The sequence below is a fragment of the Pinus tabuliformis genome, chromosome 4_2 (genome assembly GCF_031772625.1).
Source record: "Pinus tabuliformis cultivar Carrire ecotype Pingquan chromosome 4_2, CPIR1, whole genome shotgun sequence".
Lineage (NCBI taxonomy): Eukaryota > Viridiplantae > Streptophyta > Pinopsida > Pinales > Pinaceae > Pinus > Pinus tabuliformis.
The window spans coordinates 100,673,060-100,745,148 of NC_142304.1; the positions used below are offsets into that span (position 1 = coordinate 100,673,060).

A 72,089-nucleotide genomic window follows, 5' to 3' on the forward strand; every position below is an offset into this window, starting at 1 on the left:
TCCGAAGTAGAATATCGAAGCATCAATGGGAAGGAAGGTATATCGGGACTTGATATCAAAAGGTTGGACCTCGGGGCAAAGTTATATTAGAACCTTGAATTTTTTAACTCCAAGGTAAATGGAAAGGAAATCATCGCAAAACCAAGGAACCCAAGGACCATTTCTCTCTCCTCTGAGAAGACACATGGCGACAGGTAATTGGGTTTGAGAGCTAACGAGGTAGATGATGTTAAAAAAATTTAGGTCCCAGAGGGGAAAATCTAGCTGACACATGTCAACGCTAATGAGGCACCATGTGGAGATGATGAAATAATTGTAATGTCATTTCATAGGTCAGTTTTTTGGAGGATGGAGTTCTCAAATTGTTTTATAAAAAGTTTAGTTATGATGAAGGGGTCTGATGTTAAGTGGAATTTGGTCATGAGGACTCAGAGGACCAAGGGTACAATGTGGTTTGAGCACCTAAGTTCTATAGAAAGTATCATAGGGAGGTGGCATTGTAACCTTTTTTTTAATTCCAAATTGAAGAACTTCCAGAGAAAGGAGCTCTGATGTGTTGGCGATGCTTGGTTATGGAAATAGGAAGAATCAAGGGTAGAGAGAAATTGCATAGGGAAATAGGCCCCTGACTGAAGCCCAAAGGATTTAGCACCCAACTTCCAAGCCACCGATCACGGTACCCATTCCCATGGGGAAGAAACACGAAAAGGGGCTAAGAAAAAAGGAGCTAAGGGCATAAGAATTTTTTGATTTCATAACATTCTTTTAAATAGAGTTACGATAGATGAAGCCTCTCATACTAAAACTCCCAAGAGATATAATAGTGGCACAGGTGGTCGTTCTATGGTATATGAGCAATAGGGATCTAATTATAGAAGGACTAAAGGCATCAGAATTTCATGTTTTAATAATTTCATTTTAGATGAAGTTACGATGTGTTGCGGCTCCAAAGTTGCATTATAGTAATGATAAGATATGTATTAGGACCCAATAGTATTGCATAGAGGTGATAAAGGATGGATGAGTCAGTAGCTCAGTTGCAAAACACCCCTAACACCACCACACTCGACCACGTTTAGTTCCAAAAGGGAAGAATTCAAGCAGTTAGAGGGAGAAAGTGATAGGAGCAGTGGTAGATAATCATGGGAGGAATATCATAACAGAGGTGTGGCCAAATCATCATCCAACCACTAATCCAGACATTGAACTCTAAGTCCACCTAAAAAAATCAGAGGAACCTCCATGGAGATATTTTGCTAGGTTGATCATGACACCTCCTCTTTTTGATATATTTTTTTAATTTTTTCATTTTCAAAAAAAGGATCAAGCTTGTAACATAATCATTAGGAAAACTAGAACATCTGCATGTTGAGATAGCTGGTAGTTCATAGCGTTGTTGCACTATGAGGATATTTTGTAACTATTGTTTGATCTCTCTCTCTCTACAAAGGGAAGAGGAGCTCAGTAGTACAGGTTCTAAAACATTGATCTCATAGATTCATTTATGTTCAGTCATTCACAATTCAGTTTTCAAAGGGAGGTTCCAAGTTTGGTTCTAATTTCTTACTCCTGATATTGTTATTGTTTTGCACATTTTCTCCAATTTTGGCTTGTGATATGTATTTCATTCTTGAATATTAATGAAGAGTTCTGGTGATTCCAAGAATTTGGGATATGTGGTATGTGTTCTTCTTATGTATTTCACTTCATGTGTGTTTTGCTTCTTCAAGAATTATGTAATTTTAGCTGTCGGATTCACTCTTAAATCCCATATTTAATTATATTATGTTGTAGTAGATGGTGCCTGTGAAATTATATATTTACCTATGTTATGAGATAAAAAATGGTACTTATGAAATTACATATTTACCTATGTTATGCCATAGAAAATGGTACCCATGAGATTGCAGATTTACCTATGTTGTGTGATAGCAGATAGTACCTGTGAAACATTGAGATAAAAGCCTTAAAATGCGCTCCATAATTTATGCACTTCATTATTTTTATCTTTTCATGATTTTTTTTGGATTTGTTGCATAGGATTATGTGCTTATCCAACCCTTTGCACTAGGTTCCTACCTTATACTTCTCTTTTCCATCTTTAGGTCAACAGAAAATTTAATTTGCATTATTTATGTGTCAACCACCCTTCCTGAAACATTTATTCTTTGGAATGATACATTTTTTATGTGCATCCTAGATCTACCTCGGATAAAGGAAATCAAACCAACATCTAAATCATTTTACATTCATCTCTTGAGTTTCACCAGATTATCTTCAAGAGAGACTATGATGTCTTAGGCACTAACCTCTCCTCAACCCAGGGGTTGTCTCTAGGAGATACAACATCTTCTGGCGTCATTTTTGGGGACGAAATAGAACATTTTCCTTTGGTACGACATTTGTAAACCCCTTGGTTAGGTGAGATTAAGGGGGTGTGGGTTGAAGATCTCTCACCTTGGTGAATCCACTATTTAATTTTATGTTTCATCATCCTAGTTTTCAAAAGGCCTCATACTCACTCTGACACGTCTTGACAGAAAACTCCCCATGAATTTTACCCTAAGATCTCTCACTAAAAGGGGTTTTCAAATGGCTCTTCCTGCATTGTGGGTCAACAAATTTTCCCCATTATATTTTTCTTTCGTCGTTGGTTACCCACATCATGTTCCTCCATTTAAAGAATGGTCTACCTAATTGTGTAGATTTAATGGAAGCATGGATGGAAGCATGAAATGACACCTTAAGTACTTTCATGAATCCATGGAGCAACAAGGCATCGTTCATATGTGAAAATTATATTGATCATGTATTATTTGGATAAAGATGCTAGGGTTTGGTATAGAACACTACGTAATGGAAGCATATCTTCTTTGAAGATATTGCACATAGCATATAATGATTTTAAAAATCATTATATCCACCAAATTCTATGTTTAAATATTGTTGTGAATATTTTAATGTTGAAAAAAATTCCAAGACTAATGATGTTTTTGAAGATATTTTTGGATCTCAGCTCCAAGAAAACACATACTTGCATCAGGTAGCACTTCCAACCAATCAAGAAAAGGAAGAAGGAAACATTGTTGAGCTGCAAATAAACCCTTAGAAATTGTATTATGTTGAACTTTATGGTTCTCATTTATATTATTTGTATGACTCATATGGGGAGTTAGGTGTTGTAGAACCACAATAGTCCCAATTATGGGAAGCTGCTCAAAAAGAGGATGCTGACAATAGGGTTAAAAAAGAGGCTCCATTTTATTATTTACATCTTTTAGATGGAGAAAGAGGTATTCGCATATTCCCATGGCAACCACAAGAAGAAAATGATTCCCAAAAAATAAGGATAGCCTCTTATTTTCAGTATATATCAGTGGTTGTTCATCAATTTTACTAGCCTATGTTTATACCTACCTCTGTTTTTTAAGTTTAAGAAGCTAGTAATGAAGTTGATGAAGATTCTATTATTTATGATTCATATGATTCAAAGGAGCATGAGGTTGTTGCAAATTTTCAAATGGATCTTCTTACAATCCGTGGGGAGAAGATTACTAGCAACAACGTTTTCAAGAAGAGCCCAAAGTTGAAGAACCAAGTAGTGTGTGTGGTTTCCTTTTAAGGAAATATTCCTGTTTGGAAATTGTTCAAGAAATAGAGGTTGTTGTAAATTTTTCTTGTCAGTTCTATAATCCAGTAGTTGACTATATGGAATGTTTATTTGGTCAACAGCAGGTCTCAATTATGGGTTATGTATTAAATTTTTTACATCAAAATTTCACATGGGGCATGCCTATTTTGATTTCAAAATCCCAACACTGAAAAAGCATAAGGTCTAGTAATCAAATGCTGGGCTGGTATAATTGGAAGGTTGACATCACTTGGGTGAATTGAGCCTTGTGCATAAGTAGGATTTGTACATAAATAAGCTCACTAGGTGAGCATTAATTTCCATCTTTTAAAATTTATAGTTATGCATTTCAGTTTTTATGAGGAGAGGACTCCCAGCAAATAAAGCTCCAAGGAGATTCTCTGGTTTTACATATTCAATATATTTTGACTCCATGCCCAATGGTGAAGGTTACTAGTCTACAGGTTCTCAATTCATTTTTTCAATACATTGTCCCCAATTGAAGTCGATATTGCCACCTATCATACTCTCTCATAATTATGTTAAATTCTCCTATTTTTCATCCCTAGTATAGAGGATGATTGGCATAATCTTATTTAACTAACAAAGGGAGAGTCGAAATTTGGAGGTGGAAGCCAATAGAGAGGGATGCAATTTTGGAAGCCAAAATCAAAAGGGAAATAATAACCATCGGGACCCGATATCAGAATCTTGAAGGAGAAGGCGTATCATGATGTTGGTGGTCAAAACTAAGGGAAATTGACAGTCTATTCAAATACAAACCCAAAATATAATATTGGAGCAAGCAACGGGAATTAAGGTATATCAAGGCTTGATATCAAAAGGCTCAACCTCGGGGCATAGTGATATCAAAACCTTAGAGTTTCGTAACTCCTTAACAATTCAAATTAATTGAAAACTTCTAAGGTTTCCAAGAAGGGGAAATGCAAAGGAAATCATCGCAAAACCAAGGACCCTTTCTCTCTCCTCCAAGAAGAAACATGGTAGCAGCAATTGTCTTTGATGATCTAATGAAGCAGATGACATCAGCATGATATGGCCTTATGGTGGATGCATGGTAGTCAACGTCAGCATTTTTTAGGGCCCAAAAGGGAAAATTTAGGTGACTCTGCTAGGCATGGAATCCCCCCAAGGCATGTTTTGGGGCTCAAAGCCCAAGTTTTGTTGTCACGAATTCCATGCCTTGAGGGGATTCCATGCCCAACAAGCCCCCAACACCAACATTGTGACTTTCCCTTGAGACACTCGTTCGGCGCGGTGATCTTGGCGTGGAGTCCCTCCAACTATTCTTGAACCATGCTGAGATCAACAACACACTAAGTTGTTGCTTGCTGGATCTGTTGCATCCGCTATTTCAAGACCTGTGTATTTAAATTGTTTCCATACATCTGTACCAGCATATTTTTATAGTCCTACACCTTTGTTTGGCTCCTTGGAGAACGAAAACTATGCTTCTATCAGCTAGTCAGCCCACCTGTGTAGGGATTTAAGCGGCTGTCATTCACTTTTCCTGGGAAGGGTTCTCCATTTAGTTTGACCAACTGTACTGCACCTCTGTCTGCGACCTCCTTAACCACGTATTATCTCAACCAATTCAATTTAAATTTTCACGGAAATTTGTCAAACTTACTGTCATACATTAGCGTTAAGTCATTTACCTTGAATATGTGAAACTTAATATGGCAATCGTTCGAGGCCTTTTCACGCTACTTTTGTACCTATTGATGAAAACTAGCCAAGAACCCTTCCACCTCCAATTCTTCTAATTGCGCGAGACTTTCCTCTAGAGCTTTGCGGTTCATCATTCCTGTGAGCGCCGCTATGTGCAGACTTGGTATGATATATTCCATCGAAATTATAGCTTCCAAACCATAAACTAATCAAAAAGGTGTTTGTCCCGTTAATTTCTTTCACGTTGTCCTATAAGCCCATAGTACTGTAGGTACGCACAGGTCCCAATTGTTTCGCTGCGCATTGTACACTTTGGTTAGTGCAGTCTCCAACATTTTTTTGAACGCTTCTACTGTCCCATTGGCTTGTGTGTGATACGGTGTTCTTTTCTGATGATACATCTAGGACTCTTCAATGAACATGCTAATGGTTTCATTCAGGAAGTGTGTACCATGGTCACTCATTAAGATCTTTGGACATCCAAATCAGGTCAACATGTGTTCAAACAAAAACATCGCAGTTATAGTGGCTTCTTCGCAATATCTCATCATTTCCAATTTTATATAGGTGCCCCACGATTACAGAAAAGTCCGTTGTGTGCACCACCAATTCCTTCTTCTATTGGATGGAGTATTCCTTCGACATGGTCCCTATTGTTGAAAAGTGGATTATATCTTTGAAGTTCCTGTCTGCAATGTGTACAACAAAGAGCCGTGCGTCAGGTAATCCTTCCTCCAAACTAGTAGGTTCCTCACCTACCTTAATACATGACTAGTGATCTGGTCCTGCATTTAGGCATCTAGGTTCTACCACGACCTCAAAGTCATATTCTTGGAATAATAAGAGCCACCTACATATGTGCCCCCAACACAGGCTTATTGACCAAGTACTTGAGTGCGGAATGGTCTGTATACAATTTGACATGTCCTCCTAGCAAATAGTGCCGGTATTTTTGGAGTGCGTACACCATTGCCAACCCCTCACACTAGGTTGTGGAATAGTTCTTCTCAGATTTGGAAAATCTACGACTTTCAAATGTGATAGGGTGATCCAGGCCTTCTTTTCCCTCTTGTTTGAGCACTACTCCCAGCATGATACACAACGCATCAACATCGACATGAAACTCCACATCCCATTTTGGGAAGACCAGGATAGGAGCAGAGGCCAATTTCCCCTTTAGGACATCCAGGCCCTTCATGAAATCATCATTCCAGCAAAATGTGACATCCTTTTTTAATATTTTCTCCATCTGTGCGGTGATTTGGGCATAGATTTTGATGAGCTTCCTGTAGTACCCGATGTGTCCCAAGGTAGCATGCAATTTTTAACACTTCAAGGTGCTTCGAAATTTAGAATCACTACAATCTTTGCGAGGTCCACCATCAATCCTTATTTGCAGACCACATGTCCCAATAGGATCCCAAAGGGAATGAGGAATGTGCTCTTCTTAAGGTTCAGCTCAATCTGGTGTCATCGACAAGTATCCAACATCAAGCGTAAGCTTGCTATGTGGTGCTTAACCAATCCAAAGACAGTCCAATCATCCAGATAGACCTCCAAGAACTTGTGGATGTATTCTTTGAATGCAGAAAAAACGATTTGTGAAAATATGGCTAGCGTATTCTTCAACCCAAACGGCATAAGTCAGGGTTTTGCACATGGTCCTATAAGCCCATAGAACTGCTAGTACATGTAGGTCCTAGTCAGTGTGTCTCACATGGTGGACCATTTTCAGTACTTCGCACACTTTTTCAAAGGCTTCCACGTGGATAATCTTTGGCACACTTGATCTTATCATACTTCATCCTTCTTTCCCTCTCCTGCTTGTTGATAATGTTTCCTATCACGAGGACGGTGTACATTCGTGCAGGTTGCATACCATACACCTATACCCATCTAGAGAGGTGGGCGCACAGGCTGTTTCGTCTGTCATGCCCAACTTTCATCTACATTTGAGGCTTACCAAATCATAGGCACATCATTCTTCTTCATTCTCGCCAATCCTCAAAATTCTATTGGTGCGTACCCCACCATCTTGTGGGCATAGCATGCAGTGCCCATTTTAGAGCGTCGAAACGATGTTGTTCAGTACCTATCTTTCAAATTTTTTCAGGAAATCATCTACCGTGGTCAGTCTTTCATACATAGGCAGATCTCTTACCTCTATTTCTACACAGTGTAATGACATTATCATCATGTTGTAGTTGAGTGTGGTTACCTCGTGTCACCGGTTCTACCATCTTTTTATCTCCTCGTCCAAATCTAAGGTGCAGGATCTTTCGTGCTCTCACGAAACCCTACCTTCTGCCATTGGATTTACCCAATCCTACTCCCGATAAATTATGTTGTAGATACAGTCCAAATCATTGTCGTTGTCGCAGTCATGCACTGGCTCTATGTAGCATGATCACTCCGCAAGGTCTAGGGGTACCACTACGCACAATAACGTTTTTCTCGAAAATCATCTTGCACTTATTTAGATTTATCACTCCATTCATATTAGTGGCCCAATCTATTCCCAGTAACACCGGATAGGGATTGTTTTCATCAACAATATCTATCACTTTGAAATCTGCAAGCGTGCTCGCACCTTCGATATCTACCATTATTCCGTGCAATCTTCCTATCGGTAGAATATTTTGTTGGTTCACCATTCACAATTGAATAGGAGACCATTGCAATGCGAGCCTGCCCATGTGCTCCCATGTCTGCTTTGGCAGAACATTCATGTCCGATCCTAGATCCAAAATCACTTGATCCATTTCATATTCCCCGATTTGCGTAGTCAATCTCATCTCCTTTCTTGTTCGCGTTGCGTGCTTTCTGAGCTTCCAAACTACGTGCGGTTCTCTAGGTCCCACACAACTAGTTATGAGTTCTTGTAGCTCCTTCACTTATTTTCTGGCACGCAGCAGCTTCATGCATGTCTCCAAAAAGGTAGTGGGCATTGATGGGTCCAACTCTGGTTCTATTTTGTCTTTACTACCTGAAGTGGAGGCCTCTATGAAGCTATTCTAATCTTCCATGAATGTCTCCTTCATGCACTCCAAATCAAACTCTGGTTCTTTTGGTGGAGCCTTGCGAACCTAAGAATTCTCTTCAAGATGCTTGCCTTTGTCGTCTCCTATCGTGATACTGCTTCAGAGCACAATTTTTACATTCGGGTCTTCCTCGCGCAGCTCAAACCTCATCATTTGCAAGTTCTAAGTCAAGTAAGGTTGGAGTGTTCCTTTATCGCGCAACCTCGCTATCAGTGTGGGGCAGTCCTCCATCTCATGATCAAACTGGGTACAATATAAACATGATTCTCTTGTTGGATTTGTACAATCATGGGCATAATGCCCTGGCCCTCCGCAATTGTAACAAATAAGCTGTCTGTGACCCCTTCCTGGTCCCATTCCACTTCAACCTCATCCGCACCCTTGAAATCAAGTGTGTGCCATCCCCGCATTTTGATCGAGGGCTCATGTTTCGGTCTGAAGCCTATAGGTAGGAGTCCAATCCATCATTAGTTCATAACTTCTATAGGTACGCTCATCATGGCTTACTGACCTGTAGACATTACAGAACAACCATTGGGACATCTGCGTACACTTCTATAATAGATGGTAGTTATCTGTAGCATGATTCCCTCCTATCTAACAAATTGCACACCATTATGCAGGCATCTTGCTTGGTCCTGCTTGTTCCTCTAGTCTCAATGACATTGGCCCTCCTCCCGCTAGGTAGTTTGCGAAGACTGGATAATGTTCCTTGTCATGTCCCTGGCCTTTTCACTTTATGCACCATACGACCTCGTGCACTTCTGGGCAAGTTGTCATGTCTTGTTTCAAGCTCTGCATCTCAAGACACAATTTTTTCAATTGCACATGGATCTTTTGGACTCCTAAATTAGGATCTTGTATTAGGGTCTCATGGAGTCTCATTGCGATCTCCAAAGCCTTGGCCTAATTTTATAGCTTCTGTAGTGACAGAGTGTTCTTTAGATGCAGTGTTAGTGACGCTACAAACCATGCGCAGTGTTGCCCATCCATCAAGGTCATGTTGGCTTCACGAATCATACACTTTAGTCTCTCATCCAGCTCTCAGGTGGTCTCGCTTGGAAGCATCGTGATTTTCTTAAATCCAATAATAGATTGGGTCTCTGATTTTGGCCTACTAAATTCCCTATTTAGCGCAGCTTGGATATCCACGATCCCTGCGTTCGGATTGTCATTGGAATGCTTAATGTACCACGTCAGTGCATAATATTGCAAGGCATTGACCAATGTTGCCTTCTTTATATTATCATCCCTGACTCCTTGTGCTTCCCATACAGCCTTTACTACGAACCAAAATTGGTCCAAATCTTCATTCCCTACTCCTTTGAATACCGACAACTTTATTGTGCTCACCATATTGAACTGTGGCAGTGGCAGAGGTGGTGTGGGCGAAGATGGGGGTGAAGATGGTGAAACTGGTGGTGGTGTAGGCGGGGGTGGTATGCGCAAAATCTGTTTCCTTATCAAACTGATCGCACTTCTTAGTGAAACTTTCGCGATCTCTTCCTCGCTTTCTCACAGAGGTGAAATAAAGCGACTAATCTCTAATTATTCTCTACCTTCGTTTTTGTATATCCTCCTACTTCGCATAGCCCCAAACATCAATTTATTCACATAACCTGCTTTTCACACAGCAACATCTTAATGCAAGTGTTCAAATATTTAATGTACTTACCTCGTGGTCCTTTGAGGAAGTGTCATTCCGCCTTGTTGTAGTTTACTCACGTATCTACCGCGAACTCGGTGATAAACCCTCCTATAATTTGATCGAGCCAATGGTTCACATCACGCGCAATCTTATTTCTTGATTCTTCTAGTCTGTGCACCAACTCTGGAGTCCACACAATAGGTTTTTCAGCCCTACACCTTCCCTGACTATCTACTAGCTTCGCGATCCACTCGTACAACTTAGAGGGGAACGATGCAAAGAAAATTTCATGGATTTTCGTATATAAGTAGCACTCTAACCACTGTTCCTTCGATACTCGTAGATTCCTATTTTCCTGCGCCGCAAACACATGAATCTTTCTATCTAGCCACTCTTCAATTTCTTTATTTTTCAGATTCCAGTGACACGACATCAGACATCTCTTATGCAAATTGCAGTCCCGGAAATGGAACCATTTTTTGGCTTATTGGGTCCTGACCCATGTTCAGAGGTGATTTAGTCAAACAAATCCTAGTACTACTGGCCCTTTCAACGATAGTCCGCTAAGATCAGACTAAGGTATCACCCGAAGTAGTATGGGAGGGTGCTAGAACTAGGTTTTTGCACCTTGGAGATGTCTGATGAGTTGAAGAGGTCTACGGTTCGACCATGCGCACATCGCTACGCGCATTTTCCCGTACCTCACAGCCTGAGATGATGCCTTCACGTAGCCTTGCTTAGGGGTTGAATGTTGTTATTACCCAAGTCCTTACTAGTATTCCACTATTAGTTTATTAACTTAGCCTATTTGTATGTGTTAAGTTATACTTAGCAATATAAATCATTCATACAAGTGCACACGGTAAATAAACAATATATTTGTAATTTACAACCAACATGCATTAACCCAAGAATAGATGCACAAAATTATGATAAACCTTCTCTTTATTATTTTCTTCCTTGCTTACAGGCTCGACTCTGCCCTGCACACTCAGCTGCAAGGGTCCATGCACTCAGCTGCAAGGGTCCGCACACTCAGCTACGGACTACTAGGCCTTTGTGCACTCAGCTAGAGAGCCTTCTCCTACTCGATGACCCAAGACACACTTAGTCACTTTGACTCTATCCTCTCTCCTCACTTCCTCATTTCTCTTTCTTACACTTAGAGCCTCACTCTATTTATACAATCCCATGGTCCGCGGACCATGGTTAGGCCGACATTACATTACAAGACTAGGGCAGACAATCTTATGACTCTTTCATACATTTCGTGCTTCGAGCCCACAATTCGTGGAGTCTTTACAACAATATTGAGCCAAAACTTGGGCTTTGAGCCCCAAAACATGCCTTGTGGGGATTCCATGCCCAACATTCTACGGACCATGGGATTGTATAAATAAAGCGAGGCTCTAAGTGTAAAAGAGACAAAGATAGATAATAGAAGATGAGGATAAGAAGTTTGAGTGATTGATTCACAGTGTGAAGTGTCTCTTTGGGTCATAGAGTAGGAGAAGGCTCTGCAGCTGAGTGCACAGAGGCCTAGTAGTCCGCAGATGAGTGCGCAAACCCCTACAACTGAGTGTGTAGGGTGAGTCGAGTATGTAACCATGGAAAGAATCAATAAAGAGAAGTTTGGTTATAATTATGTGTATCTATTCTTTGGTTAATACATGATTGATATAATTTGAAAATATACTGTTTATTCACTGCGCACACATGTATGAATGTTTTATGATGTTAAGTATAAGTTAAAGCAGTCAAGTAGGAAAATATAATTAACTAATATTGGAATATAAGAAAGGTATTGGGTAATAACCCATAGCGCAATGCTCAACCCCTGGGTAGGGCTACACGAAGGCAGTATATCAGGCCGCGAGGAATGGGAAAGTGTGCAAAACAACCTGTGCGCAGGGAAAAACCACGTGTTGTTGGGAAAAGTATCCAATACGGAATGACCCTATCCCACTCTAAGGGTGATAGTACCTCAACAACAATCAAAGCAAAGCTATTCGAGATTACTTCTTTATGAGATGTAAGAGAGAGGGGGAAGAGATCCACTAACCGATGTCTTCCGCTAATGATTGATCCAATCTTCTCTCTTTGCTGCTTGCCCCAAGCTCCTTGCTCTTTCACTGGCCCAGCTACACCAAGATCCTTCAAAATCATAAGAAAGGGAAACTACAAGAAGCATACATTTATAATTGATTCAAGGATTAGAATAAATCAAATATACAAGCATAACAATACACCATTGAGACACATGCATATAGAAGAACCTCAAATGCTTTATTAATGGAAGAAGTAAAGTTCAGGAAGTGATACAACCATAAGAGGCCCAATCCAGCATCACCTCCCAGCAGAAAGAAATCTCCTCTTCACCTCCTTCAAGCAAATCACCCAATAGTTCTATACTCAAACCAATAGCACTTCCTTACATTCACAAGATTCCAGCCCCCCTAGGCCTCATGAGAGAGCTCTATATATAGGAGTTTTGGAGAAAGGATGAGTTAGCTTGAGGCTGGCATGAAGCTGACTAGTGTCCTCTCCCACTTCATTTATTCTTCAGTTCTTGAGTCCACTTGGAGGTTCTTGCTTCCACTTGGACATCTAGACCCTCTTACTCATCACCAGTCGAATTCCCTGATCCAAGTGTCATTTTGGAAGCTTCCTGGGCATTGACACCTTGAGGAATGACTGTGCCACTTGGCCAAACTCGCCCAGCGCAGGTAGCCTTCTTTGCAGTTGACATTCAGCGCAGGTACACAGTGGAGCAGTTGACATTCAGCGCAGATGCTCAGTGGAGCAGTTGACATGATCTAGAATTAGCTTGTTTTTTAGTGTTTTCAGGTGGAGAACTGATATTCAGTGCTGTGGTTTGCTGACCTTGTTCCTCTAGGGGTAGGAACAACATGTTTAGGGACTTTGGATCCCTTAGATTATTGACATTTCATGCTTCATGCTGTAAGGCACAAAAATGTCTATAACAGTTGCCCCATAAAGTATGAGGTCGTTTATCGGGTGAAATGCTTTATCAGTAGGATCCGAAGTTCATTCAATCGCTGAGAGGTGACCTGTAATAAAATACAATACAATACATTATTTTTCATTCTGCTTTCATGATCTAGTTGAGGCGGGCATTCCCATGCTCAGCTTGATAAATTCATTTTGGTACATATAACAGACGATCGTCTGATGGTAGACTGATAATTCTCTGCTGAAATTATCATCCTTTGAGTGGGATGATCATCTGCTGCAATGATGTACATGTCAAATGTCTTTATATTTCCTGAATATATATCGCAGCCCGGATGGATGAAACTAGATCCGGGGTCTTCAAACTCGTTCGATCTTCACTCTAAGTACAAGTCGATCCATGTGAGAATTGCGCTGAAGTCGAACATGGAAAGACATCGCTTGATTACCGGTCAATGATGTAAACCGTTAACAAGCGCGAGAGGAATCACCGATAATGATAATGACCCTCAAGGTACTGCAGTACAATTCACGTGGTGTGAATAAAGGACTTGGCGTCGAACACCACGCAAAATATTCTGGTCGAAGGTCATTGATGTATACCTGTCGCCGGAAGTGAGAAACTTGCCATTGAGGCATGCAAGCTTCAAAGTACTGGGGGGGGTGTTCCTAGATTAACTTCTTGGATAATGAGCTGAAGTCGACAAGAAGCGATCCATCAAAGGAGGGCCTTAATGAATCCCACATCAGTGACACGGAACGAAGCTAATGATTTTAGTGGAGGTGAAAACAATCTGTGAAATATGATTCAGGGTGGCGATCATGGATGGATGAAGGATAATGTATGGCAGTGGATGGGACACGGTTGACTCTTTCTGAACAACATCTCTTGAACATATAACGACACTGATGTGATGGATCGGTAGCATTACCCCAAATGTGGATGGTTTGGCGAAGGCCATGGTGATGACACCGGTGAATGAAACAACCCAACCCGATGTGATACGGAGGAAAAGTGTCATGTTCAAGAGCGACTTGCTACCATTAAAGCTTTGAGGTTCTCCCAATTTTTCCCTAGTCATTTCTGACCAGTACCTCTTTATTTTTGTCAAGCTTGAGGAGGATAACATATGCTTGTTCTATAACCTGCCCTTCGGGCAAGCCCATCGCTATGTTTTAACGAGCCTAGCGATAGGGAAACTCGTTCTCGTCTAAAGACAAGTTTGTCGCTATTTAATCATTTTAACGAGTCTAACGACAAGGAAAACTCGGTCCTTTTCATTTTTAGAGAGTCTGAAAAGGTACATAAATTTAACTCCCAAATTCCTTTTTCGTCATCTAATCCCTTAAGTCCGAAAAAGTATAAAACAATACAGAAGGGATGAGTTTTCGATAACTTTAACAAGCCGAATAAAACAAGCGCTCGACCTTTTTGTGCAATAATCCCTCAGGTCCAAAAAGATTAAAATCTAGAGGAGGGATAGCTCTTCCGGTCACTTTAGCGAGCTGGAAGGCCAAAACTCGGCAAACTTTTCATATTTTACGAGTCAGTTGAAAAGAGCTTAAAGAAGACTCGTCTTTTGAGGAACGAGTGATAAACATGGATAGCAGCAGATTCCAGGTACAGGTTGGAATTTTCCAATCACGACAGTGTCACAAGGATGGCTAGGTGAAATCACTCTTCGCAGCTGTTCCTCAAAATAGGTAAACAATCATATGGAGGTGAACGATCGGCCAAATGGAATGGAGGTGGCAGGTGCAAAACACGACCAAGGTTTTTTATGGCTAATAAATTTATGATCACAATGGTTATTTACCGGGGTATGTTCATTTTTTAACGAGCTTGAATGCTCAATCTTATGTTTATTTTTTAACGAGCATGAACTATGTGCTAAAACTGCTCGGATCTCGCTTTTCTATTTTTTAACGAGCTTAAATTCCGCAGTAAAACTGCTCGATATACCAGTCATAAGATAAGAATGTCTCCTGTGAGATAGCTATTTTTATGGAGCTTTATCTCACGAAGCTATGCTCCTTCTCATCCTTTCTTTATGCAAGTTTGGAAACGGCTAATCCTACGAGTTTAAAGGGTTAGACCTACAAGTTTAAAGGGAGGACCTAAAAATTTAAAAAAATAAATAGTCGTCCCTTGCTTGCACTCCAAAAGGTTTGCATGCCCCCAGGTATAAAGTACAATTTCAAGGCTGCCCCTACTTATCCGATAAAACATTTGTTTTAAAGGGTGAGGCTTGCCTCTTTCTGGTTACCCAAAGATTGTTTTGTTAACACCATCAAACGAAAACATTTCCTCGGCACTGTCTACCGAAGTAGACAATGGTGAATGACCTTTGTCAAACAAGTAACCTTAACAAAAGAATCCTATTCTAGAACAACCCCTCTTCCATCCACGGACGGGGTACGGACTAGTCATATTCTTTCGCGGAAATTCTACCTTATACCCAAGGTTTCCTCTGCCCGAAGCAGACCAGGATGCATGCCCCCTAGGTTCCAGTCCCATCTTTCTGAATCACTCGCACTCATCGGGAAGGAGGACTAGGGGTGGAGACATTTCTTGAGTGAATATACCATTGAGGGTTGGTATGTGACTATTTGCGATGCGTGATCCTGGAAATGAAAGTTGGTCTACGAGCTTGACCATTCTTCCTTCGTGTGGAAAACACATTACTCTAAAGAGTGAGGAGACTATAGCTCCCATGCAATATATATAGTCTCGTCCAAGGAGTAGGTTATAATCCAAGGGTCCTTGAACGACCATCACGTTCATTTGAACGGTCTTCCCTTTCAATGTAACAGGTACATTGGGGAGGATCCCTAATGGTCGACTGGTTCCTTTATCAAAACCCGAGAGATTTCTTATCTCAGGCAAAAGCGTCGGGGAACCCAGTGATTTCCAAGCAACAGAGGAAAGGATACTCACAGATGCCCCTTCATCAATGATAGTGCTGGCCATTACCATTCTATAAATTTGGACTATGATTCTGAATGGTATACTGGCTGGCAACCGGCGTCTGCCTAGTTGATTCCAATCAAAGGATACAACCAGGTTGCTTGGTGGTGGGACCGAATACACGGCCGGATATGACCCTGACGATGTTCCTTCCTGCGATAAAGGAATGGGAACATTGCCCTGATGCTCATCAGAGTCGGTGTTGATGAAAAGAATCTGGATGGTGTCATCCTTATTCTCTTCAGTGAGGGTGTCATTTGAAGATGAATCTTCATTGACGTTGTCATTTGAGGATGAAACCTCTCAAGGGAGAACCGGGTCAACTGCCGTTTCGACCTTTGGACTTTCATCCGGTCTGGATTCAGTAGGTTCATTTTCAATGACTGATGCTTCAGCTGACCACTTGAGCGGGCCAGCTGTATTTTCAACCAATGAAGGACTTGGCACGAGTTTTTTGTATCCAGGAGGAAGTCTCAACGGTGAAACCAGGCGATCTTCCAAAACTCTCTTCACCTTGTCTAAGAAGGGACAACGGTGGATAACGTGATCGCCTTCACAGAGTCTGCAGGGGGATCTTGCTCCCCCTCTTTGTCTTGAACCTTCACTTTCACTGGTTGACGGTAAGCATTCAACATGACTATCAGAGGTTGATGCTCCCGAATTGTGCAACCGAGGGGACCAGTCCCTTAGTATCCGGGGAATACAGGGACAATCTCTATGGAAGTGGTCTCCTCTACATATGAGACATGGCGATTTAGGCCCGGTCTGTGCTGTGTGTGGATTTTTGTCAGATGTCTTTTGCTTGCCCTCAGTCGCCTTAGGCTCCTTCTTCTTATTCTCTCTCTTCTTCTTCTCCCTCTTCTCCATGGGAGCTTGGCTTTTGCCGGCTCTACCTTGCGAAGATGAAGGATCGGAGGAAGAGTTATAGGAATTAGAAGGCTGGTGGGCAGCTCTAGACTGGTCTAACTGTTGACTCGACTGTTCAGGAACCATGGTGTTCTGAACTACACTGGTTGAGAATAGCCAAATTGGCAGGCCAATTGTCAGTCCTGGAAGCGACAATGTGGCCATGTGGGGTGCACCAACTTCTCCCCAAGAGGAGAAAGGACTAGGATTTCCATCATGTGGAATTCCTTGGTTGGGGCGTTCCATGTTCTCAACCTATAGATCAACGCAGGAATAGAAGGTGATTATGTTCCGTTTAAAATAAATTTTATAACGACGCTTTAGACACAACTTGCTTTTTCACTTTTTAAGAGTCGAGAAAAAGCTAAAGATGACTCTAGTATCCTTCGATGTTTTAACGAGCCCGAAGTGACAAATGCTCGGATGGACTTTTTCAATTATAGAGTTTGAAAAAGGCCAAAAGAAACTGCTCTGGAGTTCTAGGCAGAGGGTGTGCCAAACTTTTCGCAAAACCACAGAATACGTTTTACGGTATGAGTGGTCGATCTTTGTGAATGCTGTGTTCACTGCATTGCGATCAGTAGGGCGGCCGACACGGCTTCCTATGGATAAAGGCTTTGTTCCTATAGGGGTCTCCCAATATATATGCGATGGTACGTGGGAGCACAAGTCCGTATTGATACTTATCGCTTCACCGTGGAGGAATCACCCAACAACTAAACGCTAAGATATCACGTTTAACGACGCCGGAACACGTCTCTAGCTTAGACGTCTATGTGTTTGCGTTATGTTTCAATGCGTTGTTATGTAAATTCAATTTATTTTAAGGTTGATCTTGTTTAGCAGTTTGCCTTTATGGATCACCACGAGATGTATAGTAACACTCCTAAATGCAGTCTAAGATGATAAGAAAGCTTTTCAACCTTTCAACTTTGAAAATCTTAACTACTGAGGGAAAAGAAAGACATCATCCTTTCACACAGATCATAGAGCACACACTAATGCACTTTTCCCTAAATCAACATGCAAACTATCACAATGCACATGCACAATGCAGGTATTTCTTTTCTCTTTCTTAATGTTGGTGCAATACAAAAAGAAAGCTGTTGTATAACTTTGAATTCAATTTCAAGTGAAAGCAAACAAGCTTGTCCAAAATCAAAAGACACCTTAAGATTTACTTGTTTCGACACTAGAAATATATAAATTCAAACCATATGACGAAAGCAAAAGCTCAATCAGCTATGAACAGCAAACAAACTAACTCTTAAGATCAAAACGACACTTATCACAGGTCTAGATCTAAGAGGTCACAGCAAGACTAGTTCACTTTCATTATGGGAAACTGCAAATGATATAAGAAATACACAAAGAACAAATACATTTTCTTTATACAACCGAGGTGGAATAGTGGCAAGGAAAGTTGGTTTCAGATAGGTACATTGACTGATAACAGGCTGCAAAAACAAGGATGAAAACAGGGCAATAAACAGCAGGTAACCCCAGTAGCACTATGCAAAACTGGTTCAGCGCAGGTGACACACTGTCAGTTTGACATTTAGCGCAGGTAGCCCCTTCGAGATCTACGCTGAAATGCAGTCTGCCTTCACAGTGCCTGCACTGAAGAGATAAACTTTCAGTTTTCTCAGTTTCCGGGTCATAGATTGCTCAAAAATCAACCGTTTTTGGCCAAATCAGAAGCTATCAGTCAAGTACACACTAAGGGATGAAAAGGAGGATTAAAAGCTATCACTAAGAGCTGTTCAGAGTCCTTGTGGATCAGCTCTTCAAATCATAAACATGCCTAGAAACTGAGCTAGAGTAGCTGCCCTCTACTTTGCATTTGAAAGCTCCAAATGCAGTTCGATTCGGTACTCCCTGTGTTTATGAAATGAATAGCAAAAACACAAACAACCAACAAGATATGATCCCCAGCGGAGTCGCCAATTTGTTGTTCGGAAAAGTATCCAATACGGAATGACCCGATCCCACTCTAAGGGTGATAGTACCTCAGCAACAATCAAAGCAAAAGCTATTCGAGATTACTTCTTTATGAGATGTAAGAGAGAGGGGGAAGAGATCCACTAATCGATGTCTTCCGCTAATGATTGATCCAATCTTCTCTCTTTTCTGCTTGCCCCCAGCTCCTTGCTCTTTCACTGGCCCAGCTAGACCAAGATCCTGCAAAATCACAAGAAAGGGAAACTACAAGAAGCATACATTCATAATTGATTCAAGGATTAGAATAAATCAAATATACAAGCATAACAATACACCATTGAGACACATTCATATAGAAGAACCTCAATTTCTTTATTAATGGAAGAAGTAAAGTTCAGGAAGTGATACAACCATAAGAGGCCCAATCCAGCATCACCTCCCAGCAGAAAGAAATCTCCTCTTCACCTCCTTTAAGCAAATCACCCAATAGTTCTATACTCAAACCAACAGCACTTCCTTACATTCACAAGATTCCAGCCCCCCTAGACCTCATGAGAGAGCTCTATATATAGGAGTTTTGGAGAAAGGATGAGTCAGCTTGAGGCTGGCACGAAGCTGACTAGTGTCCTCTCCCACTTCAGTTATTCTTGAGTTCTTGAGTCCACTTGGAGGTTCTTGCTTCCACTTGGACATTTAGACCCTCTTACTCATCACCAGTCGAATTCCCTAACCCAAGTGTCATTTTGGAAGCTTCCTGGGCATTGACACCTTGAGGAATGACTGTGCCACTTGGCCAAACTCGCCCAGCGCAGGTAGCCTTCTTTGTAGTTGACATTTAGCGCAGGTACACAGTGGAGCAGTTGACATTCAGCATAGATGCTCAGTGGAGCAGTTGACATGATCCAGAATTAGCTTGTTTTTGAGTGTTTTCAGGTGGAGAACTGATATTCAGTGCTGTGGTTTACTGACCTTGTTCCTCTAGGGGTAGGAACAACATGTTTAGGGACTTTGGATCCCTTAGATTATTGACATTTCATGCTTCATGCTGTAAGGCACAAAAATGTCTATAACACCACGGACCATTCAAACTCATCGGACATATCCAGTGTGCGGAAACCTAGTTCTAGCACCCTCCCATACTACTTCGGGTGAGACCTCAATCCACATCCCGCGGACTCTTGCTGAAAGGGCCAGTAGTACCGAGATTTGTTTACCTAATTAACTCTAAACCTGGGTCAAGCCCTAACAAGACAACAAATGGTTCCGTTGTTGAGACTAGGATCTGCATAAATATGTCTGATGTCGTATCACTGGAATCTAACAAAGAAAGGAATTGAACAGTTTTTTGACAGAAAGACTCACGAGTTCGTGGTGCAGCAAAACAGGAATCTGTGATTATAAAAGGAAGAGTGGTTAGATTGCTACTTATATATGGAAATCCATGAAATTTCCTTTGCATCCTTCCCTTCTATGTTGTATGAGTGGATTGCGAGGCTAGCAGATAGCCAAGGAAGGTGTAAACTCGACAAAACTATTGTGTGGACTCCAGAGTTGGTGCTCAGACTGGAACCATCGAAAGATAGGATCGCATGCAGTGTCGATCACTAGCTGGATCAGATCATAGGAGGGTTCATCACCGAATTTGTGGTAGATACTTCAGTCAGCTATAGCAAGGAAGAATGACGCTTCCTCAAGGGACCACAAGGTAAGTACATTAAATCTTTGAACACTTGGATTAAAATGCTATTGTGTGAAAATCGGGTTATGTGAATAAATTGATGTTTGGGGCTACGCAGAGTGGGAGGATCTACAAAAACAAAGGTAGCACAGAACTAGAAACTAGCCCCTTGATTTCACCTCCATGCCTAGGCGAATAAGAGCTTGCAAAGGTTTCACCAAAAACTGCAATCAATCTAATAAAGTAGAGAATTCCACACATACCACCAGGGAAAATTTTAAGAACCCCCCCTAAATTTATAAATATAATAAATGGGTGAATCTCCATGGTATATAGGAAAAATGGAAGGTGATTTTATCAATAATATAATATGTATATATAATTTTTTGGCAAATCTCTCACCAGGCATGGCGAATATTTTACTCAATTATAAAATCTTGTAAGATCCTGGCGAGTCTTTCACTAAATAATAAAACTTTGTAAAGTCCTGGTGAATCTTAGCATAGGCTACATGCTGGTTTAATTCCCCCATTTAAATAGGCTACATTCCAGGTGAATACCATGGGTCAATACCATGTGCCATTTTTGTGAATACCATGGGTCAATACCATGTGCCATTTTTATTTTTATTAATTCTAATATTAGGGTTAATAATGGTTTTTTGCATGGTATTAATAACAATCTAGTCCATGGTATTTGTCCCATAGTATTTTGGCCATAGGTTTCACCTAAATAAAACCCATTTTTTGAGTGTTCGTAAATATAAGGTGACTTATGGAGCAAATATAAAAAAATGTTTTATTTGTTTACCATACCTCTGGTTTATTTATATTTTTATTAATTTACCGTACCTCTTTTACAAATATGGTATTTGGCCCATAGGATTCACTTAAATAAAACCTCTTTCTTGAGCCTTCATAAATAGAACGAGGGTTATGGATTAAATATAAAAAGAGGTTTTATTTATTTACGATACGTCTAGTTTATTTATATTATTATTTATTTACCATACCTTTTGAGTAAGTATAAAAAGAGGCTGAGGATGGAGGTCTCGCGCTCTAGCCGTAAGGGTTTCGGTTAAACCTCAGCTGCAGGCTCGAGGGAACTAGGGCATCCGGTTTTTGGACAGCGCAGTGAGGTTTTTGTCTTTTCAGCGGTTTCGAACCTGACAGCGACGGAATTTTCAACAGTTGGCTAGAATGGAGTATAGCGAGGAGACCGAGATGGTCGACTATTCCGCCGACCCGTTGGAAGGTTTTGACATATTTGGTTATTCTTCTCATGCCGTTACCGGGTGCTCCACCGACTTTTCTGCTGTTTCAAGGGTTCCCATACTTTCATCCATCCCCCCGTTCTTACCTGAAGCTCCGCCTACATCCCCGGATCCCGCTGCCCTGCTTCAATCCTTTTCGTCTGCCGACTTCACTATTGATTTTTCTCCCCACCGGAATGGTTCTCCTGAACAGCATATCCCTCATGATCCTCTCCCCGCCATCTCCGTAGGGATATCCCCTGCATCGAATCCCTCTATCCCCTCTTCGGATGCCCCGGATCTGCGGCAAAACCCTCCCGTCTCGTCGACAATCAAATCATCGGGCAGCTTCAGCACGCCGGCCCTCATCCCTCAAGCTTTAAACCGCTCTCCCAGGGTTTCTGGCTCACACCCCCTTGCAGATCATCCTACTGCCCCGAGATCGAAGAAAACGAAGTGTGTCAGGGAAACGGCTAAGGATATCTCGGTTCAACTCGGTGATCCAACAAATTTTGAAGAATCCATGGCATTGGCTCGCACGACCTTGGTAGGGCACGTTCGTGGGCGATCTTTCTCGGCGGAAAGATTAAAGGCTTGGGCAAATGAAATCTGGGGAGAAATGTTCACAGTCATGCCAGAGGTTATTGAACTTCCGAGGGGATGGTTTTCAATTCATTTTGCTGAAGAAGAACACACCAATACTGTCCTGGCGCAATATTGGCATATTGAATCAGCTCCTGTACTTCTGAAAAGATGGAGCCCTCTTTTCGACCCTGAGCGTGAGCAGATAGGGGCGGGCCCTATTTAGGTTCGCTTGCCGGGCCTTCCGATTCAATATTGGTCGGAAGAAGCTTTTATCAAAATCGGGAATGCATTGGGGACCTATTTAGACCATGATCGATCTTACATGAATTCAAATAAAAAGATCATGGCTAGGATACTGGTATATTTGGATACCAGAGAGGGTTTGGAGGGCAAGATGACTTTGCGATGGGGAAGTTTCAGTAATGCACAGCTCTTGGATTACGAAGGGGTACCCTTCAGATGCAACAAATGCCGCCAAATTGGGCATGTTTATAAGGACTGCCCTCTGATTATCGGTCAGGAAGGGAGGCCGAAACAGTCAAGACCATCTGCTGGAGGGGACTCTGCACCTGCTCCTACTCCACCAAGAACCTCGGGGCGTACTATTGGAGCGCGATCGTCTGTTCATCAATCTACTCCCATTCCGCCAGCATCTGAGCACGTGCATCATCGGCCTGCGTCGTCGCCTCCATTGACTAGAGCTCGGGCAGCTGCAGCGGCCGCAAATATTTCGGGTACTCATCCTATCTCTCTCCCTATCACATCTGATTTATCATATGCACATTTCTCATCTTCTGCATGCACTATGATACAATGTGATATCCCCATCCCGCCTCCTTCAATATCTTCTGGTTCGCCCTCACTTCCCTTCACCTCTCCGCCCTCCTCGCCGTCATCTTCTAGATCATTATCATCTTATCCATACTCCCTTCGTCCCCGTGCGCATCGACCGGATCCTCCCCCACCTGCGGGATTGGGTATTGTTTCTCTGGATCCTGGTTTCTCATCATCTCGTGGTCGCAAATCAAACCTTTCAAAAGCCATCAAAAATGCTAGCGCAGAAGTTGCCGCTGGGCGTCAAGCCACCATCACTGGGGTCCTTAGAGCCGATTACCCCCCTAAATCTGGTCCTCCATGAAAATTATCTCTTTCAATTGTAGGGGACTGGCTAGCACCCCAAAAAGGCTGGCCCTAAAACGACTTTTTGAAGTCGAGAACCCGGACATCATCCTCTTACAAGAAACACTTGGATCCTCAGAAGATTGTGTTCGGGCTCTATCCATGGTTGGAACAAAATGGAATTATATTGCTTTGGATGCTATGGGCAGGTCTGGAGGCCTGGCCCTCGGCATCAATCCTATATCTATCAAATTGGAATCTTCTTGGGGTGGTCAGGGATTCCTTGGTGCTGATATATTCTGTCGTGACCTTGGATGTTCTCTGAGAATCATTAACATCTACGGACCCTGTCACCACAGAGAACCCTATTGGAGCGACCTCCTTAGTAGAAACATCTTTGCATCGGATCGCATCATTATAGGAGGGGATCTGAACTTTTCCATAGGATTCTCCGAATCTTGGGGAGAGGCTGCTCAGAGAGACCCCATCTCAGACTACATTAGTGGACTATTGGAACAGCATGACCTCATTGATGTCCCTGTACAGAAGAAGCAGCCCACATGGCGAAACAGAAGAATAGGGAATGCAGCACTTGCTAGAAGGTTGGATCGTTTTCTGATGAAAGGACCCCTGATTCATCGGCTGCAATCTTTCAAACAATGGGTCTGTACTGGGGGTATTTCAGATCATCACCCTATTGCTTTGGAAATCCTTGGGTCCCATCAGAAGCCCAAAGCCCCTTTCAAATTTAACCATCAGTGGCTTCTTGATCCCAGTTTCAATGGATTGATCACATCATATTGGAATGCTCACCCCATAGACAGAGAATCTTCTTTTGCCAGGGGTTTTGTCAAAAACCTTACTGAATTAAAACATCTTGTGATAAACTGGGCAAAGGAGAAAAAGAAAGGGGAGGACGAAAGCCTATCTAAGATCGAATTGGAATTGGAAAATCTATTGGATGATAGAAACTTAGGTTTCATATCCCAGGAGGACAAGAATAAGCTGGTGGACCTGGAGAAACAAAGGAATATCATCCTAAAAGGGAGGGATGAATCTCTCAGGCTACGGAGTCGAGCCATCTGGCTGAAAGCGGGAGATGAAAATTCAAGATTTTTTCACAATTTTGCGAAGGGGAGGAAGGTGGCAAACACCATTTGGAATCTTCCTATGCCTGAGGGGGGCATAGCAGATACATTCAACAAACTCTCGAACCTGGGGACATCTCATTTCAGGAACCTTTACAAAACTCCGGCAGGCACAAACCTAGCAGAAATTATCAATGTAGCTGGTCACTTCCCTCGGTTCATTGAGGAGGATGATGCTGATGACCTAGCAGCACCAGTTACTATGGCTGAACTAGAAAGCACGATTAAATGGTTCAAAAAGGAGAAGAGCCCAGGCCCGGATGGATGGACAATCGAATTCTATGCTGCTTTCTTCGAACTTCTTGGCGAGGACATTCTTAAGGTGGTTGAAGAAAGCCGTTCTACCGGAAGTATATATCATGCCATCAACTCCACCTTCATTGCTCTTATTCCCAAAACAGATCACCCATCCTCTTTTGATGAATTTCGCCCCATATCCCTCTGTAATGTGCTCTACAAGATCATCTCTAAGATTATTGCAAATAGGATCAAACCCATTCTATCTCGGCATATATCTCCTCAACAATTTGCATTCTTAGAAAACCGGCAAATTCATGAAGCCATTGGATCTGCTCAAGAAGCTATTCACTCCATTTGGACCAAACGCCTCCGATGTATCCTGCTAAAGATTGATCTATCCAAAGCCTTTGATCGGGTTAGCTGGCTGTATATCAAAATGATCCTCATTCATACTGGTTTTCCCATCCCTTTCATCGATTGGATTATGGCTTGCATTACTTCCCCTACTTTTAGCATTCTGATTAATGGTTCTGCATCCCATTTCTTCCACTCTGAGCGGGGGCTTCGTCAGGGATGTCCTCTCTCTCCTTTACTTTTCCTCTTGGTCATTGAAGCTCTCAGCAGACTTCTCATCTCGGCCAAAAGGGAAGGAGACATCCGAGGTCTGAAGATAACTGATATCTGCTACCTTACCCATCTCCTCTTTGTTGATGATGTTCTCATACTGCTGGATGGCAGTATCCATGATTCTACTGCTTTCGCACGCATTTTATCTCTTTTTTCCAAGGCCACGGGTATGGAAGTAAACGCTACAAAATCCACTATCACTCTGACAGGTACTTCTGTAAATGAATCTCACATTGCTAGAATGGCTTTCCCTTTCAATACTCAGCCATTGGATCGGGGGCTCAAATACTTGGGATATTGGCTTAAGCCGACCTGTCAAAAGATTGCGGATTGGGTCTGGTTAGTATCAAAGATTGAGAAGAGGCTGTCTTGCTGGAGCCACAGATACCTCTCCAGGGCGGGAAGATTAATCCTCATTAAATCTGTCCTCGAAGCTACCCCTGTATTCTGGATGGCCATGGCATGGATCCCCCGCAACATTCTAGCAAAACTGCAGCAACTCTGTAATAGATATCTTTGGGCTGGGAGTCAAGATAAACGTACATTTGCTTGGATTGGATGGCACAAGATTGCTATTCCAAAAAAATGGGGCGGCTGGGGATTAAAGGAGCTCTCGTCTTTTGCCATGGCTCTTGCTGCAAAAATGGGATGGGCACTTCTAACCTCTCATATTCTATGGGCCTCGATCTCTTATCATAAATACATTTGGCCTATTTCCAAACTAGATTGGGCTCGACTACCAAATTGGAATAAATCTGGCATATCCTCAGTTTGGAAGGCTCTACTCCACTCTCTTCCCCTCATCAGAGATAACTTGGTATGGAGAATTAAGGCTGGAAACAGAATCAGAATTGGACTAGACCCCTGGTCCGGATGTGGTGGTCGTCACTTGCTTCCACAAGAACTCATCGACTATCTCTCGACCCTCGACATTAAGGTCTTAGCCCAGATCGCGGATCCGGAACATTCTGATATGTTTCGGCAGGCATGGAAAACCGCGAATCAATTGAACATCCCTCTGAGATGGCATGAGACGTGGGACAACTACAGAGAGGCATTATTGGAAGCACATATTCATATCACAGAGGGCTCGGATGAACTCATGTGGCACATAGCAGATCACGGTGTATATACACCCAAGGAAGGTTACCTACACCTTATTGAGGGCAAAAAACCACCCGACTGCGCTGGTTGGTGGCAGCTCATTTGGAAATTATCCGCATCTCCTAGATCTAGACTGTTCTCATGGTGCATATTGCGGCGCAAAGTCCCCACGGGTGACCAGCTCATGAAACGGGGGTTTCATGGCCCCAGCTGGTGCGTAATGTGTAACGCTGAATCTGAAACCATTGACCATTTATTCTTACAGTGTAGAGCGACCAGATCCGTTTGGAGCAACATTAAAGCGCACATTCAATTTGCAGGCGATTGGAATGGTCAGGATGTGATTCATGCTTGGACGGAATGGACTAAGATAAATGGTGGGACGAAACTGATAAACCTTCCTATCATTATAAATTGGGCTTTATGGAAATCCCGCAACTCCTGCATTTTCGAAAACAAGCCCATTCATTGGCCCTTGTTGGAAGCTCACATCATAGCTGCGTTTTCTGAACTGCCCGATCCACCTCCTCAGTGACACCGTATGCCTGGACCACCTCCTACCATAGACTCCACAATACCCTGGGCTTTCTTTGATGGTGCGGCAAACTCAAACAGCTGTGGTGGAGGGTTTATTATCCATATAAATGAACATCATCAGTATAGTATCAAAGCTGGGCTTGGGGCAGGGACAAACAACTTTGCAGAGCTCATCACCCTACGCCACCTTCTCCATTTCGCCCTGAGACACCACTGCACAAATATCAACATTTATGGGGACTCACAGCTCATCATCAGTTGGATAAATGGCAATGCATTGTGTCACATGCACACACTCAGCACTATCTTACAAGATGCACTTGAACTTAAATCAGCATTTAACCATATATGCATCTCTCACATATACAGGGAGCATAACAGGAGTGCCGACAAGCTTTCCAAGGAGGCGGCGTTGATGGACAGCGGCACATGGGAAATCAAAGAGAAAAAAGATCTACAAGTGCAGTCTTTTTACCATCGGCCTTATATAGATCCAGAGTATCCAACTCTGGATCAGCGGGCAGCATCATAGTTACTTTATTTTTATTATTTGTATAGACAGCATACAGACATAGACTGATATTTTTTTGTAAATTTTTGATGAAAACTCACTGATAGTATACAGATATGCAGACCGTGCGTGGTAGTGCAACTGAATGGTACTGAACATCATGATAAACTGACTCTCATGTAATTACTGATAATCAATGAAATATACTGATTTTTCCAGGGGAAAAAAAGTATAAAAAGACGTTTTATTTATTTACCATACCTCTCATTTATTTATATTTTTATTAATTTACCATACCTCTTTTATAAATATGGTATTTGGCCCATAGGATTCACTTAAATGAAACATATTCTTGAAAATGGGCGAATGGATTCACTTAAATAAAACCTATTCTTGAAAATGGGCGAATGGAAGGTTGTAAGTCCTAATTTCAAGGGCTAAATTTACCTTTTTTACCCTCTCCCTTAAAATAAGGTGGGCTATTTGAGGTGATTTGTAAAAATGTACTATGATACAAAATATTCGCCCACTAAAAATTTAAAACCCCTTAATTTCGCCAAAGGGCGAACATTCACCCCTAAAATTATCCTTGCATACCACCCCCACCCACACCACCACCAGCTTCACCATATTCACCCCCAACTTCACCCATACCACCTCTGCCACCATCGTGAAGCAATATGCTTAGCATGATAAAGCTACCAATATTCAAGGGATTAGGGAATGAAGATCCGAACCAATTTTGGTTCATGGTAAAAGAAATATGGGAATCACAGGGTGTCACAGATGACAATATATAGAAGGCAACATTGGTCAGTGCTCTACAAGATCGCACGTTGACCTGGCACATTAAGCATTCCAATGACAATCTAAATGCAAGGATAGTGGATATCCAAGCTACGCTAAACAAGGAATTTAGCAGGCCAAAATCGAAGGCACAGTCGATCATTGGATTCAAGGAAATCATAATGCTACCAGGAGAAACCCCGTGGGAGCTGGATCAAACACTGAAGTGTACAATTCATGAAGCGAACATGACTTAACAGATGGGAAACACTGCGAATAGTTTGTAGCCTCGTTAACACCGCATCTACGGAACGCGCTATCGCAACAAAGCCTAACCACTCAAGTTGAAGCTTTTGATGTCGCGATGAGATTGTACGAGACTCTGATACAAGATCCTAACCTGGGAGTCCAGTAGATTCACGTGCAGTTGAAGAACTTGTGCCTTGAGATGTAGAGTTTGAAGCAAGATGGGATGGCTCATCTAGAAGTGCACGACGAGGTATGGTGTGTAAAGTGCAAAGGCCAAGGGCATGCCAAGGACCATTGCGCGGTGTTCGTGAATTACCTTGCGAGAGAAGTACCAATGCCATTGAGACTGGAGGCACAAGTAGGACCAAGAATGACACCTACATTGTGGTATGCAATTTCTCAGATAGGAGGGAAGCATGCTACACATAACTACCATCTATTACAAAAGTATACGCAGAATTCCTAGCAGCTGTTCTGTAATTTCTGCAGGTCAGTAGGCCATGATGAGCACACTTGTAGAAGTTATGAACTGATGATGGATCAGACTCCTACCTACTGAGTTCAGGCCGAAACATAGCCCCTCGATCAAAATTCAAGAATGACGCGCACTGGATTTCAGGGGTGCAGGCGAGGTCAAGGTGGAATGGGACTAGGAAGAGGTCGCGAATAGCTGATATGTTACAATTGCGAAGGGTTGGGGCATTATGCCCATGATTGTAAAAATCCAAAGAGACCATCATGCTTATATTATACACAGTTTGATCATGAGATGGAGGACTATCCCATGCTGATAGTGAGGTTGTGCAATAAAGGAGCACTCCAACCTCCCCTGACTCAGAACCTACAAATGATGAGGTTTGAGCTGCATGAGGAAGACCCGAATATAAATATCGTGCTTTGTAGTGGTATCACAATAGGGGATGACAAAGGAAAATAGCTCAAAGAAAGTACCTGGTTTCATAAGACTCCAACAAAGGAACCAAAATTTGATTTGGAGCATGCTAAGGAGACATTCATGGAAGCTAAGAAGAGCTTCGCAGATGCCTAAGATAGACTGGAGTCGGAAATGGACCCATCGATTCTCACTACATTCTTGGAGACATGCATGAAGCTACTACGTGACAACAAAGCTACGAAGGGGCTGTAAGAACTCATCACTAGATGTGTTGGGACCGCGCTAGGAGAACCATGCGTAGTCTAGAAGCTTGAGAAGCACACGATGCGAATAGGAAGAGAGATGAGATTGACTACGCAGATCGGGGAATACAAGATGGATCAGGTGATTTTGGATCTATGGTCAGACACGAACATCTTGCCAAAGCAAACATGGGAGTGCATGGATAGGCATGCGCTGAAATGGTCTCCTATCCAACTATGAATGGTGAACCAACAAAAGATCCTACCTATGGGAATATTGTGGGGAGTCATAGTAGATATCAAAGGTGCACGCATGCTAGGAGATTTCAAAGTGATAGAGATTGTTGATGACAACAATCCCTATCCCGTGCTACTGGGAATAGATTGGGCCACTGACATGAATGGAGTGATAAATCTAAAGAAGTGCAAGATGATTTTTGAGAAAAATTCATTGTGTAGTGGTACCTTTAGACCCTATAGAAGGATTGCGCTACACAGAGCCAATGTCTAACTATGATAGTGATGACAATCTAGACTACATCTACAAGATAACTGCGCAGGAGCAAGATTGGGTAAATCCAACCATGGATGGTTGAATATCTTGGGAGCGCGAAAGCTCCTGCACATCAGATTCTGATGAAGAGATAGAACGATGGTAGAACCAGTTACATGATGTAACCATGCTCAACTGTAACATGATGACAAGGTCATTGCACTGCGTAGCAACAGAGGTAAGGGATCTGCCTACGTACGATGGGTTAGGTGAAGTGGAGGAGTTCCTGAACAAATTTTAAAAAGAAGTGTTGTAACAATAGTGTTTCGATGCTCTGAAATGGGTACTATACACTATGCCTACAAGGTGGTGGGGTATGCACCAGCAGAGTTTTGAGGACTGGCGCGAATGTAGAAGTATGATGCGCCTACAATTTGGGAAGCCTCAGATGCAGATAAAAGACAAGCATGATAGACGAATCACCCCGCGTGCCCACATTTCCAAATGGATACAAGTATATGGTGCACACCCTGCATGAAGGCACACTATCCTCGCAATAGGTGTTGGGTAGCGGAGATCCCGTGTAACTGTTTTGGGGCTGAGAGCCTATACGATAGGATGAAAATATTGTAAAACTCCGAAAGATGCAGAGAGCGAAATGTAAAAGGTCAAGTTAAAGGGATGTCTTCCCAAGAAATAATATAGAATAATAGGGAGTAAGTCGGCCTACCCATGGTTCGGGGACCATGGGAATGTATAAATAGAGCGAGGCTCTAAGGGTAGAATGCATTTTTTTGGGTTTTGAATGATCATAGTGCTATGGGTCTATGAAGATTATATGTGCGTCTGTAAGTCTGAGTCAAGTGTATTGGTGGGTAGATAGAGGCTCTGCAACTATGTGCGCAGAGGCCTGGTAGAGTCTGCAGCTATGTGTGCGGACCCCTTCAGCTGAGGGCATAGGGCAGATCTAGTTGTATTGACAAAGGAAGAGAATAAAGATAAGTTGGTTCTAAATTATTGTTTTAAATCTGAACTGTTGTGGATCTGATTAATGAATGGTTGATATTTCTATTTATTTATGCGTATGTTATGGGTTTATGTAAATCTATATCTCTTTTGAATGCGCGCACTAGTTATCTTGATTAAATGTTTGCTTAAAGACCGTAACAAGTAAATCAGATCAATAATAACTCATTAAGTAATAAGTATTGAGGAATAGCCTTGTTTTGGATCTGCGCACAAGCATAGCAGCACGAGACTATAGAATGGCGCACGAACCCTCCATACCACATCAAGACATCCCCAGGGTGCGGAAACCTTGTTACAGCACCCTCCCCTACTACCTTGGGTGAGACCTCAGTCCGCGCTCCGGGGGCTATTGCCGAAAGGGCCGGTAGTTGTGTGATTTTCTTGGCTAATTACTTCTTCCGAACCTGAGTCAGGACCATTTAAGCCAACAAATGGTTCCATTTTTGGGACAGGGATCTACCTAAGGGATTTCTATTGTCGGAACATTGGAATCCCATGGAGAAAGAAGTTGAGGATTGAGAGGGTCAGGAGTAGTATTAGTTCAGATTACACTAACACGTAAACCAAGGGTTAAATATGATGAGCGTGATGCAGTTACCGATATTCAAAGGAGTAGGAAGTGAAGGTACAGAACAATTTTGGTTTGTGGTGACATCGGTATGGGAAGCACACAGAGTTACGAATGATAACATCATAAAGGCTACCTTAGTTAGCATGCTGCAGGACCGAGCGCTGACCTGGTATATAAAGTGCTCAAGAGATCACCCGAATGTGGGGACAACAGAGATTTGGACCGAATTAAAGAAAGAATTTAGCCAGCCAAAGTTAGAAACATAGTCAATTATAGGGTTCAAGGAGATCGCAATGATGCCTGGTGAAACCCCATGGGATCTAGATCAAAGACTGAAAAGTACAATTCCCGAGGCGAACATGACACTGTCAGATGCGCAACACTGCACTTGGTTTGTGGCATCATTGACACCACATCTGAGGACGGCTCTATCACAACAAAAGATCTCAACCTAGGTTGAGACATTGGAGACAGTGATGAGGTTACACGAAACCTCGATACAAGACCTAGGGTTGGGATTTCAGTAAATCCAAGCGCAAATACAAAACTTGTGTTTGGAAATGAAGAAGTTAAAACAAGAGCAAGCGCCTCACCCAGAAGTCTGGGAGGAAGTGTGGTGTACAAAGTGTAGAAGCCAGGGACATGATAAAGATCACTGCCTGGTCTTTGCGAATTATGCGGCGATGGGGGGACCAACACCATTGCGAGTGGAGGCACTGGCAGGGTCAAGCGCGACAACCCCACTCTAGTGCGCAATCTGTCAAATGGGAGGTAAGCATAGCACGAACAACTATCATCTACTGCCAAAATTCAATCAGACCCCCCAGCAACTATTTTGCAACTTTTGCAGATTGATGGGCCACGAGGAAAGAGACTGTTGTAGATATCAATTATTGATGGACCAATAACCTACCTATAGAATGCAGACTAAAGTGTGAGGTCATGATCCAGCCTCCGCGATAGCACGCAGTGCGTTCTAGGAACATGGATGAGGAAAAGATGGAATGGGCAAGGAAGAGGTCACGGGTAGCTAATATGTTACAACTGTGGAGGACCGGGGCACTATGCGCTGGATTGTACCAACCCGACCAGAATATCATGCACTTCCTGTGAGAAATTCGCTCATGAGCTGATAGATTGCCCCACACTGATAGCATAGATTCGTGAAAAAAGGGCAGCACAACCTACAATGACATAGAACGTGCATATGATGAGGTCTGAACCCCACGAAGAAGACCCCAACGTAAACATGGTACTCAGAAGTGGCACAGTCACAAGTGATGAAAATGGGAAACTAATCAAGGAAGAAATAGGGGTTTGTAAGGAGACTTGTCTGGAAGCTAAGGGAAGCTTCGCGGAATTCTCTACCCCAGGTAGTAGGGATCAGCCTGAGCCAGAGATGGATCCCTCAATGCTGAATACCTTTTTAGAGACATGCATGAAATTACTACGCGACAATAGGGCGGTTAAAGGCTTGCAAGAACTCATAAATAGGTACGCGGGGTCGAGTGAACCTTGTGTGGTCTGAAAATTTGGAAAAAATTCGTCGTGGACTGGGCGGGAAATGCGATTAACAACACATATTGGCAAATATGAGATGGATCAGGTCATTCTGGACTTAGGCTTAGACGCGAACGTACTACCTAAACAAACTTGGGAGCACATTCAATTGTGGATGGCGAACCAATAGAAAATCTTGCCCATGGGAAGATTGCAAGAATTATGATAGATATAGAGGGCGCGAGAACCCCGACAAACTTTGAAGTAATAGAAATTGAAGATGAAAATATCCTTTATACTGCATTGTTTGGAATAGATCAAGCCACCGATATGAATGGGGTTATCAATTTAAAGAAAAGGAAAATGATATTTGAAAAGCAGTCTCTCTATGTAATTGTTTCGCTAGATCCGGCGGAAGGGCCTGTTGTGCTCTACAACAACCCCCCATTTCATATCATTTTTATTCACAAAACTATAATATGAAATGGGTCCCCTTTTATTTTAATTGGTATCAACTTTGTATTATTCAAAAAGGTCCGAAAGCAAAATGAAAACATTCCAAAGCCTTTTTGACAAACCAATTATTTGGTCTGATAATATAAATGATTAATCTTTTATCATTGTGATAAAGCGATCGCAAGATCGCATATCGCAATGACAAAGGAGGCATAACTTAAAGACCCATTTATTTTCTCCGACGCAATAACATGCAATAGGCTATCGGATATCGGCAATCATAAGTTCCCATAACAAAAGTGCATTTCGCTCCGATGCGATGCGATAAAGTTCCTTTCACTCCGATGCGATGCGATATCGCTATCGGCGATCAGGGATATCCCATGCATGCTTTTCAAAGTGCCCCAGTTAATACTCCCAATGCGATGTGATATTGCTATCGGCGATCGAGGATTCCAAAAGGTGCCAATATAAAGATTTAAGTTTTTCCCCAACGCCCGATTGCGATAAAGCAAAAAGCGCAAACTTCAAAAATTATTAAGGCGGGGATATTACGATTAATTCGTATTAAAGGCTTTATCTTTCAAACAGTGATTCACCTGCGCTCAACCACCAAAACATCCAGGGCACGCTTAAACAAATCATTCGACTGATAAACGATATGATGGGCATTTAAAGGATTGGCAGGTTTTAACGGCCATTTAATGAAATAGCAATCTGTAAAAATATTTTCACAGATTGTATCCACGGCCACTTTAAGTTAATCCTTCATCGTGCATTGATCAATATATCTCACTCGTATTTGGTTTTCACTACCAATTCTCTGTGTTAAACTTATTTTCACTCCTGTGCAAAATTCTTCCGAAGTAATATATTCAAGCAGAATGGGGAAGAAGTCTAAGAAAACTGCAGTCGCTTCCGCTTCACCAGCCACAGGACAAGTCGTCGCTGATCCAAGAACTAAAAAGAAAGGATTGATATCTGATACTACATGTTCAAGACTCGGCAAAACTACTTGGTAAAGCACCTATAATTTGATTGAAGCCGAAGAACCAAAGGTGAATGTAGTACAAGCCACAGCGGATACCAATCGAAAATCTGATGGTACTTTAAAGGACTTAGCCGACTCTTTCCTTCATCGGATAGCGGCTCGAGAAAAAATTCTCCCATATACGGATGTAGTAAGGTGGCCAATTGAGGAAATCCCAATCACAGACAGAACCTTCTGCACCAGAGATGGGAGAATCTTCGGTTCATTTCAAGCTAATGATTTGAGGCAAATGTATTATTTGCCTGAGCCAGAGAAGAAGTACAACAAGGCATTCCTGGAGAAATTCCGAAGTGAGAACGAAACTGAATCCGAACCCATTCAGGATTGGAGGCAAAATCCGGCGAAACACAAGCATGAAACTTCCGGTAAGTACTCTGTTGATTCCCTATGTTCTCCGTATTGTTATGCTGGGATAATGATGTGTAGATTATGGGGGTTGCACGATTCCACTAATTTCACTATAGAAATGGTTCCCCTGATGGAAGTGGCGTGTAATAGTGAAATAATGGATTGGGCAACTATATTGTCAGATAAGCTAGCAACAGCAATTCTTGATTTTAGAACTAAAACCTGCCTCACCGAAAGGCTTATTCCCCCATTCTACTACAATGCTTATATACTAGATACCCTGTGTTTTAATTCTAAATTTCCCATGCTTGGCTGGAGGTGGACTGCACAAGACCCCACGCCTATTCACATATACCGTCAGAAATTGTGGAAAACTTCCTATAAGCACCATTTATACCAAGTATGCAATGGCTTCATGTTACCCATTCATTACTCTATTTTTAATAAACCTGCTCCCAAAATTTCTTACCAAGCAGGGATTGATTTGACATCAATAGGAAGATGGTTCGGAGAGGAAGAATTTACTTATATAAGAATTTTCGCTAGCCAAGCCGAACCTCATGTCCTCCCTTTGTACATACCTGATAAACTACTGGCAAGGGAGATAGCCTATCAAATTATTTCCGAAGGAGTTACACAAACTCTGAAGAAAAATAAGAAGCAATTCTGGCCCTCTTTTCCTCTGAGATGTGGTTTCTACACTTTGCATGATTTCAAACATGTAGAGAAAGAAGCTACAAAGATGAAGTCATTAACTCTAGCAACTCTCCCTAATAGGCGATTTGATCCCAACAAAGTCGCCTATAATGCACTTGAACAGGCCAAATTGACAAAGTTTGACCATAAAGAAGATAAGTTTGATGACCTATTCTCCTCTGCGGAATCAATGTATCAAGTTAGATCGCTGGCCATAATGGAATACAAGGATGAAGGGTTAGTTGAATTCAACAGACTCAGAGAACAGAGGTTGCAAACTCTGCCTCTAGATCTGTTAGCAACAACCCTAGCAACAGAATCAAGTGAGCCTGAACAGTGATGTACTAAGGAACCTCCGGTTACAACAAAAGAACAAGAGAAAGTGCAAGAGGAAACCTAGACTAAAGAGCAGGAACAAAGCAGCATAGAGTTAAATGTAGATACTCGAATTCATCCCAAATTGCTCCAGGAATGGCAGCAATTTGATTCAATTATCAGTAATCTTGAGTGCTCAAAGGACACCGAAACTTCAAAAGCGGCAGATACATAGGAGACCACTTCAAAACAGGTTCCAAGTGGAACCAGCAGCCTACCCAGTTCAAAAGAAGTAGAAATAATTCCAAAAGATCCCTTCGATCAAATTATTTTGCAGATAGAAGAAATTCCTCCCTTGGATGTCTTCTATAGCCCAAGACACAAAGTTGTGGTAAAACGATAGAGGAAGAGGAGAAGGACTGATCAACCTTCCCTATTCCCAGAACAGACGGTCACGGGCAATGTGGTTTGGAAGGAGGAATTTGACCCCTCTGATGACCTAACAAAACTATCACAATATGCTGGAGCCTATTCGGCAGCAACAATAGATAAGGCATCAGAGGTAAGTCTTTTATTAAAAACAAAATACCAGGAGATCTTTTTATTGCAAGCACAACTAACAGAACCACAGCAGAAGGCGGAGCAAGCAGAACGACAATTGTTAACACAACAGCAAATAAATAATCAATTAACTCAACAATTGCAAGAAGAGAAACAGAGGATTGATCACAGTGCAGTCCAGAAACAGAAAGAGTTGTCTGAGGCATTGGCACAACTGAGGGCAGCAAATGAACAAATGCTGAAGTCAAAAGATGAGTAGGTTGCTCAACTATCAGCCCAGCTAGAGAAGACAAAGAATCTTCCACAGATAGCCGAATTCAAATTAGAAGCATTACAAATAAATAAGGCATTAATAACACAGATCAAGCTTTTATGTCAACAAATCGCCCAGGCGGAACCATTATGCGATTTAACGACATCAATAAGTAAACAATCAAAAAAAGCTAGAACAGACTTGGATCAAGCTGATGAAACATTAACTGAGTTTCTTGAGTGGCAAAATACCGATTAGGGACAGGTGGCAAATTTACCAAAGATTTTAGAATCACATAAGGAAATATTATTTATAGAATGGCAGTCCCAGTTAATGAAAGCAGAGAGGGCAATTTCAAGATGCAAATCAACCACAAGTAATTTGGTTGAATTGGTTAATAATACTCTCTACTTGTCTAACATGATTTCCCAATGCATTCCAGGTAAATTGGCAGTGGCGAAAACATTGGACCAGTCATGTTATCCGGATCTAGAGAAAAATGGGAGATTAATCACTAGAATTAACAGTTTAACATGGGACGCCTATTAGTTCTTCTTAGTAAAATCGCACAGCCAAAGAGCCGCCCTCAAATGCCTTACAGATGTAATCGGGTATATTATTCCTGATATTCAGGATGCCACCTATGTCGCCCAGCTCAACTCTTACCTCAACAGACCGCCTAAAGTGGAGCCAACGCTTGCGATATGTCAGCTTAGGTTTAAAGGCAAACAGCCTACATGATGATTCATGTCGCCGACTGCCAGATTGTTGAGAAGGAGATATTCAAGATCGTTCGATAACAATTAAGTAGGATTTCAGTTTCATAGATAGTTAGTTTAATTTAGTATTTATAGACCCTTTCATTTTTTTGGAAAGGGTCGTAAAGTTTTGTACATGACTTAAAGCCTGAAGTTACACTACTGTACTTCAAGCATATTCTTTTATAAAACTAGACCAATTATTCTAATTTTTGCAAGGAAGCTTTTATGCAAATGTGCACTACTGTCTTTGTTTGAAATTATTTCTGTGTTGGAAGAAGAATCTCAAATAGCGATTGATATTGGGAGTGACTAGCAGCTCATATGGTACTATTATCTATGTCTGAAATCATTCTTTTTATATGAATTGCCATTTGATCGCCTTTGCTATTATCGAATATATGTATGTGTTTTAACATCATTTCTCTATTCCTTTGACTATTGGATGTTTATGGTATGCTTTTCTTTTGATCATATATGTATCGATGATATAAATGATAAGTGTAGCAATATTGCGTTAATCACTTTGTTTAACTATTTAAGCAAAGTAATCCTTGAATGAATAAATGTCCATGTCTATTAGATGGAGTCATCTATATGCCTGTCAATAAACATAGATCATTAAGCGCTATACTTCAAAGTACAATAGTTCCCGGGATTAGTAGTAGTTCTTTTATTTTGCAGATAGATTAAGTTATTCGCCTATCATTAGATTAGACAATCAATCATTCATCCATCCCGTTTATTCATTACTGGGAAACTGGTCCCATTATCCCCAGTCGGAGCCACCATTCCAAATGGAAAAGGAGTTGTATTAAGGTCCGGACCGGGTGGTTATCCCCCAATGTTGATACAACGATTTTCGGGGCATCAACATTTCTGGCGCTAGAAGGAGGGCAATCCACTGTGAATGGCAAGCAAACCCAAATCTACAAACCATTCTAAGAGTAATTCTCCCTCCGCATCACCTCGTACTTCCCAATTGCATGCTGGTTCTCCAATATCCAAACAAGAAGAAGAGGAATCAACTACCACTGCTCAAACCCATCATACTCCAGAACAACTAAGTCTTGAATCCCCTGAAGTCCAGTCTCTTATCCACAAGCTTTAGAGCTTCTCGATTTCACCACAGAAATCTGAGGTATCTCAATGCAGTGCAACTTCGCAGTTTAATTTACCTCACCCTCTCACCGAACTTCAGAGTGGAAATCTCGGTATTGAACCCACTGAGTTCCCTTTACCCAAAAGGAAAAAGGCAAAGAAAAACACTGAAGGATCTGACAGTGAAGAAATTTCATCCACATCCTCCATCTCACCTTCCCCTGTGCGAAGTCAACCATCCACTCCCTCATCACACATTGTTGTTCATCAGGGATTAGCAACTGCAACATCCCAAACTGCGCAATCCTTGATATCAACTCCTTCCCAGACTTTTGTAAGTTCAACAGTAATATCATCCACCACTGTGGTTACAATGGCAGATCCATGGACCAGGCCTGGGGCAGTCAATATGCCTGCTCCATTGCATGCATTACCTGACGTACCTTAAAAATGGCTACCCAAGTTTAACCCAGATGATGGAACACAAGCTGAGGAACATATTAATAACTTCATGTTGGTAGTTAATTTGAAGGGAGTAACGGAGCAAGATGTTGTCGTTAGGCTTTTCCCTTATACTTTGCAAGGATCAGCAGGATCCTGGTATTTTTCTTTACCTTCTGGTTCCATTACCAATTGGACGACTTGCCAAGAACAGTTTCTTACTAAGTATGATGATGATAGGTCTTTGGCTACACTGATAAATGATCTCTCCAATCTTAGGATATAACATAGGGAACAAATTAAAGAATTTAATGCGCGATTCAATAAACTCTTGAACAAAATCCTAACAGCCTCCAAACCAAGTGAGCAAATCCAAAGCGAGTGGTATATAACTGCCCTACCTGCCAATATAGCTATTTTTGTAGACAGGGCTGGAAAACCAACTTTAGCTGAAAACATGAAAGAAGCACTTGCTATGGAGAAACGTATCAATGCTCTAGAGAAGAAAGCTTCTCTTGAAGATAGAAAAACCAAAAAAGTTTCTTTTAAAGATGATTCAAAGAAGAAAACCCCTAAAGATCCATATGACATGGAGGGTCTACAAAAGGTCCTCAAAACTATGTCAAATGAAATGGTTGAAATCAAAAAACAGGTAGCTGAAACCTCAACCAAAAGACCCTTTAGGAATTACAAGAAAACTGAATCAAAACCACCGAATGTTATATCTAATGCAGATTCAGATCTTGAAGAATGAGAAGAATAAACAGCTTCACCAACTGATGAAGAAGAGGAAGTTGTTGAAGGTCATGGAATGTGGGATTTTATATTACCTAACTCTAATACAGAAAACGAAGAAGAAGCGTTTCCTGTCACTACCAGGAGTAGAGGTACCTCCGAACCTGTTCAGACAACTTCAAAGAAAAGAAGTGCAGGTGCTGCTACAACAAAGGAAAAGGTACCCCCAAAGAAGCCACCTGTAACAATTCCACAAAACCAACCTTCAACCTCAACAATCCCATCAACATCTAAGACATTGGTAGTGTCTGATTCAATGGATTACAATATTGTTGATGACATGAAAAAGACTAAGGAAAACATTACCATGTTTGAACTTAGTAAATTGAAACACCAGCAAAAGTTGCTTCTCAAAGAATTAAATGTTGTTCCTACTTCACCCCTTCCCAATGCTAAAGTTGCAAATGATACAGGTCAACCACCTTCTGGTATGGTCGAAGTTACTGATGCAGTTCTGATAGGAGATAGATCAAATTCTCATACTCCACCTTTCCTCCTAACCTATGAGATCTACAATAGAAACCTGCACAACTTTTTTATTGACTCAGGGACATCCTCTAATATAATGCCAGCTTCAGTTTGTTCCAAACTGAACATTGAACCCCAAAAGTCCGCTATTCATATTGTGCAGTTGGACAGGACTAAAGTACAGGTTTTGGGAGAAATCAACTCCGTAACTATAAGGCTATCCGCTGATCCTAGAGTAGTACAAAGAATTGATATCTTGATCGCCGATATACCTGAATTTTATGATTTGATCCTGAGTAGGGATTGGTCTGAAAAACTACATGGGTATATTTCTACCGATTGGTAACATATGTGGCTTCCCTATAAGGGTAAGCCAAATCAAATAAAAATCGATCGGGAAAAGCATATGACTCATACAGTTACTGAATTTGAACAAGAAAAGCAACCAATAGCATTTAATAACAACATTTTGGGGAATTATTCATCAGATTCATTCTTTGGCAACTTCGCTGCCCAACCATCTCCTTTCTCAATAAACCATTCTACATCTCAGATAGAAAATTATTCACAAACAGATAGGTCAAGATGTTTTAATGATGCTGAGGAAACTGTAAATAAAATTGTTAATACTTCTTTTTTTTGGTCATTATATTTCGATGGGTCCAAATCTAGTGAGGGCTCAGGAGCAGGATGTATTTTTATTAGCCCGCAAGGAGAAAAAACAATGTTGTCCTGTAGGTTAGAGTTTGAATGCACGAATAATACAACAGAATACAAAGCCTTAGTCCAAGGACTTTATAAAGATATTGGCCTCAAGGTCCAATATTTGAAAGTTTTTGGAGATTCTGAAATTATTATCAAACAGGTAAGGAATACAATTCATTGTCTTTCCACCCATCTCAAACATTATCAATCGCTGGTGCAGGAACTCACCTCCCACTTTTCGGCATTCAATATTTCTTCCATTCCCAGGTCTCAAAATTCAGCAGCCGACCTGCTAGCTGATGTTGCTTCCAAGCTCCTACCTTCCGAAGACTATAGCCCAGATAGATTTTCAGTAGAATTACTTTTTAGGCCATCAATTCCTGACAATGTCACTAATTGGAGAGTATTCAACCACGATGAAGACATTTTACAGTTTTTAACTTCCGAAAAGTCCTATGATGATCAAATCATTGAGGAAAACGAGCATGACCTTCAAATGAGAAGAAAACCTGAGGAGAATTCAATCCCAAAGCCTGTGGTGAAGCTTGAGGATCTTTATGATATTAAAGACATGTTTAAACCTGTGACCAATACAAAGCTCCAAAGTTCTACCTTAAGGTTTGAATTGATAAACCTTGGCACTGAGCAAACTCCTCAAAACATTAATTTAGGATTAGGACTTTTCGTGGAAGAGAAGGAAGCATTCATTAGACTGTTACGAAAAAATAAACATGTTTTTGCTTGGAGATATGATGATTTAAAGACGTATTATACATCCATCATCCAGCATGCCATTCCAATGCTTCCCGAACATAAACCAATTCAGCAGAAGTTGAGAAAAATACATCCGAACTTAGAGAGTCAAATAAAATCTAAACTTAATAAACTCTTGAAAGCTAAGATTATTTTTTCCGTTCGGCACTCAAACTGGGTCTCCAATATGGTGCCAGTCAGAAAGAAAAATGACGACATCAGGATTTGTATAGATTTCAGAAATTTGAACAAGGCAAGCCTAAAAGATAATTTTCCATTACCTACTATGGAGCAGATACTCCAATCAGTAGCAGGCTCTGAGTTAATGTCCTTTCTAGACGGTTTTTCAGGATATAACTAAGTCTTGGTCCATCCTAATGACCAACTCAAAATCACATTCAAAACAAAATGGGGAACATATGCATATCAGAAAATGCCTTTCGGACTTATTAATGCAGGAGTCACATTCCAAAGAGCGATGGATATAGCTTTTAAAGGGTTGATTAATAAAACAGTAGTCGTCTACTTAGACTATATTACTGTATTTTCAAAAGCGAAATCCAATCATTTGCATGATTTAAATCAAATCTTTCAACGCTGCAAAAGGTATGGTATTTCACTTAACCCTAAGAAATCCTTCTTCGCTCTTGACCAAGGAAAGCTCTTAGGCTTCATAGTTTCTAAAGATGGAATTTATATTGATCCTGATAGGATCAAATAAATCTCTGAAATCCCTTTCCCTCATAATAAAAAATCCATGCAGTCATTTTTAGGCCAAATCAATTTTGTCAAAAAATTCGTTCCAGACTTTTCTCAAATCATTTTGCCACTTCAAACTATGATTAAGAAAAATTCAGTCTTTAAGTGGGGATCATCAGAAAAGGAAGCGTTTGATTTAATGAAACAATCAATAATTAATGCCCCCGCCTTAAATACCCCTAATTTTTCTAATCATTTCACATTGTATACTATCGCATTCGATTTGTCTTATGCAGCAGTACACACACAAATTAATGATCACAATTCGGAAGCACCCATTTCATTCTATAGCTCAAACTTTCAGGGTGCTGAATTGAATTACTCCGAAGTAGAAAAACAAGCCTTTGTTGTATATAAAGCTGTCAAACATTACAGACCCTTCCTTTTAAAAGCCCATACAAAAGTTATAGTTCCTTTCCCTACAGTAAGGCAACTATTAATCCAAAGGGAACTAGGTGAAAAATGGGAAAACTAGGTTACAACACTTCAAGAATATGATTTAGAAATTAAACCAGCAAAGATTGTTAGAGGCCAAGGTTTTTGCAGGTTATTGGCAGGAGCTTCCAACATTCCAGAATCAGGTGATACAGATCAAACCGAAGAAATCAACCAGATAAGTATTGCTGATTTTGAATCACAATATGCTGACTTAATCTTTTATTTGAAAAATGGATATGCACCTCCTAACCTGTCTTACAAAAACAAAAGGGCCATTAGATTAAAAGCAAAAAATTTCACAATTATTGATTATGTGCTTTTTAGGCAAAATTATGATTCAATCTTATTAAGATGCCTAGAAAAACCTGAAGCACAAAAGGTCTTGCAGGAATTACATGATGGACCAGCAGGAGGACATTTTGGAGCCGATACAATAACCCACAAATTCATTCATGCTGGATATTACTGGCCCACTCTGTTTAGAGATGCTCATGAATATGTAAGGAAATGCTGAAATTGTCAAACTTCTAGTGGAAGACAAAGAAAACCAGCTTTCCCTTTGCAACCAGTCAACATTGAACAACCATTTGAGAAATGGGGATTGGATATCATTGGAGAAATTACTCCACATTCTTCCAAACAGCATAAGTATATCCTTACCGCTACTGATTATTTTACTAAATGGGTTGAAGCAATTCCTTTGAAGACAACAAATTCTGAGGCAATCATTGAATTCATAGATCAATTCATCATTAATAGGTTTGGTGTCCCAAATGCTCTTGTTTTTTATAATGCATCTTACTTCTCAGGCAATGCTATGTTTGATTTCGCTGTTAAAAGAGGATTTAAATTAAAATATTCTGCTAATTACTATCCCCAGGGTAATGGTTTAGCAGAGTCTACAAATAAAAATATGATTAAAATTATTAAGCGAACTATCGAACAGAATCATAAAAAATGGCACAAATCCTTAATATTCGCACTATGGGCTGATAGGATAATGCAAAAGGCTTCCATAGGTTCTTCTCTGTTCAACCTTGTGTATGGAAAAGAAGCAGTGCTACCAACAAATCTTGTCCTTCCTTCTCTAGCCCTAGTTCAGTTTATTGAGGAAAACCCTTCTTCTTCTATTCAACTTAGACATGAACAAATTTTAAAATTAGAAGAGGAAAGAGAAAAAGCCAAGGTTATTCATGCAAAACATCAGCAAATCATCAAGTCATCCTTTGATTCAGTCTCATCCGGTTCAAAACAATTTCAAGTCGGTGATTTAGTTCTGAAATGGGACAAAACCCATGAGGACAAGGGAAAACACACCAAGTTCCAGAAGATGTGGCTTGGGCCATTTCAGATCTGTGAGAAGATAGGCCATTCGACCTTCATATTACAAGATTTATCAGGTTTGAGAGATTCTTTCCCTGTTAATGGCCTTATCTTAAAGAAATTCTTCAATTGAGAAGGTAACCCCTTCTCCCTTTTTTAGAATTTTGTAGTTTGTAGGATCATTAGAAAATAAAGTTGTGAGATATCTTCCATTGACCTTTGTTGTACTTGAAAGTTGCTCAAAACAAGTAGGGTTGATATTTAATTTTAAAATAATAGAAGTCTTAAACAAAAGGGATAATTTCTGGGAAATTAGGTGTAATTGCATTCTCAAACAACACTCCATTTTTGTGAACGCTTCTCAAAGTTTAGAAATATTGTAAATCATTTTATGTTTTCAAATTGGTCAAAAAAAAGGTTATCAATATCAAATAGAAACTAATCCAATTTCAACATCTTTAACTCTTGCCTTGTCATCCATTTATTCTTAAGGAGAAAATTGTCCATCACACTCACCAAAGCCTATGATTATTCAGAGTGTAATTCTAAAATATTTGATATAAAAGATAAGAGGTCTTATTACAAGCCTACTTACCATGATCATAGGGAAATAGTTTAACCGACATTACCAATACTGCATACCAAAACAGGGTAATGGCTTAGAATTATAAGACAAGGGGTCTCATCACGAGCCAGCTTGTTCGGTTAAATTACTACCAGTGAATGGCATTGTCACTTAGCTGGTCACCAAGCTAGAACAATGGCTTTTTATCTTACAAAATAACATAAAAGTAGAAAAGAAATGCAAAATATGAAAAGCATGTTTTGAATTCATTCTGTTAATCACACTCTGAAACGAGTGGGACAATGGACAATAACATGGTTAAAAGGTATCCCTGTCAAAACTATGAACGTTTGCTGGAAGCAGAGGCTCTACCTATGACAAAGGAGTCAATTCTAAAAGCTGATTTGGAAAGGTTTTCTGTTTTATCACTATCAACCAATAAAGGCCAATTTAAAACTTAGAATGTATCTAATTTTAAACAAGAGAGGGAATTAGCAAAGATAGTTTCATTTTATTTGGAATGCATATATACCTAGTTATATTAGAATTTTCCCTTTTGATGAGAACTCTATTTTGAAAAAGTTTAAGTATTTCCATACTTTTCAGAGATAATTGTTTCTTCCAGCAAATCGCCAATTGTTGTGCTCTACAACAACCCCCCATTTCATATCATTTTTATTCACAAAACTATAATATGAAATGGGTCCCTTTTTATTTTAATTGGTATCAACTTTGTATTATTCAAAAAGGTCCGAAAACAAAATGAAAACATTCCAAAGCCTTTTTGACAAACCAATTATTTGGTCTTATAATATAAATGATTAATCTTTTATCATTGCGATAAAGCGATCGCAAGATCACATATCGCAATGACAAAGGAGGCATAACTTAAAGACCCATTGATTTTCTCCGATGTGATAACATGAAATAGGCTATCGGATATCGGAAATCATAAGTTCCCATAACAAAAGTGCATTTCGCTCCGATGCGATGCGATAAAGTCCCTTTCGCTCCGATGCGATGCGATATCACTATCGGCGATCGGGGATATCCTATGCATGCTTTTCAAAGTGCCCCAGTTAATACTCCCGATGCGATGTGATATCGCTATCGGCGATCGGGGATTCCAAAAGGTGCCAATATAAAGATTTAAGTTTTTCCCCGACGCCTGATTGCGATAAAGCAAAAAGTGCAAACTTAAAAAACTATTAAGGCGAGGATATTACGATTAATTCGTATTAAAGGCCTTATCTTTCAAACAGTGATTCACCTACGCTCAACCGCCAAAACATCCAGGGCACACTTAAACAAATCATTCGGCTGATAAACGATATGATGGCCATTTAAAGGATTGGCAGGTTTTAACGGCCATTTAATGAAATAGCAATCTGTAAAAATCTTTTCACAGATTGTATCCGCAGCCACTTTAAGTTAATCCTTCATCGTGCATTGATCAATATATCTCACTCGTATTTGGTTTTCGCTACCAATTCTCTGTGTTATGCTTATTTTCACTCCTGTGCAAAATTATTCCGAAGTAATAGATTCGAGCAGAATGGGGAAGAAGTCTAACAAAACTGCAGTCGCTTCCGCTTCACCAGCCACAGGACAAGCCGTCGCTGATCCAGGAACTAAAAAGAAAGGATTGATATCTGATACTACATGTTCAGGACTCGGCAAAACTACTTGGCAAAGTACCTATAATTTTATTGAAGCCGAAGAGCCAAAGGTGACAGTAGTACAAGCCACAGTGGATACCAATCGAAAATCTGATGGTACTTTAAAGGACTTAGCCGACTCTTTCCTTCATCGGATAGCGGCTCGGCAAAAAATTCTCCCATATACGGATGTAGTAAGGTGGGCAATTGAGGAAATACCAATCACAGACATAACCTTCTACACCAGAGATGGGAGAATCTTCGGTTCATTTCAGGCTAATGATTTGAGGCAAATGTATCATTTTCCTGAGCTAGAGAAGAAGTACAACAAGGCATTCCTGGAGAAATTCCGAAGTGAGAACGAAACTGAATCCGAACCCATTTAGGATTGGAGTCAAAATGCGGTGAAACACAAGCATGAAACTTCCGGTAAGTACTCTGTTGATTCCCTATGTTCTCTGTATTGTTATGCTGGGATAATGATGTGTAGATTACGAGGGTTGCACGATTCTGCTAATTTCACTATAGAAATGGTTCCCTTGATGGAAGCGGCGTGTAATAGTGAAATAATGGATTGGGCAACTATATTGTCAAATAAGCTAGCAACAGCAGTTCTTGATTTTAGAACTAAAACCCGCGTCGCCGAAAGGCTTATTCCCCCATTCTACTACAGTGCTTATATACTAGATACCCTGTGTTTTAATTCCGAATTTCCCGTGCTCGGCTGGAGGTGGACTGCACAAGACCCCACGCTTATTCACATATACCATCAGAAATTGTGGAAAACTTCCTATAAGCACCATTTATACCAAGTCTGCAATGGCTTCATGTTACCCATTCATTACTCTATTTTTAATAAACCTGCTCCCAAAATTTCTTACCAAGCAGGGATTGATTTGACATCAATAGGAAGATGGTTTGGAGAGGAAAAATTTACTTATATAAGAATTTTCGGTAGTCAAGCCGAACCTCATGTCCTTCCTTTGTACATACCTGATAAACTTCTGGCAAGGGAGATAGCCTATCAGATTATTTCCGAAGGAGTTACACAAACTCTGAAGAAAAATAAGAAGCAAGTCTGGCCCTCTTTTCCTCTGAGATGTGGTGTCTACACTTTGCATGATTTCAAACATGCAGAGAAAGAAGCTACAAAGATGAAGTCATTAACTCTAGCAACTCTCCCTAATAGGCGATTTGATCACAACAAAGTCGCCTATAATGCACTTGAACAGGCCAAATTGACAAAGTTTGACCATAAAGAAGATAGGTTTGATGACCTGTTCTCCTCAGCGGAATCAATGTATCAAGTTAGATCGCTGGCCATAATGGAATATAAGGATGAAGGGTTAGTTGAATTAAACAGACTCAGAGAACAGAGGTTGCAAACTCTGCCTCTAGATCTGTTAGCAACAACCCCAGCAACAGAATCAAGCGAGCCTGAACAACGACGTACTAAGGAACCTCCAATTACAACAAAAGAACATGAGAAAGTGCAAGAGGAAACCCAGACTAAAGAGCAGGAACAGAGCAGCATAGAGGTAAATGTAGATACTCGAGTTCATCCCAAATTGCTCCAGGAATGGCAGCAATTTGATTCAATTATCAGTAATATTGAGTGCTCAAAGGACACTGAAACTTCAAAAGGAATAGATACACAAGAGACCACTACAATATAGGTTCCAAGTGGAACCAGTGGCCTACCCAGTTCAAACGAAGTAGAAATAATTCCAAAAGATCCCTCCTATCAAATTATTTTGCAGATAGAAGAAATTCCTCCCTTGGATGTCTTCTATAGCCCAAGACACAAAGCTGTGGTAAAACGACAGAGGAAGAGGAGAAGGACTGATCAACCTTCCCTATTCCCAGAACAGACAGTCATGGTCAATGTGGTTTGGAAGGAGGAATTTGACCCCTCTGATGACCCAACAAAACTATCACAATATGCTGGCGCCTATTCGGAAGCAACAATAGATAAGGCATCAGAGGTAAGTCTTTTATTAAAAACAAAAGACCAGGAGATCTTTTTATTGCAAGCACAACTAACAGAAGCACAACAGAAGGCGGAGCAGGAAGAACGGAAATTGTTAACACAACAGCAAATAAATAATCAATTAACTCAACAATTGCAGGAAGAGAAACAGAGGATTGATCACAGTGCAGTCCAGAAACAGAAAGAGTTGTCTGAGGCATTGGCACAACTGAGGGCAGCGAATGAGCAAATGCTGAAGTCAAAAGATGAGCAGATTGCTCAACTATCAACCCAGCTAGAGAAGACAAAGAATCTTCCACAGATAGCCGAATTCAAATCAAAAGCATTACAAATAAATAAGGAATTAATAACACAGATCAAGCTTTTATGTCAACAAATCGCCCAGGCGGAACCATTATGCGATTTAACGACATCAATAAGTAAACAATCAGAAAAAGCTAGAACAGACTTGGATCAAGCTGATGAAACATTAACTGAGTTTCTTGAGTGCAAAATACCGATCAAGGACAGGCGGCAAATTTACCAAAGATTTTAGAATCACATAAGGAAATATTATTTACAGAATGGCAGTCCCAGTTAATGAAAGCAGAGAGGGCAATTTCAAGATGCAAATCAACCACAAGTAATTTGGTTGAATTGGTTAATAATACTCTCTACTTGTCTAACATGATTTCCCAATGCACTCCAGGTAAATTGACAGTGACAAAAACATTGGAGCGGTCATGTTATCCGGATCTAGAGAAAAATGGGAGATTAATCGTTGGAATTAACAGTTGAACATGGGATGCCTATTGGTTCTTCTTAGTAAAACCGCACAGCCAAAGAGACGCCCTCAAATGCCTTACAGATGCTATCAAGTATATTATTCCCGATATTCAGGATGCCACCTATGCCGCCCAGCTCAACTCTCGCCTCAACAGACCGCCCGAAGTGGAGCCAATGCTTGTGATATGTCAGCTCAGGTTTAAAGGCAAATAGCCTACATGATGATTCATGCCGCCGACTACCAGATTGCTGAGAAGGAGGTATTCAAGATCGTTCGATACCAATTAAGTAGGATTTCAGTTTCATAGATAGTTAGTTTAATTCAGTATTTATAGACCCTTTCATTGTTTTGGAAAGGGTTGTAAAGTTTTGTACATGACTTAAAGCCTGAAGTTGCACTACTGTACTTCAGGCACATTCTTTTATAAAACTGGACCAATTATTCTAATTTTGGCAAGGAAGATTTTATGCAAATGTGCACTACTGTCTTTTTTTGAAAGTATTTCTATGTTGGAAGAAGAATCTCAAATAGCAATTGATATTGGGAGTGACTAGCAGCTCATATGGTACTATTATCTATGTCTGAAATCATTCTTTTTATATGAATTTTCATTTGATCGCCTTTGCTATTATCGAATATATGTATGTGTTTTAACAACATTTCTTTATTCCCTCCACTATCGGATGTTTATGGTATTCTTTTCTTTTGATTATATATGTATCGATGATATAAATGATAAGTGTAGCAATATTGAGTTAATCACTTTGTTTAACTATTTAAGCAAAGTAATCCTTGAATGAATAAATGTCCATGTCTATTAGATGGAGTCATCTATGTGCCTATCAATAAACATAGATCATTAAGCGCTATACTTCAAAGTACAATAGTTCCTGGGATTAGTAGTAGTTCTTTTATTTTGCAGATAGATTAAGTTATTCGCCTATCATTAGATTAGACAATCAATCATTCATCCATCCCATTTATTCATTACTGGGAAACTGGTCCCATTATCCCCAGTCGGAGCCACCATTCCAAACGGAAAAGGAGCTATATTAAGTTCCGGACCGGGTGGTTATCCCCCAATGTTGATACAACGATTTTCGGGGCATCAACAGGGCCATGTTACACTAAACCCGTGCGCAGCAACGGGAATGATGATGAATTAGATTGTATCTACAAAATTTCTATGCAAAATCCAGAATGGGTCGAGCCGACGAGGGAAAGGCGAATCTCATGGGGCCATGGTGAGTCATGCACCAAAGATTCAAATGAAGAATATGAGCGATGGCATAACCGATTGAACGGAGAAACCACATTACACTTCAATATGATGACCAAATCATTGTGTTGCGTTAGAGCTCAGGATCGTGAACTACCAATGTATGATGGGCTGACATCAATCAATGAATTCCTGACCAAGTTTGAAAGTGCGGTACCAGAACACCAATGATTTGATGAGTTGAGATGGGCATTGTGCGCGACACCTGCGCGATGGTGGGGCATAGATGAAGGAAGCTTTGAAACTTGGCGCGGCTGCAGGCATATGATGCAAATAAGGTTTGGGAGGTCAGAGCTACACATAACCAAGAAATACGATGGTCGAGATGATCCACGTATGCAACTTACCAGATGGATCCAATCTTATGGAGAGGAGCCTCAACCAGAGTGGGTACACTTATTTTATCATACTTTGGATGTCATTCCAAGAAACTGGTATACTAAAACAGAGCTTTGACATGGCACAAGTGAATGGGATATCAACATTCCTCTTTGAAGATCAATGGATGGATATGGTGGATGATGCATTGCAGATTGTAAAGGCCACTATTTTCAAAATACCACTAGAACTAGAAGAAATCATCTAGCCATACTAGTCGCAACAGTTGAGCCGGGCTCTAAAATGTTATAATGTGCAAGTAGAAGATGATGAGGATGACCCTAGAAATATCAATATTATGGAGACAGAAGGGAGTCACGAGGTGCGTGGACCAGAAATCAAGGATCCATACATCACCGTGCCATTGAAAACAAAACAAGTAAACATTGGAACGGAGGAATAGTTGAAGTATGCAACACTTGGGGACTACTGGAACGATGCCACGGTGGAAAAGGTTTTTGAATTTCTTCAAGAATATCAAGATTTATTCCGCACAAAAATCATGGAGGTGAAGGGGATCCTCGGTGACGTGGGAATGATGAAGATCACCCTGAGGCTGAATGCAAAGCCCATTAAGCAGTGGCCTTATCAGTTGAATCCAAAATACAAAGCAAAGGTCTGCGAAGAGTTGGACAAGATGCTAGCATCAGGGATCATTGAACCTGTAGAGGAGTCCGATTGGGTGAGTCCTATGGTTGTGCAAGAAAAGAAGCAGAAGGGTGAAATTTGTATCTGCGTGGATCTTAAGAAGCTCAATGATGCACGTGTTAACGACCCCTTTCCAACGACATTTACGGACGAAGTACTAGAAAATGTTGATGGACAGGAAGCCTACTCTTTCACGAATAGTTTCTCAGGGTACCACCAGATCAAAATTACACCAGAGGAGAGGAGTAAAACAACTTTCGCCATCAAATGGGGCTATTTTCAGTATACGGTGATGCCATTTGGACTCAAAAACGCGCTAGCGATATTCTCACATGTTGTGGTAGCTGCGTTCAAGGAATTTATACACAAGTTCTTAGAAGTATATATTGATGATTGGAGCGTATTTGGGCTGGTTAAGAAACATATCGCGAGCTTACATTTGATGTTGGATACTTGCCAATAGCACCAAATTGTGCTAAACCTAAAGAAGTGTACTTTCCTCATCCCCTTCAGGAACCTATTCGGCCATGTGGTTTGTAAGCAAGGTCCGATGGTGGACCTGACGAAGATCGTTGTCATACTCAATTTGCAAACAACTACAAGCCATGCTAGGACACACTGGTTATTATCAAAAATTCATAAAAATCTACGCATGGATCATGGCACCAAAGGAACAATTGCTCAAGAAGGATGCTACTTATTGTTGGAATGAGGAATGCAATAAAATCTGGAAATGCTCAAGGAAAAGATTCCATCCGCCCCGATATTGGTCTTCCCAAAATGGGATGTTGAATTTCATGTGCATGTCGACACGTCATGTATCACGCTAGGTGAGGTACTCACTCAAGAAGGAGTGGAGGGAATTGATCACCCGATTGCGTTCGCCAGTTGACGACTATCAAAAGCTGAGAAGAATTACTCAACTACTGAGTGAGAAGACTTGGAAATGGTATACACTCTCCAAAAATATCGCCACTACCTACTCAGAGGACATTTCAAGATGTATACTGACCACTTTGCGCTAAAATACCTAGTGAATAAACCTGTGTTGGGGGGTGTCATGCGGAAAGAGTCAATTTTGCAGACAAAACTGACCTCCCTAGAAGCTAAGGCTTTCTAGTGACAAACAAGACAATTAAGCACTATCTTTCCCTAAATATGCATTTAGAATACAAGCAACCAGGTGTTTAAAGCATACCTTTAGTCCAACGCTGTTTGTAGTAGTCCAGCCTCTCCGATCCAGATGAGCTCCTCCTTCTCTTTGAAACCTACATTCACTAACAAGCAAACGATTACATACCACCTGAATAACTCATATAATAAAACATAGTCATCATAAAGACCAAGGATTATATGAAACAAATTATATATAACAACTTGTTGAGAAAAATGAACTTAATTGTATTAATTGGAAACAAAAGAAACCATTAAAACCAGTGCCTTGGTGTTGTGCAGGTCCCTCCCAGGGTCCAGCAAGAGTTCTCCTTTACTTTGATCATCTCACCCACTTCCAAATGAAGCTAAGAAAGGATGGGAATCTCTCCTCTCAAGCTCTATAAGGGAGTCCTAATTTCAGCAGCATCTACCCTTAGGAATGTTCAGCTTTCAACCTCCCCTCCCTCTGGCCCAATGCCTGTATTTATAATGCTTTGGAGGAAGTTAATCAGGTCCACCATCAATGGGATAAGCCCCTCTTTCAATGGGATAGCTCCCCTCTTGATGGGATAAGTTCCTCTTTCATAGGGATACATGAACCATCTGGAGGCACTCAATACACGTCAAACCATCTTCTAGAATGCTCTAGAATCGACCACAAGTAACTTTTTTGAAGTAAAACTCGCGCCTTTTGACCTTTACAGGAGTACGCACCCACCCATTTACAGACAGAGCGTACAAGTACGCAGGTATTGTGAACTTGGGGTGCGTACATGCAGGTAAGGTTAAGAGAAACTGCGTAACCAGAGTTAATTGACTTTTTAAGGACTTTCTCTCTTTCTTGGAGTTTGACATGAGGAGCAGAGGTATAAGACTTGCCAAGGAGGATAGCATGGCAGTTGATGGAGCCATACTAACTGCAAATAGTCATGGTGGCAAATTTTAGTGTAACAGATTGCCCCTAAAGTGCGAAGCCTGTAGTAGATTAGGGTTTCATATCATCTAGGAAGGGTGAAGTACTTTATCATTTCAATGATTATCTTGTGGAGAGCCCAGTCGGAACCTGCAAATATTCAACACAAAATACATATATAAGATCATATCATCGCTGAGGTAGGCATTCCCATACTCAGATTGAAAACTTTAACTAACAAACTAACTACTGCTCAGATATAGGAATGATTTCGTTGTACATCATAATCATAGACTCTTGTAGACACAGTATGGATGCAACCATCTATTTATGATTAGTTTACTATATTGTTGTAGGGAAAAGTATCCGACTCGGATGACCCTATCCCACTCTAAGGGTGATAGTACCTTAGCAACAACTGTAAGGAAAACTACTGAAGGTTTACTTCTTTATGAAAGCAAAAGCGAGTGGAGAAATGCACTAACCGTTGCCTTGCGCTTAATGTCGAATCCAAACTCTTCTCTTTGGCCGCTTGCTCCTAGCTCCTTGCTCTTTTGCTGGCCCAGCTACAATGAGATCCTGCAAAATGACAAAGAAGGAAACTACAAGAGGCATGCAATCATAACTGGTTCAAGGATTAGTGTAAACCAAACATGCAATTATCACAATATATTATTGAAACAAGAGCACATAGAAGAATCTCAATAGCTTTTATTAATGAAGAAGTAAAGGTTCTGAGAGTATTACAACCATTGAAGGCTCCAATCCAGCAACACCTCCCAGCAGAAAGAATTTCTCCTCTTCACCTCTCTCAAACAATCACCCAATAGCTCTATAGTGAAACCAACAGCATATCATTACTTTGCCCAAAATTCCAGCCCCCTGAGCTCATAGGAGAGAGCTCAATATATAGATGAATTGAGAAAGGATGAGTCAGCTTGCAACTGATGTGTAGCTGCCTTGTGTCCTCTCTCTCTTCAGTTAATCTTTAGTTGATCTTCAGTTCTTGAGTCCACTTGGAGAACCTTGCTTCCACTTGGAGAAACAGAGCCTCTGACTCATCACAAGGCGAAATACCTGATCCAAGTGTCATTTTTGGAAGATTCCAGAGCAATGACTCAGTGTGCCACTTGTCCCATCTCGCTCAGCGCAGGTGGCCTTTGTTCCACTTGCTTTGCAATGCAGGTACACCATGGAGCAACTGAGTTTCAGCGCAGAAACCTAGTGGAGCACCTGCTTTGATTTCAGGATTGCTTGTTTTTGAGTGTTTTCAGGTGGAGAACTGATCTGAGAGCTGTTGGTTTGCTGACCTTGTTCCTCTAGGGGTAGGAACATCATGTTTAGGGAACTTTGGATCCCTTGGATTATTGACAATTCATGCTTGTTGCTGCAAGGCACAAAATTGTCTATAACAGATGCCCCCTAAAGTATGAGGTCGTTTATCGGGTGAAATGCTTTATTGAGAGGATCCGAAGTCCATTCAATCTGCTGAGAGGTGTCCTGTAATAAGATACAATACAATACATTATTTTTCATACATTTTCATGATCTAGCTGAGGCGGGCATTCCCATGCTCAGCTTTATAAATACATTTTGGTACATAGAACAGACGATCGTCTGATTGTAGACTGATAATTCTCTGCTGAAATTATCATCCTTTGAGAAGTATGATCATCTGCTGTAATGATGTACATATCAAATGTCTTTATGTCCTGAATATATATCGCAGCCCGGATGGATGAAACTAGATCCGGGGTCTTCAATCTCTTCCGATCTTCACTCGATGTACAAGTCGATCCATGTGAGAATTTTTTGAAGTCGAACATGGAAAGACATCGCTTGATTATCGGTCAATGATGTAAACCGTTAACAAGCGCGAGAGGAATCACCGATAAGGATGATGACCCTCAAGGTACGGCAGTACACTTCACATGGTGGGAATAAAGGACTTGGCGTCGACCACCATGCAAAATCTTCTGGTCGAAGGTCATTGATGTATACCTGTCGCCGGAAGTGAGAAACTTGCCATTGAGGCATGCAAGCTTCAAAGTACTGAAGGGGGTGTTCCTAGATCAACTCCTTGGATAATGAGCTGATGTCGACAAGGAGCGATCCGTCAAAGGAGGGCCTTAATGAATCCCACATCAGTGACACGGAACGGAGCTAATGATTGTGATGAGGTGAAAACAAACTGTGATGTATGATTCAGGGTGGCGGTCATGAAATGGATGAAGGACAATGTATGGCAGTGGATGGGACACGGTTGACTCTTTGCAGAACCACATCTCTTGAACATATAATGACACTGATGTGATGGATTGGTAGCATTACCCCAATTGTGGATGGTGTGGCGAAGACCATGGTTATGAGACCGGTGAATGAAACAACCCAACCCGATGTGATACGGAGGACAAAGTGTCATGTTCAAGAGCGACTTGCTACCATTAATGTTGTGAGGTTCTCCCAATTTTTCCCCAGTCATTGCTGACCAGTACCTCTTTATTTTTGTCAAGCTTGAGGAGGATAACATATGCTTGTTCTATAACCTGCCCTTCGGGCAAGCCCATCGCTATGTTTTAACGAGCCTAGCGATAGGGAAACTCGTTCTCGTCTAAAGACAAGTTTGTCGCTATTTAATCATTTTAACGAGTCTAACGACAAGGAAAACTCGGTCCTTTTCATTTTTAGAGAGTCTGAAAAGGTACGGAAAGTTAACTCCAAAATTCCTTTTTCGTCATCTAATCCCTTAAGTCCGAAAAAGTATAAAACAATACAACAGGGATGAATTTTCGATTTCTTTAACGAGCCGAACAAAACAAGCGCTCGGTCTTTTTATGCAATAATCCCTCAGGTCCAAAAAGATTAAAATCTAGAGGAGGGATAGCTCTTCCGGTCCTTTTAACGAGCTGGAAGGCCAAAACTCGGCAAACGTTTCATATTTTACGAGTCAGTGAAAAGAGCTCAAAGAAGACTCGTCTTTTGAGGAACGAGTGATAAACAGGGATAGTAGCAGATTCCAGGTACAGGTTGGAATTTTCCAATCACGGCAGTGTCACAAGGATGGCTAAGTGAAATCACTCTTCGCAGCTGTTCCTCAAAATGGGTAAACAAACATATGGAGATGAAGATTGGCCAAATGAACGGATGGAGGTGATGGCATATAAACATGACCAAGGGCTTTTAATATGGCTGTCAAAGGTTACATTTCTCAAGGTTATTTACCGGTTCATTTTTTCTGGGTGAGCTTGAACTGTTAGGGAAAGATTGCTCACAATTTATGTTTATTTTTTAACGAGCATGAACTCTATACAAAAACTGCTCGATTCTTGCGTTTATTTTTTAACGAGCATGAACATTGCTAAAACTGCTCGATTTATACCAGTCTTAATACAAGGAATGCCTTAGGTGAGGTAATCTTATTTAAGGAGCGATACCTCACTAATTACTCCAATTTGGCAGGTTTTAACTTTTGCCTTTCATCCTTTCTTTATGCAGGCTGGAAACGGCTAATCCTACGAGTTTAACGGGTTAGACCTACGGGTTTAAAGGGAGGACCTAAAAATTTAAAAAATAAATAGCCGTCCCGTGCTTGCACTCCAAAAGGTTTGCATGCCCCCAGGTATAAAGTATAATTTCAAGATTCTGTCCTCTTACTTATTATCCGAAAAATGGTTTTGTTTGCTGCCGCAAATTAAACTCTCTTTTCGGCGATGTCTATCATTAGGTTACTAAGGATGGTGACTACTTGTTTCAGCAATTTCATCTCTTTCTTTGGAGACTGCCCCTACTCTCTTTCAAAACATATTGTTTTAATGGGTGAGGCTTGACATTCAAAGATGGTGGCTACTTGCTGCCACAAATGGATCTCCTCCTTAGGAGAGCCTACTTTTTTAGACAAAGGGAGCGATTCTTCCGCTTCACATAACTTTGACAAAAGAATTTTATTCTAGAACAACCCTCTCTTCCTTTTTCGGACGGGGTACGGACTAGTCCATTCTTCTGCGGAAATTAACTTTATACCCAAGGTTTTCTCTGCCCAAGGCAGGCCAGGGTGCATGTCCCCTGGGTCCCAGTTCTTTATTTCCGAATTACTCGCATTCATCGGGAAGTAGAACCGGGGGTGGTGGCATTCCTTGAGTGAATAAACCGTTAAGGGATGGTATTTGACTATTTGCGATGCGTGATCCTGGAAATGAAAGTTGGTCTACGAGCTTGACCATTCTTCCTTCGTGCGGAAAACACATGACTCTAAAGAGCTAGGACACTATTGCCTCCATGCAATATATATAGTCTCGTCCAAGGAGTAAGTTATAAACCAAGGGTCCCTGGATGACCATGATGTTCATATGAACTGTCTTCCCTTTCAATGTAATTGGAACATTGGGGAGAATCCCTAACGGGTGACTGGTTCCTTTATCAAAACCTGATAGATTTCTCATCTCAGGTAAAAGCGCCGGGCAACCCAGTGCTTTCCAAGCAATAGAGGAAAGGATACTCACAGATGCCCCTTCATCAATGATAGTTCCAGCCATCACCATTCTGTAGATTTGGACTATGATTCTGAATAAGATACTGGCTGGTAACCGGGGTCTGCCTAGTTGATTCCAATCAAAGGATACAACTAGGTTGCTTGGTGGTGGGACCGAATATACGGCCGGATACGACCCTGACGATGTTCCTTCCTGCGATAAAGGAATGGGCGCATTGCCCTGATGCTCATCAGACTCTGTGTTGATGAAAAGAATATGGACGATGTCATCCTTATCCTCTTCGGTGAGGGTGTCATTTGAAGATGGGTCTTCAATGACGGAGTCATTGGAGGATGAAACCTCTGAAGGAAGAACCGGGTCAACTGCCGTTTCGACCTTTAGACTTTCGTCTGGTCTGGATTCAGTAGGTTCATTCTCAATGACCGACACTTCAGCCGACCACTTGAGCGGGTCAGTTGGATTTTCAACTATCGAGGGATTAGGCGCAAGTTTTCGGTATCCAGGAGGAAGTCGTAACGGTGAAACTGGACGATCTTCCAAAACTCTCTTTGCCTCATCTAAGAATGGACATCGGTGGATGGCATGATCGCCTTCACACAACATACAGGGTGATCTTGGTCTCCCTCTTCGTCCTTCACTCTCTCTAGTTGACGGACTGCAATCAACATGACTACCAGAGGTTGATGCTACCGGATTGTGCAACCTTGGGGACCAGTCCCTTAGTATCCGGGGAATACAAGGACAATCACGATGGAAGTGGGCCCCTTTGCAAATGACACATGGCGATTTAGGCCCGGTCGGTGCAGTGTGTGGATTTTTGTCAGCTGTCTTTTGCTTGCCCCCAGTCGCCTTCGCCATAGGCCCCTTCTGCTTCTTTTCTATTTTCTTCTTCTTTTCCTTCTTCTCCATGGGAGGTTGACTTTTGCCGGCTCTACCTTGCGAAGATGAAGGATCAGAGGAAGTATTGTAAGAAGTGGAAGGCTGGTGGGTAGTTCTAGACTGGTCTGACTGTTGATTCGACTGCTCACGATTAGTGGCGATCTGGACTACATTAGTTGAAAAGAGCCATACAGGTAGGCCAATTGTCAATCCTGGAAGTGACAATGTGGCCATATGAGGCGCACCAACATCTCCCCAAGAGGAGAAGGGATTTGGACTTCCACCAAGGTTACTTCCTTGGTTGGTGGGCTCCATACTTTTCAACTGAAATATCAACGTGGGAATAACAGGTGATTATGTTCCGTTTAAAATAAATTTTATTAACGACGCTTTTAGACACAAACTTGCTTTTTCATGTTTTAAGAGTCGAGAAAAATCTAAAGATGACTCTAGTCGCCTTCGATGTTTTAACGAGCCCGAAGTGACAAATGCTCGGATGGACTTTTTCAGTTATAGAGTTTGAAAAAGGCCAAAAGAAACTTCTCTGGAGTTCTAGGCAGAGGGTGTGCCAAACTTTTCGCGAAACCACAGAATACGTTTTACGGTACGGGTGGTCGATCTTCGTGAATGCTGTGTTCACTGCATCGCGATCAGTAGGGCGGCCGACACGGCTTCCTATGGATAAAGGATAATTGCCTATAGGGGTCTCCCAATATATACGCGACGGTACGTGGGAGCACAAGTCCGTATTAGTGCCACCGACTCTCAGGAGGAATCACCCACCTTCGTAGAGATCGATAGTCACTATGTTTAACGACGCCAGAACACGTCTCTACCTAGACCTCTATGTGTTTGCGTTATGTTACAAAGCGTTGTTATGTAAATTGGATTTATTTTAATGTTGATCTTTCTTAGCAGTTTGCCTTTAAGGATCACCACGAGATGTATGTAACAAATTCCTGAATGCAGTCTAAGATGAGAAGCAAACTTATCAATCTTTCAACTTTGAAAACCTTAACTACTGAGGGAAAAGAAAGGCAAACCTTTTCACACAGATCATAGAGCACACACTAAATGCAAATTTTTCCTAAATCGTCAAGCAAACAGTCAAATGAAAAATGCACAATGCATGTATTTTCTTTTCCCTTTCTTAATGTGGATGGGTTACAAAAAGAAAGTTGTTATATAGCTTTGATTTCGATTTAAAGCGAAAATAAACAAGCTTGTCCAAAATCAAAAGACACCTTGAGATTTACTTGCTTAATCACTGGAAATGCATGAAATCAAACCATAATGACGAAATTAAAAAGACTAATCAGCTATGGACAGCAAAAGAGCTAACTCTTTAGACCAGCAAAATGCCTAACACAGGTTCAGATCTAAGAGGCCAAAAGCAAGACTAGTTTACTCTTCGTTATGGGAAATTGTAAATGATTAAGAAATACAAAAGAACAAGTACAATTTCGTTATATAACAGAGGCAGAATGATGGCAAGTAATGTTGGTTTCAGAACAGGTGCAAGACTGGTAACTGGCAGCCAAATCTATAGTGAAAACAGGCAAGAGAAAAGGAGGAAACCCCAACAGCACTAGGCAAAATTGGGCCAACGCAGGTGCTGCACAGCCAATCTGGCTCTCAGCACAGGTAGCCCCTTCAGGACCTGCGTTGCAAAGCAGGTAGCCTGTGTACTACCTGCTTTGGAAAACGAAAGTTGCGTTTTCATAGTTTCCGGGTCATAATTTTCTCAAAAATGCACAGTTTTTGCTCAAATCAGAAGCAATCAGTCAAGCACACTCAAAGGGATGATAAGGAAGGTGAAAAGCTATCACTAAGAGCTTACAAGAATCCTTGTAGATCAGCTCTTCAAATCATGAACATGCTCAGAAATGAGCTAGAGTAGCTGCCTTCTACTTCGCTTTTGATATAGTCAAAAGCTTTTCGATTTGGTACTCTTTTGTTCAGGAAATGGATAGCAAAATACTACAAACACAATCAAACGGATACGATCCCCAACGGAGTCGCCAGTTTGTTGTAGGGAAAAGTATCCGACTCGGATGACCCTATCCCACTCTAAGGGTGATAGTACCTTAGCAACAACTGTAAGGAAAACTACTGAAGGTTTACTTCTTTATGAAAGCAAAAGAGAGTGGAGAAATGCACTAACCGTTGCCTTGCGCTTAATGTCGAATCCAAACTCTTCCCTTTGGCCGCTTGCTCCTATCTCCTTGCTCTTTTGTTGGCCCAGCTATAATGAGATCCTGCAAAATGACAAAGAAGGAAACTACAAGAGGCATGCAATCATAACTGGTTCAAGGATTAGTGTAAACCAAACATGCAGTTATCACAATATATTATTGAAACAAGAGCACATAGAAGAATCTCAATAGCTTTTATTAATGAAGAAGTAAAGGTTCTGAGAGTATTACAACCATTGAAGGCTCCAATCCAGCAACACCTCCCAGCAGAAAGAATTTCTCCTCTTCACCTCTCTCAAACAATCACCCAATAGCTCTATAGTGAAACCAACAGCATATCATTACTTTGCCCAAAATTCCAGCCCCCTGAGCTCATAGGAGAGAGCTCAATATATAGATGAATTGAGAAAGGATGAGTCAGCTTGCAACTGATGTGTAGCTGCCTTGTGTCCTCTCTCTCTTCAGTTAATCTTTAGTTGATCTTCAGTTCTTGAGTCCACTTGGAGAACCTTGCTTCCACTTGGAGAAACAGAGCCTCTGACTCATCACAAGGCGAAATACCTGATCCAAGTGTCATTTTTGGAAGATTCCAGAGCAATGACTCAGTGTGCCACTTGTCCCATCTCGCTCAGCGCAGGTGGCCTTTGTTCCACTTGCTTTGAAACGCAGGTACACCATGGAGCAACTGAGTTTCAGTGCAGAAACCTAGTGGAGCACCTGCTTTGATTTCAGGATTGCTTGTTTTTGAGTGTTTTCAGGTGGAGAACTGATCTGAGAGCTGTTGGTTTGCTGACCTTGTTCCTCTAGGGGTAGGAACATCATGTTTAGGGAACTTTGGATCCCTTGGATTATTGACAATTCATGCTTGTTGCTGCAAGGCACAAAATTGTCTATAACATATATAATGAATACAAAACTCCTTGCAGCCTGGATGGTGGAAACTAGATCCAAGGTCTTCATTTCTACTTCTCGAAATGGTACGATTCTATCCATGTGAATAAATGAGTTGATGTCGAACATGGTAGAAACCACTTGATTACCAGTCGATGATGTAAACTATTAACAAGTGTGAGAGAGACCACCAGTGATGTTAATGGTTCTCAAAGTACCCAGTACAATCCATGAGATGTGAATGAATGTGTTGATGTCGAACATGTCACGGAATCCTTCGATCGAAAGTCAATGATGTAAATTGTCATCAAAGGCGAGAAACCTACCATTGATGCATGCAGATTTCAAGGTACTGACGATTTATAGGTCATCTTTCCAGATAATGTGCTGATGTCGATAGAAAGAGACCTGTTGCAGGCAAGCCCACAACACGAAATCCTAAATTAAGTTGAAGAAATGTAGCTGTAAGGACAGACTCAGGGATGGTCGAGATGGATGACAGGTATTTTGCAGATGAATGGTTTATTTGCAGTGACCTCTTGAACACATAACGACACGACAGATGGCTTGGTGACAATTGACCCAAAGTTAATACTCGGAACCGGTTGAAGATTTTCAATGTGGTTTGATCAACTGTTAGGCAAAGGATTTCCCAACCCAGGTGAATGAAAAGTGTCATGTTCAAGAGTGGAGATAAGGTTTTTTCTGTGACAAAGGATAACAAATAGGCTCATCTTTCTCTCTTTTCCCCCACCATTTCTGGCAAGTACCTCTTTATTTTTTACAAGCTTGAGGAGGATAACATATGCTTGATTATAAGCTCATCCTTCAGATGAGTCCAACTTAGTTTAGATTTGAACCCTAAGAAGGAGTGTTCCGTTCCTGTTTGTAATCGAACAGGTCCTTTACTGTGAAATTTTAACGAGTCTAGTATAGGAGAAACTCGGCGTTTTTCAATTTTAGAGAGTCTGAAAAAACTTAAGAAGACTCCAGGGTTGAACTTTTTCGTAAATTTGTGTCTCCCAAGCCCGAAAAAGTATAAAATAATACTTGAGAGAACCGCTTGATCTTTAAGACCAAGGAGTATTTTCATGATTAGTGTCTCTGACCTGACAAGTAAAAAGCGATCAAGGACACATCATTTTATTTCCAATATCGAATTTGAAACGACAAAAATCCGGCAATCTTTTCTTGTTTTTATGGTCAAAAAAGGGCTATAAGAGGACCATCTTTTAATTCCGTTTTAACGAGTGTAAAAGAAACGCTCGGCAATCTTTTCATATTTTAGGAGTCAGAAAAGGGCTTAAAGATGACTCTGATGTTTTTGTTTGTGAAAAATGACAATTTTCCCTGAAAATCCTTTATCCTGTACAAAAACCAACACATTACTCATACCTGTTTAAAGATAGATAAAAATACTTTGAAAAATGCCTTTTCATGGTGAAAAATAAACAAATTTACCATTTATTTACCCAAAAAACCTATAAAAAGGGCTTTTACCAATTCATTTTTACCATTTTACTGTTGAGGAGAGAAAAAGGGCTTTTGGCAAGAAACTTCCCATGGACATTGCGGAGAATCTGACCGTCGAAATCGAACACCGTCTCTTTCAGGTATTCTACAACATCCTCCTCTTCATTTTCATCCGTTTAGAATTTGTTTTTAGGCCCTAGTTTCATTTTTTTTTGGAGGCTTTGGGGTTTCAAGGTCCGCCTTTCGGGGTACGCAGGTGCTCCACTGGTGACCCGCGTACCCCGACATTTTCTCAGTTGGGAAAATGCCGGGCGTACGCACCTTGCCTTAAGGGAACCCGCGTACCCACACTCTGTTCCTAAAGGCGGGGTGTGTACCTCGCAAAACGAGTTTTCAAACCCCAATTTCTTCAAAATGGACCAAATTTTTTTGATTTCATTGAATCTAACAGATGTTTTCTAGTGTGTAGATTGCCCACCATGCTTGATTGGCACGAGAGAGAGCACGAAGATGTTGATTTGGCCACCATTAATCATCAACCATCCATTGATGCTTTGAAGGCATGCGGCCTTTACAAATACTGGGCCATACCTAGCATGAGGGCCCAGGTGCGCTTTCTAGAGTGGCTGGTAGAGAGATGGAACGTCTAGGACCAGTGCTTTTACATTGGAGGGCACCAGCTCGAGATAGAGCCCTCAGATATTTATTTCCTCACTGGTTTTCCCAAGAGAGGCGAACACTTGACTCTGTTCGGGACTAGGCCGGGTGGCCAGCCCATCGCTAGTCTCCGACAAGAGTGGTGTAACACTCAGTCTCAGGAGAAGGGGATAGAGATCAAAACTATATCCCGACCTGAACTTATGGTGATTTCTTTTACAGTTACCAGACTTTGTGGGGCTGCTGCTTTACACATTACCACTGGATCCCAGATGCGGATGGCGATTTATTGCTATCGGGGCACCATTTTCAACTAGTGCAATGCTGTGTTGGCCAACTTAAAGGGCCAACTGACTAGAACCAAAAACGGACAGCTAAAGAACTTTGGTTATGGGCCTTTAGTTGTGATTTTTGCCCTAGAGAGGGTTCCGATGCTGATCCCACAGCCGCTCACTATTGAGGTTGGGCCTCCCCGAGAGCCTAAATTGATGCGATGGGTTGCGGTTATGGCCTGTCATCCTGATGAGGGCACGGAGGTTGTCCGATTTACTCCGGAGTACTTTCACTGGTTAGAGGACCAGATCTTTTCTATACAGGATTTTCCTTATGCCGGAGTTGATTTTCGTGGAGATCCGGACATGGTTCTTCCACCGGGAGAACAATGGGATGACACAGGTAATTCATTTTCCACAAGTTTTTAAATTATCTATTTTTTTTGTTTTTTATATCGTCTCAAAACTGACAGTAATAATTTTCAAAATGCAGATGTAGGCCCACGCCGTCCAGCCAATCTTCGGCCTTTCGAAAGGAGACAACCAGTTGCAGCGGCACTGGCCCCACGGGACAAGGCTATAGAGACCCTAGCTGAGTTGGAACAAGACCTAGAGCGTCTTACAGCAGATATACCAGAGACTACTATAGATGATATTCCTATTAGGCTTCAGCGCTATGTAGTCGCAGTCCCAAGACCTTTTAGGAGGTTCTTGTGTAGGGTGGCTCGTGCAGTGGTTTCATATAGAGAGCATCACCAGTGATTGGATGGTCGTTTTTGTAGACACATGTGACATTTTGGTTTTTTGTACTTATCATTTTTTCCGATCATAAGGTGTTTTTAAACCTATGATCGAAGACGATGTATTTTTTGACACACTCCTATCTATATATATCATTATTACTGGCTTATCTTGTTAAACATGTGTGATGAAATGTTTTTAAATTTACATGTATGATTATTGCAAATGTTTGTTTAACATTCGAGAAACAATTGCATCTGCTAATGTATTTAAAGACCTTGGAATATGCTGATATTCAATGTAATCAAATTCACGTTCCAAGAGACGCACTCTCAAAAATAACCTTAATAACACTGGATTTCTAATGGCATACACTCTATTAAGTTGTAATACAACGAGTTCAGAATCTAACCTCACTATCAAACTCCGAATCCCAAATGAGATAGATTCAGACAATAACTCAATCACCGCACTGTATTCGGCAATGTTGTTTGTTGTTTGACCGAGGCTCACCCCATGCATAGAAACTAACTCGTCAGAGGGCGAATAGATAACCCAAGTTGCGGAAGAGATATTCTGTGTACTATGACAAGCACCATCAGCAAATCCAATGTATGTTTGGAGAGGCATCGACATCTGCAAACATCAAGGGTAAAACCAAGATAAGCAGAATAACGACGAAAAACACACTTTCTAAGCTAAGCACATTGTCTAAACTAACAAACACACCAGCCAGAAAGAAAAACCTAACCTAACTAAAATCTCCATACCCATCATTTAAGCATAATACCTCTTTAGGTAAAGTCCATTTCTGGGTTTACCCAAAGAGTCCCCGTCAAAGTCTACCAGCTTATAGGCCCCTTTTGCTAGCTTTCGCTTGACAATATAGGGCCCATGCCACATAGGAACGAATTTTCCAGCACCTAATTTATCATTAGGTTGATCATATAATAGCACTAGGTCTCCTTCCGAAAAATTTCGAGGGGTCACATTTCGATCATACGGAGCTTTCATACGTTTTGTGTGAGTCTCGATCGCCAATGCAGCATCACGTCGAGTATCATCTAATTGAGCTAAGTATAATAAACGCTTCTCCTCTTCAGAAGTATCTGGAAGTAACTTGATGGCCATTTGAAGTGACGGGATTTCACATTCAATGGGCAGCACAGCTTCCAAACCATAAACTAGTTGGAAAGGAGTGAACCCTGTTGATGTTTTCACTGAGGTTCGTTACGCCCAAAGCACGGAAAATAACATGTTGTGCCAATTCGACCGATGAATACCAATGATTCGTCGGATCATGATAACTAAAACTTTGTTGATGGACTCAAGTAGACCATTTGCTTGTGGATAATAAGGAGTTGAGCTATCGTGACGCAAACCAAGCTGGCCTGTAAGTTCTGTCATCATAACGTTTCGAAAATGGCGCCCATGGTCAGTGATTATCGCTTGTGGGACACCGAACCTAGCAATAATGTGATTGAATACGAAAATTGCAGTTGTCTTGCCGTCTGCCTCGAATGTAGGCATCGCCTCGGCCCACTTAGTAAAATAATCTACCACAAGGATGATATACGCATGCCCCCTGGCCGAGTGAGGGTTACATGTAATAAAATCGATACCCCATTTCGCAAAAGGACCAACGGCAATTATAGGGTGGAGAGGAGCAGGTGGAGCGCGCATCTTGCAATCAAACACTTGATAGTTGTGGCATTTCCGGACCGCAGTAATACAATCTTTAAACAAGGACGGCCAGAAGTAGCCAGCGCGCAATATATTTTGGGTTGTGGCATACCCAGACATATGACCGCCACACGCTCCAGAGTGACGGTCATTCAGAACCCTTTCAGCTTCCTCGTGAGTTAAACAACGTCGAAAAACCAAGTCCGCCCCACGGCGATAAAGAGTATCTCCAATAATTTTATACTGTTGGGACTGGAATCAAATTTTCCAACGTTCCGACTTTGAAACTTCGGGCCGAAAGGATTGGGTCTGGAGATAGACGATGATATCTCCATACCAGAGATCTAAAGTGCTGATGAGAAACAAAGATTCGTCCGCAATGGGTTCCTCTACCACAGTTTCTGTGTCAGCACGCGGGAAGTCACACATTAACTCTGAAAAAACTAAAGATTTCTTAGACTTAGATTTCTCAAACTCCAAGTCGAACTCCTGCAGGATAACAATCCATTTGGAGTACTTGCCCCCTAGCAATTGTTTAGTCAAAATATAGATCATAGGGTTGCAATCCGAAATGACTGTAGTTTTGCGGAGTAAAATGTAGTGACAAAACATTGGACAGCTTGAACGGCTGCCAATGCCAATTTCTCCACATGTGAATATTTGAGCTCAGTTGGATTTAACGTCCGACTAAGCTAATATATCACATGTTCCGTTCCGAATTCATCTCCCTGTACTAAGACCATTCCAATGGTGGAATGAGCAGCGGCGAGGTAAAAAAAGTAATCCTGGTTGTAGTTGGGAGGATGCAGCAATGGTGCATGGGTCAACGCGTGCTTGAGTGCATCAAAAGATTTCTGAGCTATCTCATCCCAAGAGAATTGAGCGTTCTGTTTCAACAACCGGGTAAAACCCTTTGTAATCTTGGCATAGTTAGGAATGAATCGTCGTAAAAAGTTTGCTTTCCCCTGCAAACTTTGGAGTTGGCGAAGACTCAAAGGAGGAGGAAATTTGATGATAGCTTCAGCCTTCGAGGGATCGACGCGAATGCCGGCTTTCGAAACTACAAATCCCAGCAATCGTCCCACTTCTATACAGAAGACACATTTGTGTGGGTTCAACCGAATACGATAATGCCTACACCTCATGAAGATTGCTCGTAAATGGACAAGGTGATCAGCTCGACGTAATGAATGAGCAGGAAAATCATCGAGGTACGGTTGCACAATGTGTTTGATGTCATGAAACGCATAAGACATCACCCTTTGAAAAGTAGCTCCGGCATTCTTAATCCCAAAAGGTAATTTGCAATAAGCAAACGTCCCCCATGGACAAATGAAAGCCGTTTTTGGTTGATCGGCAGGTAGAATATTGATTTGATTGTAACCGGAAAAACCGTCCATAAAGGAAAATATTTCACTGCCGGCACAATCGTCAATTATTTGATCGATATAGGGTGTTGGGTAGTTTTCCTTGGGACAAGATCGATTGATATCCCTATAGTCGATGCATATTCTTATTATTCCCTGTTTTTTGTTAACCGGAACAATATTCGATACCCAATTCGTTAACGGGATCGGATAAATGAAACCTGCTTTCAACAGCTTCTCAACTTATGCTTTAATTGCAGCCACTTTTCGTGGGTGAATCTGACGCAAACATTGCCGGACGGGTTTAGCGTCCGGGTAAGTCTTGATCTCATGGACAACAATTGCGGGATCAATTTCTAGCATTTCCTCATAGGACCAGGCAAACACGTCGTGGAATTCTTGAAATAGGGCCTTGTATGTCTGAATTTCGTCATCTGAACATGAGGCACCTATATGATAGTGCTCAACAATTCCGGGCTTGACTGAAATGTCAATGGGAATCGTGCGAGAAATGTTTCCCAAATTCAACTCTGAATCAGGATGTTTCATTGGATTCTGAGCTTCTTTGACATCTTCAGCTGTAAAGATTGATGAGAAATTGTTTTCAAAACGATCATCCTCAGGTAAAAACGAAGATCTATGATGGAGATCTTCCCATGGTAAATCGTCTACGCACAGGACTTCACGAATTTGCTCGTCAGATGACACAACTTCGGGAAACGCTATTAACTCTGAGGTTGACGTGAAAAGTGATTCCTCACGGACCACATTCATTTGGTCGATTTTGGTTGAACGCGGGTCGGTAAAAGACTGCACAACTTCATAGGCAATTTCATATGGACTCAAAGGCATAGCATCACCAAATGAGTCTATCTCAGATTCAGAAGGAACGATCCAAGCATCATCATAAACAATGGTGTCTGATGTAATCATATGAATGGATGCAAACGAAGACAAGGCGTTGATTGGAGGAAAAGGAAAAGTTCCCAGTAAACCGGCATCTTTTACTAATCCTACTCCAACATCCTTATAAGGGATAGTCGTTTTACCGACATGTTGGATACTCTCTAAAGAGGCTGGGTCGGATGAAAAGTAAGCCAGCTGGTCTATTATTACGATCTTGCCATTATATGGAAACTTTATTACTCTGAAGACCGATGAAACGACCGCTGTCATAGCGTAAGACCAACTTCGACCCAAGAGAAGGTTGTAGTCTAGAGGGGCATCAACCACCTCCACATCTAGACTAACAGTTTTTCCTTCAACCCCTATAGGCAAATCCTGTAGAATGCCAAACGGATGGAACCCACGGCCATCAAAGGCCTTAAGAATAGTCGGGGATTGATTTAGTGAAGGAGAACCAAGCGATCTCCAGCACTGAATTGAAATAATACACGTGGAAGCTCCCTCATCAATTACAATCCGATGAATAGGCATGTTTTTTACTATCACTGGGATCTGGAAAGCCATTTGATGAGGTAAACGCAGTGTACTATTTTCTAGATCAAAGATTATTAGATTCGGGTCCTGAACATCAACAGCTCCTATAGCCGACAAAAGTAATTTGCGTTGTGCTGGGCATGATTGCAGCACTTCCAAAGCCGACATTGCTGAGGGTGAAATAGCTAAATCCTCAACAATGTTGTAATTCTGGGCCGCTCTCGCATGTGGATTGAAAGCAGACCTTCGAAGTACACCCTTGGCGGGCAGTTTGATTACTAAGTCCGAGTTAGGTTTCTCGATCTGTAGTGGATCAGAACCGAGAGCTGAGGTTGATGGATTAGAATGAGAAGACTCAGCTTCTTTGCCATCAACAGGACTTTTACTACCATAATCTTGTGATATCCTTACATGAGACATCATCAATATGGGTTCTTCACTGGCACTCGAGGAAGAACATATCATCTTACTCTCTTGCTTTGGAAATGGATCTTTCAAAACAATAGGAGTTGGGGAACCCTTGACGATTTTCACAACCTCGGCCCGATGAGGGAAATCTCTTGTAAAATGATCCTCTTCACAAATAAGACAAGGATATCGAGGTTTGCGTTTTTCGTCATTGGTTTCCGACTTTTCAGTTTTCTCCTTTGAATTTTTGTCTGCTTTATTCTTCTTCTTACCTTTCTTTTTCCCACCGGATTTTGATTTAGTCGTAGATGACTCTACAGCGTGAATATCAGCGGAAACTTCAGCAGAAGATTCTCCTTTCGGGGAGTCTGGTAAGGTTATAATAGGAGAAGAATTCTTTGAGGATTTCTTCTTGCTTTTAGTATTCACCGTACCAATCATGCCATCAGCGGCATGAGACCCCGAAGGAGCAGCAGCAATTTTATTTGATTTAGGAAGATCTAGGATCTTTTCGTGTAACATACCTGACTGAGTGTAAACTAAGTCAAGGTACTGCACTTGAGCAATCACTTGCTCCTCAGTAACTACTCCAGCCTTAGCTACGTCTTCAGTAATCTTCGGTAACAATGATTTAACAAACCATTCAGCTAATATTTGGTCCGGGATAAAAACTTTCACTAACCGCCTTCGACATCTCCATTCATGAATATGATCGGAAATATAAGTGGACGTCGATTGTTTTAATGAAGTTAGTAACTCCGTGCCATTATCATATCTGACCGAAAACTGAAAATGAGTTAAGAACGAGGTAGCTAACTGGCTAAAATTATAAAAAGAGGCTCGTGGTAACTCAATGTACCATTTGGCCGCGAGACCAATGAGAGTACGCTGGAAAATACGTAAGCGGATCGAATCATTCGAGATGGAATTAGAGGCACACCAGAGGTGGTAAGTCATCACATGATTCGACGGGTCCTCTCCAGACTTACCTTCGAACTTGGGTATGTCACTGGGCAACTTATTTGGCATTGGCGGCCAAAACGGAAGATAATTTATTGGATCGTTTGTTAGGCACGACAAGTCTAGTAAATCCAAAGTTGCGATAAATGGTAATTGACGATTAGGATACCTAAAACTCTGGGTCACGAGACCAGTCCCAGGAGGAGGATATCCAGGATAACTTGGAATAGGAATCGCGTTCGGGATATTGTATCCTCCCGGAAAACCAGGATTAACCGGACCGTACTGGGGTTGTTGTGGTTGTTGATAAGTGTACCTAGGATACGGTTGATACTGGTAAACTGGCTGCTGGACAGCAGGCCCGTATTGGTACTGTCCCTGGTACGGTTGATAAGTGAATTGTGGTTGACTTGTGACAACCGTACTTAAACCAGGTTGTCCTACAGGCATCTGAACCATAGTTTGAATCGTGGATCCAGACAATGGTAAAGATGTCTAAGGAGTAGTTACAGAGACAGTAGAAACTGGAGCTGTCGATACTCCAGAAGTAAGTGGGGTAGATTGAACAGATGTTGCGGTAGTTGCAGCAGTCATTTGAGATGGAGTACTAGGTGCAATAGACCCAGACTGAGAAACTACCGAAGGTACAGAATTTTGAACATTAGACTGTACTGGTTGATGGGGTGAACCAGAA

The 72,089-nt window shown here is 41.3% G+C and overlaps 1 protein-coding gene across 1 annotated transcript; it reads left to right on the forward strand.

The window, feature by feature from the left end:
• Positions 1–27,094: 27,094 nt before the first annotated feature.
• Positions 27,095–27,622, forward strand: LOC149168485 (uncharacterized). Its single transcript, XM_089424894.1, has one exon. The coding sequence runs from the start codon at positions 27,095–27,097 to the stop codon at positions 27,620–27,622; it is 528 nt and encodes a 175-aa protein (XP_089281020.1).
• Positions 27,623–72,089: the final 44,467 nt, after the last annotated feature.

Coding starts and splice junctions, on each gene's coding strand:
- LOC149168485 (XM_089424894.1), top strand. CDS start 27,095: ATGCCTGGACCACCTCCTACCATAGACTCCACAATACCCTGGGCTTTC.